Source organism: Panicum virgatum, chromosome 4N, assembly GCF_016808335.1.
Source record: "Panicum virgatum strain AP13 chromosome 4N, P.virgatum_v5, whole genome shotgun sequence".
Classification (NCBI taxonomy): domain Eukaryota; kingdom Viridiplantae; phylum Streptophyta; class Magnoliopsida; order Poales; family Poaceae; genus Panicum; species Panicum virgatum.
Genome location: NC_053148.1, coordinates 21,933,192 through 22,005,280, shown reverse-complemented (window position 1 = coordinate 22,005,280; position 72,089 = coordinate 21,933,192). Strand labels below are relative to the sequence as shown.

General features: G+C 47.5%; 1 protein-coding gene and 1 pseudogene across 1 annotated transcript; one reads left to right on the top strand and one right to left on the bottom strand.

The window, feature by feature from the left end:
- The first annotated feature begins 25,239 nt into the window (after positions 1-25,239).
- On the top strand, positions 25,240-28,456 carry LOC120669988 (annotated as a pseudogene).
- Positions 28,457-29,349: 893 nt separating this feature from the next.
- LOC120669987 lies at positions 29,350-33,452 on the bottom strand. Its single transcript, XM_039949933.1, has 7 exons — positions 33,240-33,452; positions 33,059-33,142; positions 32,760-32,954; positions 31,961-32,131; positions 31,221-31,427; positions 30,963-31,051; positions 29,350-30,358 (listed from the first exon to the last, which is right to left on the bottom strand). The coding sequence occupies exons 1-7, from the start codon at positions 33,346-33,348 to the stop codon at positions 29,618-29,620; spliced, it is 1,596 nt and encodes a 531-aa protein (XP_039805867.1). The 5' UTR covers positions 33,349-33,452; the 3' UTR covers positions 29,350-29,617.
- Between the last annotated feature and the right edge of the window lie 38,637 nt (positions 33,453-72,089).

The following is a 72,089-nucleotide window of genomic DNA, read 5'->3' as shown; positions in this document are numbered from 1 at the left end:
AACGAGGTACACTTTTATTAAGAAATTATGCTCATCTTTGTACTATGCTTGTACCAAATTGAGACATTATTTCTTATCTAGTACTTGCATAGTTACTTGTCAAGCTGGTGTTATTAAGCATATGCTTTAAAAGCCGATTATGAGTGGTAGAATCGAAAAGTGGGCTTATGCACTTGTTGAATATGATTTGGCCTATGAATCATTGAGAGCTGTTAAAAGACAAATTGTTGCAGATTTCATTGTTGATTCGGATTAATGATGAGCATGATTTGGAAGTCGGCTATATTACTTGCACGCCACAAAAGTTGATCTTTGATGGATCGGCTTATGATGATGGTCAAGGAATTGGCATTGTTCTTATTTCCCCGAGTGGCACTATTTTTGAATTCTCAAAGTGGCACTTTTTTGAAATCTCAAACCGATTGGAAGAAGAACGCACAAATAATCAAGTTGAATATGAAGCACTTCTTTTTGGCTTGGAATTTTTGGAATCTATGGGTGTCAAACATGTGGAAGTTTATGGAGATTCAACTTCTGGTGGTGCAGCAAGTATCCAAGGTATGCCAATGTTACAATGGATCTTTGAATACATATATTGATAGCTGCCTTGATATTATCTGTTGCTTCTTTTTTAAGGGAAACTATGGGGGAGTTCCCCACAGTGCTTCATTTTTATATATTTTCAAAAAAGAAACTGTACAAAGAAGGAGAAAACTTATTGGAGTACATCAAGGGGCAGAAAGGACAAGAAAAATAACAAAAGTGCTATACAATTTATCTAGCCATTGAAGAATTTGGGGATGGAGAGATTCCTTCACTCTTAAGAGTTGAAGGTGCACCTGCTTCTTGAAATTGCAAATCCACTGATTTCTACTAACCATGCCTTGATTGAAGATCTTGTCATTTCTTAATTTCTAGATTTCCCATGTAGCTACCAGAAAAATCTCCATGAAGAATGAATGTGTGCTATGAGCTCTACCATAAATAAGTTTAGCACGCAAATCATTATCATCTGTCCATTGTATTTGTAAAGCTTGCCAATAGGTTTTAGCAAATGGGCAGTCAAAGAAGTGGTGATTGGCATCCTATTCAACTCCAAGGCTGCACATGATGCATGTGTAACCATCATCAATATGAAAACGTCTCCTTCTCAGCATGCTTCTTGTATTTAGTCTGTCAACAAGCAGTAACCATTATCTCATGCTTTGATGAATTTGTGATTCGTCATATTCCAAGGTAAGATAATAGAAAGGCTAATGCTCTAACTCAACAAACATATGGCTACAATGTTACTAAAAAATATTTTAACATGAGAAAGCCGATGCGAGCAATAGCTGAGCTGCTGGTTCTAGACCAACCGATCGCACCGACCGGTCTGACCACCTAGACCGGTCTAACCGATTCTAGGACCGCTTAGACAGCTGAAAACAGCGATTTGGTGGTGCTAGCTCCGGCGAGCAATACCGGCCGCGAGAGGGTGAGATAGAGAGGGGAAACTGGTCGGCGGCGATCCTCGGCCCAACGCGGAGCTCTGGTGGTGGTTGAAGGAGACAGGGAGATAGCGGAGAGGCGGATCGAAGGCGGCGGCGCTGAGCGAGCGGGGAGCGATGGCGAGCATGAGCGAGGGTAAATGTTAGACCCGGGACAACGAGACTGCTCACAGGCATAGAATGTTCTAGAGTAAGGGATAGCTCATGGATGTACCTTACCTCTTTTGTAACTACCCGAATAGGTATAGTACTAGCTGCAGTACAAGGAAGCTACCCGATCGTGTTGTAGAAGGACTCCAACTTTACTCGGCTAAGACTTTCCATGTAACCCTGTCCCCCCGGATATATAAGGGCGGGCAGAGACCCCCTCGAAAGACATCTACACCTAAGGCAATACAAAACACCACACAGGACGTAGGGTATTACGCAACTCGCGGCCCAAACCTATCTAAATCTTTGTGTTTCTTGCACCATCGAGTTCCAGAGCCGTCGATCCCTACCTACAAACCCTACTACTAAGGGTATCCCTGAGCAGGCTTGGCGGTAGACACCGGCAGCTGGCGCGCCAGGTAGGGGACTCGGCGAGTTCATCGGCGAGTTCGATGGCCACTTTCACTTTCAGTACCATGGCGCCTCCCCAAGGCGCCACCTTCATCTTCGGTTCGTGGGTCTACATTGCCAATGGTTCAGGCGGCTTCGATAGCCACTTAACCAACTCTCCCATGACGAAGAGCTCCACGTCGGAAGACTCCAACAAACTCGCCAGATCTCATGATCGCGGCGTTATGTTGCTTCCCGACCTCGCCAAGGAGATCGAGACGAAACTCGAAAACAACTCGAGTTCTATTCGGACTCAGATTGATCTCAAACCAAAATCCACTCGGATTGGGACTCCTTTTGCTCAACCCATTTTCGGATTGCGCAATTCATCATCTGTTTACAGGCAGATGATTAGATCCATCTATGAAAGTAGGTTGGATCGCCTACTCCACGTCGAAAACCAATCAGTCACCGCTAGTCGGGAGGCACCTATTTTCGACAAATATTCAGATCCAGTCGAGTCACCTCAAGACAGCCTGGACTTCATCACCAATGCACTGGCTAAGATGCAACTCAAATCTTGCCGAAGCCATATCCTCGCAGAACTACTCGACAATCTTCGAGAAGTCGCCAGCATTGATGATCTCCCGTTTCAACATGGCACTCCCCTCGAAACTGAGAGGGAAACTGGCTCTGGTGAAACTGTACTAGCTGATTACGAATCAGACATGGAAAGCTTCTCTCACGAGCGTTTGGTTCCGGTAATCATCCAACCCGAGGGTGCTCCAAACCACCATGATCCAAACGAAGCCTTGGATCAGATCTCAGCAGACAATCTGACCCAAGACGCTCCAGCTGATGAAGACGAAGCCACTCGCACAGCCCACAGGGCAAGGAATCAACGAAAAGAAGCACGCCGGGTTCATGCAGCTGAACGTGCCCGAATTCCGCCGCGCAACCTGAATAACGAGTTCAACAACATTGCGGATCCTATCTTCAGAACACCAATTGCCACAATGACAGAAGCAGCCCTGCGACTCATGATGATGCCCCAGAATCCCGAGTTGGAACGAATCATAAATCTCACCAAAAACAATGTTGAACAACTCGAGAAACAGAACCCCCTGTCCTCGCTCCACGGTACGCGATCAAGGGCTACTGCAACAGCAATACCTCAGGCAAGCCGTACCCCCGGAGCCCACCAGCGTCAACAGCAGTAGGAGCAGTAGAACCGAAGAAACCAAGAGGATCAGGAAGCTGCGAGTAGTCATCGCCCCAAAGGTGGCCAACCACAAGCAAATCAAGCTCCTGGCTCTCAGCCAAATCGCAACAACAACAACTATGGGAATAAAAGGGAAGAGGTAGACGATTCCATTGTTGACGCACGGGACATCATCAACGCAAGACGCAGAGTGCAACTTGCGGACAACTCCGACTGCTTCCAAGCCCTGAGCAAGCTTTCGACAACATCGAGTACCCGAAGGATTTCAAGCCTACGAACATCCAAAAGTACGATGGTAAGCAAGACCCTGCTCAATGGTTATGTTTATACTCGGCCGCTATTAGTGTTGCAGGGGGAGATACCAACACCAAGATCCTCTACCTCCCGATGGCCTTGGAGCCCGCACCCCGCACATGGCTCGAAAGCCTGGCGCGCGAGTCAATCCACTCGTGGGAGGACCTCAAGAAGGCATTCGTCGACAACTTCCAAGGGTCGCTACACCGAGTAGCTACTCGCCACTCCCTATCCATGATCAAGCAGGAGCAAGGCGAGTCGATCAGATCCTATGTCAAGTGCTTCTTCAACATAAGAGCTACCATCCTCAACGTCGCCGACGACGACGTCATTGACTACTTCCAGAGTGGCATCACCGTCCAGTCACTATACCGCGACTTTTGGCGTAATCGGCCCAAAATGGTGGTAGATCTACGTGACATGATGCAGCGCTGGGCAGACGAAGAGGAGCAAGAACGCAGTCGCTTTCCCTGCCGCAACAACGACAACAACGGGAAGCGCCACAATGACCGTGGAGGGCCTAGCAACCAGCGGGATCCTTCGCGTAAGCGTAAACCTGATGACACTGTTGGCACTATGGATCGCACACCGCGTGGTAAGAAGGGCGACAAACCGCAGGACCAGTTCGACAAGATCCTTCACAACAAAAGATGTCCAATCCACCCCAAGAGCAACCACTCGATGTGGGAGTGCACGATCCTGCGCAAATCCTTCCAGTCGGCACCTGCAACTGCTCCAAAGAAAGAACAAGACAAAGATGATGAAGGCAACAAGAAAGACCGTGATGGTTTCCAACAGCAGCAAAACATCGTCAACGTCATATTTGGAGGAGATCCTAGCTTCTCCAAGCGAGCTCAGAAGCTCCTACTCAGAGAGATCATCTCAGTCGAGCCAGCAATTCAGAGGCCACTCAAATATAGCGAGGTCCCCATTACCTTCTCCAGGGAGGATCAGTGGACCAGCTTCTCTAAACCTGGAAAGTTCCCGCTAGTACTCGATCCAGTCGTTCAGGGCTCCAAGCCTACTCGAGTACTCATCGACGGAGAAAGTGGGCTCAACCTGATCTTTGCAAGCACAATGGTAAAGATGGACCTCAACTATATGAGTCTGCTTACTCTAAGCAAGACTCCGTTCTACGGTATCGTCCCCGGGAATTCCTCTACACCAATTGGCTCGGTTACTCTCCCAGTCACGTTTGGTACAGAACAGAACTTCCGGACAGAATATATCAAATTCGAAGTAGCCGACTTCGAATCTTCCTACCATGCCATCCTGGGAAGACCTGTACTAGCCAAGTTCATGGCCGTACCTCACTACGTCTATCTGCTTCTCAAGATGCCAGGTAACACAGGAGTTCTTTCACTACGTGGAGACCCCCTCAAATCTTTCGAGTGCGACAAGGAAGCAATAGACCATGCCACCACAATCTGGGTTCCAAGCTCTGTCAGTGAAATACTTGCGGCTGCTAAGGAACTATCACTCAAGGAGCCGATGCCTTCCAAAAGGCCAAGCCAATCATCGGTCAAACCAACCGGTGACGTGGGCACCAAGACTATTCAGTTACAAGAGGGAGACGACTCCAAAACAGCCATCATCGGAGAAGGACTGGGTGACAAATAGGAACTCGAGCTCGTCAACTTCCTTAGGGCTAACCGAGACGTATTCGCATGGAAACCAGCGGATATGCCAGGGGTGCCCAAGGAGTTGATCGAGCATGCCTTGAAAGTCGACTCTAAAGCCATACCAAAGAAGCAACGGCTAAGGCGTTTCTCACCGGACAAGCGAGAAGCCATCAAGAAAGAGCTGGCAAAACTACTCGCAGCAGGGTTCATCAAAGAGGTCTACCATCCTGAATGGTTGACTAACCCTGTGCTTGTCCAGAAAAAGAACAACAATGAGTGGAGGATGTGCGTCGACTACACCGATCTAAACAAGCACTGCCCAAAGGATCCCTTCGGACTACCTCGCATTGATCAAGTAATCGACTCAACAGCAGGATGTGCCATGTTATCCTTCCTCGACTGCTACTCAGGGTACCATCAGATCGCCCTGAAAGAAGAAGACCAAATCAAGACGGCCTTTATCACCCCTTACGGGGCTTACACCTACAAGACCATGTCCTTCGGGTTGAAGAACGCTGGAGCTACCTACCAGCACGCGATACAGCTGTGCTTCGCCGATCAGCTACATCGCAATGTTGAAGCCTACGTTGATGATATCATCATCAAAACCAAGACCCAAGATCAATTTATTACTGACCTTGAAGAGACCTTCTACAGCCTCCATAAATTCCGCTAGAAGCTCAACTCAACTAAGTGTGTCTTTGACATACCCTCTGGAAAACTACTCGGCTTCATCGTCAGCAGCCGAGGAATTGAAGCTAATCCAGAGAAGATCAACACCATCATGGCCATGGATGCTCCAGCTACCATTAAGGACTTCCAGAAGCTTACAGACTACATGGCAGCTTTGAATAGATTCTTGCCCAGACTTGGTGAACGGGGCTTACTCTTCCTCAAGCTCTTAAAGCGACAAGATAAATTTGAGTGGACTACAGAAGCCGCGCAAGCACTCGAGGACCTCAAGCATCATCTCCTGTCACCGCCAATTCTGACAGCTCCACTACCTGGCGAGGAACTACTCCTTTACATCGCTGCAACTACTCATGTAGTCAATACGGCGATAGTAGTCGAACGATCGGAGGAAGGCCATGCCTTTGGCGTCCAGAGACCAGTGTACTTCATCAGCGAAGTACTCTCTGAATCAAAGGTTAGATATCCATCAATTCAGAAAATTATGTATGGAATTCTAATCACCTCCAGGAAACTCCGGCATTACTTCGACGAGGACAAGATCTCAATGATAACTGACTTCCCATTGGGGGATATACTCCACAATCGGGATGCCACCGGACGAATCTCAAAGTGGGCGGTTGAACTGGGAGCCATGGAAATCAACTTCAAGCTAAGAACAGCAATCAAGTCACAGGCACTAGTCGACTTCTTAGCTAAATGGTGGGAAAATTAGATCCCAGCACCTCATAACGTTCCAGAGCATTGGGTAATGTACTCTGACGGCTCACTCAAGCTCAACGGAGGTGGCGCGGGAGTTTTATTCATCTCCCCCAAGGGAGAGCAACTAAAGTATGTGTTCCAAATCCTGTTCAAGGTTTCCAACAATGAAGCTGAATACGAGGCCCTGCTACACGGTCTTCGACTAGCAGTCTCCCTCGGCATAAAGCAACTACTTGTTTACGGCGATTCTCTACTCATCGTCTAACAAATCAATAAGGAGTGGGACATCAACAAGGATACCATAGACGCATACATTGAAGAAATTAGGAAGCTCAATAACAAGTTCTCAGGGCTGGAGATCCACCACGTCGATTGTGACAACAATGTGGGAGCTGATGTCCTTTCCAAACTTGGCTCTACTCGAGCAGTTGTTCCACCGGGAGTCTTTATCCATGAACTTCATCACCCATCAGTCAAGGTACAAAGTCAACAAGTCACTAACACGAAGACCTCTGCCACAATCAGAGAAGTACTGATGATCGAAGAAGATTGGCGGACTCGGTTTATCGACTTCATCAAGGAGTTCAAGCTTCCACCACATGTCAATCCTAAAAGCGCTGAAGCTGTCCGCATCACCAGGCGCAGCAAGGGTTTCGTCCTGGTTGGCGACAACCTATACAAGCGCTCCGCTTCAGGCATCCTCATAAAGTGTGTTACCCTTGAAGAAGGCAAAGACATCCTCCGAGAAATACATGAAGGATTTTGTGGCAACCACGCTGCATCAAGGACACTGGTCGGCAACGCTTAAAGGTCAGGTTTTTTCTGGCCAATAGCTGTTTCAGACGTAGAAGACCTTGTCAGACGATGCCCTGGCTGTCAATTTTTCGGCAAAAAGACTCACATTCCAGCACACAATCTGATAACAATCCCTCCATCATGGTTGTTTGCCTGTTGGAGTTTGGACATGATCGGACCTTTAACCATAGCTCTAGGAGGATTCAATCATGTGCTGGTAGCAGTCAACAAGTTCACCAAGTGGATCGAGTACAAGCCCATTGTCAAGATCTCATCCGATAGAGCAGTGGATTTCATATCTGACATTATCCACCAATTTGGCTTTCCTCACACCATTATTATAAATCTCGGCTCCAATTTCACGTCACAATCTTTTTGGGATTTCTGTGACAACTCATGCATTGATGTCAAATATGCCTCAGTAGGTCATCCTCGGGCAAATGGTCAAGTTGAGCGCATCAATGGTTTAGTACTCGACGGCTTAAAGAAAAGACTCTATGACACCAATACCAAGAAAGGTGGCAAGTGGATTCAAGAACTACCTCACGTAGTCTGGGGGCTGCGAACCCAGCCTAGCAAAACAACTGGACAATCTCCTTTCTTCCTCACTTACGGGTCAGAAGCTATACTACCCGATGATATTATGTGGAAATCTCCAAGAGTAGAAGCCTATCAAGAAGGAGAAGCAGATGAAGCTCGACAACTTGAGTTAGACTCAGTCGAAGAGGCCAGAATCAATGCCTTAACTCAATCGGCTAGATATCTTCAAGGAGTCAGATGCTATCATGATCGCAATGTCCAGCAAAGATCCTTCAACGTGGGAGATCTAGTACTACGCAGGATTCAGGATGAGACAGGACTGCACAAGTTAAATTCCAGATGGGAGGGTCCATTTATCGTAACCAAGGTTACAAGACCAGGATCATACAGAATCACTGATGCAGATGGCAATGAGGTACCGAATTCCTGCAACATCGAGCACTTGCACAAGTTTTTTCCTTGATCCAAGCAATCTAGTGTTGTCAGTAGATTTCTTTAATGAAGCAAGGGTCCTTAACGGTATATCGACTACATTAAAGGCAATCTCTCCGTCTGGCAGCTTCACCAGTTCAAGATAGCTTATACAGTTCTCCATCAGGATAACTACACAAGCCGCATCCTTGCCCTTAATGTAAGGGCGCAACCTACTCGCCTAGCTCGGGAAGGTGTTTGGATACCTTTACTAGTTGTCCATCTTGGGTAACTCGACGGAGTTCATCCTAATAGGTCAACTATGAGGAACTCTAGCCTTGTTGTAAAGACAAAATTACTCGCTCGCTCAAGTACGTTATGGATACTATTACATTTTGTCCATCTTGGGCAATGTTGACGGCTATTAAGTACCAAATTTAGGCCGTCAACTCCTACATAAATACATAAAATGATAGCATCAACCTAGTGGTAGGTGTTTACTACTAATCATTTCCACTAGTGTTGGCAAATATTTGTATGCAGGTGAAATGAGGGTGAAAACACGCTTCAAGAGCAAGGAAACACACTCTAAAGATCAAGGCAAAAGATGTAACCAATCAGAGCATGAGAATCAGGCTTAAATGGATCAAAACAAGCCTAAAGACCCAAGCAAACTAGCTTAGGACAGGCCCTGACCCATGGGGATAGGACAAGGGACCCTAAGACAGCCCAAATACCAAAATTGGGGCGACTCCGGGCCGGCCGACGGTCGGCCGACCAGGCCCATGGGCCCCACCGCCTCAACTTTGATGCGTGGCAGCTCCTCACTCGCTCCCAAGGTCGGTTCCAGTTGATAGAGCCGCTGATTCCGGCCGAAAGCACCATGGTCACTCCCTATAAATAGTAGAGGAGGGGTTCCATTTGAGACAAACCACCAAGTTGGAGTTCACATCCATCCAAGTGCTCAACTTCAAGCCTCCTCTTGTGTTTAGAATTGTGTTAGCTTAGGGAGAGGGTAGAGGTACTCAGGAGGGGCACCAGTTGTCAGTGCTCTTCTCCATTTTGTACCTCTACGAGAGTGAGAGAGTGGTTCGGGAGAAGTGCCGGGGTGTCGGCACTCTTCTCCAACTTGTACCTCTACGGATGCTGCTACATTATTCGGGTTTAGTAAGTATTCGTGGTTCCTATCTCTAATATTTTACTTGGTATAGTAGATGCTAGTAGTGCTTGTAGTTGAGTGATATCAGTTCTCTTACTCGCGGGTTCGTCGCTTTGTATTCGTACAGAGTGCTATAGTTTGCTACGGGGTACCAAACGTAGTTAGACTATAGTAGTAATCAGTAGCGTAGGCGAGGTGTCTAGGCTAAGGATTATCCTTCGTTTGCCTTATATCCCATGGTTTGTTAGAGGTAGGCCGTAGGTGGTAACAGCCCTATTGGTCCTTCGTAATCCTCCACATTCGGATATAGCATAGAGCTGTTGTCCGGAGTCGACTGGCAGACCAGTTGTAAGCCGGTGGCCGAAGTGAGTATTGTGCCCAAGAGATCGACCTTTAACTCAGCAGTAGCACTATCTTAGGAATCCTCTCTACCCTTCTACCTATCTTGGTGTGTCCTTGGACCGACTAGAATAGAAGTTAGTGCACACACGTTCCCTGTGGATTCGATAACCCTTGGAATACTCTGAGGTAAAAGCTACAACGGTATCCGTGCGCTTGCGGATTTATTCGTGACGCTAAAATACCCAACAAGCTTTCTAGTGCCATTGTCGGGGAACGGTTGCTGTATCTCTCTTCTTACCTAGTCGTCATCTTATCTTTTCTTTTTTTTCCTTCTATCTTTACCCCAGCTACCCATAGAGAAGCTATCCTTGAAAAGCGTCTATACCCTACGGAATTCATTCCGTGTCTTTCTCAATTTCTTTCCTGCTATATTTACCCCCGCTACCCATGTAGAAGCCATCCTTTCACAGCCTCTCTACATCAACCGGCGAGTTCAATGAGCCACCATCCACTTCCACATCTGGCTATGAACCTTGTCCCGACCTTATCGCTATGGTTCGGGAGCTTTCCTTCTCTAGGTTAAGTAGCGAGAACCCAAACCACCATCTGCGGGAGTTTGAGCAGCTTTGTTCGCACTTTGCCTCTGCAAGCATGAAACAAGATGTTCTTAGGTGCAAGTTGTTCCCCTTCTCCCTTAAAGGGAAGGCAGGGCAATGGTACACATCTTATACATGCGACGCAGTGAGGAGCTAGGACTCTTTGAAGATGAGATTCTCTATCGTCTTCTTCCAGCAGAATGAGAAGGAAACTTTGGGCGAAGCCTGGGCTAGATTTTCACTTCTAGTGGAGTCCGACCCTACTATGTCGACACTCAATCCTTTAGTCCTTTGGAAATTTAAGATGAGTCTCGATAAGGATTCCGCTGATTATCTCAACTCCATCACTGGAGGATTACTCCTCGAAAAATTTCTGGCTGAGGTTAATAAAATCCTAGATTATTTTGCCGAGTACACCTCCTTGTCAGCCGACTACGATCCTCTCCAAGTGGAGTGTGAGTTGACCCAAGAGGATTTCTTAGCAGCTGAACCCAATCCTTCATCTTCAATATCTCTAGATTCAGCCATAGAGTCCTCACCCGAACCAAGAACATCAGAGGGAGAAGAACTTCACCCCCCGAAGTTCTCTATGAGATTCGAGGATGAATCATTGGGAAACCATAGAAACACTTCGAATCTCATAGATGCCCGATTAGGGAAGGAACCTTCTTCTGTCCACGCCGACCAATTCGGAGATCCCTTGACAGAACCTTCCCTTAGGCCTATGGAACCCCCTACTCCTCCTAATCCTCATAATGAAGCATCCCTCGGGGAAGCCATAGAGAACGAGTGGTCAGATGGAGAGAAACACTTTTCTGAAGTAATTTGGATCAGTTCTCCCTCCACGACCACTCCCTGCTCTATAAGGGGAACTACCGTAAAAGCCCACATTAACCCCATCATGGAGGTTAATGTGTTGCCATGGCACTTAGCGTACAATCTTCTGGGCAATGTTACGCTAAGACCATCCGACACGCTTTTAAAGAGTTGTCCCTCGGGAAACATCCTTGAATGTCGGGGGGTCACAAGTGCCGTGCCACTCATAATAGACAAAATCGAGGTCAACTTAGATTTCCATATCTTTGATATCCTCGATTTTGATCTTCTCCTAGGCTCCCCGTTTGAAAAACTTCTCGTACATCAAGGGAGTCTAGACAAAATGCTTAGGAAAGCCGCTTCTGCCACTACTATGTCTTGCTTAGAAAATCCCATGGCAAAGCATCTTCCCAAGCCAAACCTGCTCAAGGAGATGGTGTATGAATCTCCGTTTATTTCATCCGAACCCGTTCTCTTTGAGATGGTAGGAACTGCCATCTCTAAAGAGTATGACTCGAATGAAACCCTTCACTTTTGTGAAGATGAACGATCATCATCCCCCTTGAGCATGTTTGAGCCTCTTCCCTCTAGCCTAGAATACATTGTTCTCGACCATGATCGAGATACAAATATGACCTTACATGATGCATCTCTTGACATGGAGAATCAATGGGCCATGGAATTTTATGAGGCACCGACTCTGTAGTATAAAGAAAAAGATTCCATAGATGAGCATGGGAGTTTCATCCTTGAAATACCACAAGAACCATGCTCGTTTAATGCCTCTCCAGAGTCAGTCACGCTTTGTGCCCCGAGCATACACGAGGAATACTACTGCCTTATGGTCCTCTCATGCAAAACCTTTAGAAGGCCAGTTGTAGATGCATATGTTTATCGTAAACATTGCAGATTTCATGGGTGCACAGCGACACTAACCTTATAGCAAAAACTTCTTGATACATCAACAATTGGTGGTGAAAGGGGGAACACATCACCAACTATAGCTGCAAGAGGATGTTCCCATGGTCGAGCTTATGACCATAAAAACAAAGAACTACCGGGAGATAGCCTGGATTGTTATCATTTATTTATTTTCCTTCAATAAAAAGCAAGAGCATGTTGTAGGACATAGTTTTTCTTCGGGTATTTTTTGGTCGCTAACCATTTCAGGTGGAGATCAAAGAGAATGACGGACATGCAATGCCTATGAACATGCGAGCTACACCGGCTACTATACCTTGGTACATCTCGACAAGGGAATGACTACGAAAGGAGACTGAACTCCACACACTTGAAGTTTTGTTGCTCAGCAATGAAAACTCCAAGTGTGGGGGAGGTATGTGAGTACCCCAAGTAAGTTAATCTCATGCCAATTCATTATCTTGGTTTGGAAATGGTGTTAGTTCTTTTATCTTGCTCCTTAAAAATATATAAAAAGAAAAAAATGAGAGGAGTTGCCATTATGATGACGTTGAACTCTTCATCAACAAATCATTGTGGTAAGTACTCTCAGTGTCCTACTTTTGACATTAAACAAAGCCCTGCCGGGAGGTCACCCGAGGATCGCCAGAGTAAGTCTCATGGTGAGATTAATATTTAGTTTGAATAAATTTTAGGGCTCCCTGGTTCTTAAAACCGGCAGAGCCACTATTTTGTTTCCACATTTAGTTTTAAATGCAGCACCAGGTACAAGTTCAAGTGTGGGGGAGATCTCTCAAGTTAATCATTGCCATACACATTCGAGATCTCCCATATATGTATCGCACAACATCGTCTGCACCAACATGACAAGGGACAAGGCAAAGACACTAAATTTAGCCAGCCATCTGGTGGTTTGGTTGAATCACCACTACCTTGATCCCCATCCTCTTCAAAACTGATGGTTTGTGCACCTTCTACCTCTCGACTCTCCTTGATTCATGAGTTTGAATGAACCTTGATTCTAAATCATTAAAATCAAACTCAAAATGAGTCAATGTGTTCCACTTGCTCTACATGTCTCCTATGGTTGGCTTGCATATGTTTTATTCCATGCTTATCACCTTGATGCTTGTGAACAAAAATCTTTAGGAAAACATGTTCATCTAAGTAGTTGACGTTTGAGATATGGTTTGATTAAATGATCTTCGCTCTTAATGCTCAAGTTCTTGGGAAATTTATTTGAAAATTTAGAAAATCCTTTGCAAAGCTCCTCTTTGATATGCCAAAGTCCTACCAAAGCCATATGATGATACCACCTGAAAACCTTATACACATATGCTACTTGTCTTACATTGAGCTTTGTCAAACTGTTGTGACCCTTGAGAGAATTCTTTTCATGCTTTTGTAACACCCGGTTTATAAAAGAACATAAACCGAGCAATCATATACGTGCCAGGATCAAGTCAAACGTATATACAACAGAATGAACAGTATATCACAGCACATATCACGAATAAGTCATAATAAAGCGAATACGAATGTTATTTATTACATTAATGACAAAATGTCTGATACAGCGGAAGCGAAGTACAAATACGAATAAAGCACTCCGAAGCTGAAGCAGGGCACCACAGGGACGTCGACTGGGAGACGAACACCTAGAAGTCCTCGTAGTCCTGGTAGCGCTGGACGAACTCCCTCGTGTCGGCAGGAACTGAGCAGCAGTAGCGTAGCCAAGAGGAAAAAGTAGAGAAGAGGCAAGAGTGAGTACACAACTTGTACTCAACAAGTATAACACAAACTATGAGGCTCTAAGGTTGGCTGACTCAACTGCATTAGCTTTTAAGTGTAGACAAGATTTTATTAAAGCTATTTACTACGAGTTGATGAATTACCATTAACCCAGTTACATAGTAATTAGTCAAATTTAATCATGATACTACTGAGAACCAAACCAAAAACAAGCCACCAAGGTAACCCCGAGAGGCACCTCCCTCGTCGGAAGGAGACAACCCCACTAATCAAAAGGAGGATCTGGGCCGCTCATAACCGTGAGCACGGCTAGTATACCAGTTTTACACTCTGCAGAGGTTGCACATCTTTACCCACAAGTCGTGAGCTACGCCAGGGGTTCATCACACTTCCTTAGGTGAGATGACTAGCGACTCACTACGAGGCCGTTACAAAGAATCTCGTTGGTAAGGCGTAACCGCGAGAGTCAGGTCAGCGACGATGGGGCCCACCTCCGGGGGTATAAGCACAGGAGCGCAATCCAAGCACAGACCAAGCCGGAGGAGCAGGGACCATTGAAGCTTACTACTCTTGCCCCGCAGGTAAGTTACTCCAAACCAAAAAGACCTAATTAGTAAGCCATGTCTATCCCATTCTAGCCTTGTGGTAGCGCTGTTGTCTCAGGTTGTCGCTCTATGAACCGGTCCTTATGGAGAGTGGCCAACCAAGCACTAAGCACCGTGCTGGCCCCCTAAACCATGTTTCTACAAAAACCAGTTTTAACGAGAAGTGAGCCACTCAAGCCACACAGAGTGCCACCCTCAGAATTAAATTCAAGTAAACCATTAATCAAATTAATTAAAAAGGACCAGAGTGTGTTATAGCGCGCCACCTAGCACAACTAACCAAAATGCAACCCAAAGGTATATATAAAGGATATAAAGTGGCTAGGAAATCCTTATAGGCATACAGTATTAAATGCAGTATGAAAAATGTATTTAAAAGTGATAGGTTGTTCATGTTACACTTGCCTTCCTCGTACTGCTCCTGCTGCTGCTCAAAGTGCTCGGAAGACGGCTGCTCTGGGTACTGGTACTGGGGCTCCTCAGATGGATCGACGTCTACTCACGAACACATGGCCAAAGACAATACACAACAATAAGCATACACGCAAATACTAACAAAAACTAAGAAACAATACATCAATACATAAAAACAGCACACCAAACTAGTCTAAAACTATTCTACGCGTCACAACGATCGCGTGGATATAAAGAACGCTAAAAACGGAGCTAAAACGCATAAACTAGGCCTAAAACAAGTTCTAGGGGCTTATTTGTACGAAAACTGAAGTTCCAGGGGGTTTTCTGCAAAAACCGAGGGCTAAAACATAATTAAACATTAATTCCAGGGGCTAACGCATAAAAACTCAGGGGTTGGACTGTGGGTTTGAAAACTGGAAAAGTCAGGGGCTAAAGCGTAAAAGGAAGGGCATACTTGGAAATACTTTTCACCAGAGATGGACTGCGGGTTGATTTGGCTAAAACCCGAGGGCTCTTTAGCAAAACGGCCAAGGCAAAGAGGTATCTTCGGATCTGCTCCGTTGGATCGAGATCCGGCGGATTAGATCGAACCGGTACGCGATCTAATCGCGTCCGTCCGCGGTGGATCGTGCGGCTCAGGCAAAGGGAACGCGGGGGCGGCGGCGGGACTCGCCGGAACCGGCGTTCCGCGGCGGCGCTTCACCGGAGATGCCCAATCCGGCACTCCGTGGGCTATTTGGGATGGGGTTTGGCCGTGGAGCTCTATTGCGGCATGGGTAATCCACCTAGGGTGCGAGTTGGGTTTGGGGAGGTCCGGAGCACGAAGTTTGGCGACCATGGCGGCTCGGGGCGGCGAAGTTCGCCGGCGGGTGAGCGTTTTGCGTGATTCTGGGAGTAACTCAGGGCGTAAACTGGACATGGGGTGTGTGCTAGGCAAGGTACCGCTACTGGGAACTCTGCACGGGCTAAGGCACCGAGGAACGGGCGCGCCGCGGCAGCGGAGGCCCTGCGCACGGTGGCGCTACGCCGAACGGGCGTACTAGCCCCCTCTGGAACAAGCTATGACTACGATAGCTAGCCTAAAAGGAAGGACATGCTGAGGCGGTGCTCACCGAGGGGTCGAGGTAGTCGAATTTGCAGCGTAGAGGCCCGGCGACTTCGACCGGCGGCGGTGATGGGGCGGTGTTTGGGGATGGGTCGTTGCCGAGGCCGAAGTGTAGTGCAGCGGGCCCGGGGAAGCTCCAGAAGTCGAGGCGGAGCCGGTGCGCTCCTTGGACGGGGCCCCGGTGCGGCGGAGCGGCGGAATCCCGGCGGCGCAGGGGATTTGCTCCGGCGCAGAGGGCGTGGCAGCGCTAGGGTTTGGGCGGCTACGGATGGGGTGAGGGTGCAGGGGGTCGCAGGGCGGTTTAAAAGGAGGGGCGCCGGGGATCTCGGCGTCCGCGTCCAAAAAGGAAGGCCGGCGAGATCACCGGGCCATGGATCCCGGGGTTCGTTGCGCGGGCGCAGCGCGGGGGAGACGAGTCTGGCAGGAGGGGCCCACGGGTCAGCGGCGGGGCGCACTGCGAGCGGGCTGTGCGGGCAACGCGAGGGCGCGCTGACGTGCGGGCCCAGGCGGTCAGACGGAGCGAGTGCGGGCCGGTTGCGGAGGAAAACGGAAGCGCTGGCTGCGGCGCGAAGCAGGCCGGGGTGAAGCGGGCGAGCTCGCGCTGGGGGAGCGGCCTGGGCGCGCGAGAGTGTTGGGCCGGATGCTGGGCCGCGCGCTGGAGCAGGCCGGATCGGCCTCGCACGGGGTTGGGCCCCGTGGGGAGAAGGAGAGAGAGTGGGCCGCAGGAAAGGATGGGCCGGGTTGAGGTTTGGGCCGGGGTCAGGGGTTTAGCTGGGTTTTGGGTTTTGCCTTTTCTACTCCTCTCTCTTCTATTTCTAATTCAAACAAAGTTTGAATTCAAAAACAAATTTGAATTCAAATCTTACTCAAGCAATTAAAACTTATGCACCAGCATGAATGCAACACCAAAATTTAAAACTATGATAAATTTTTAATTACTTAAGGAACAAAATTGAATTAAATGCTCTACTAAACACCATAAACCTTAGAAAATTAAATAAAGCCAATTAAATTTATTAATAAATGATGAAATTTAAATTAGGGTGTTACAGCTTTCATGATCAAGATTCACGTGCACGCCACATACCCCTTGCTATGCTTCTACGAGAAATTAGCATTGTACCATCCATCCATTCCACACAATAAAAGCTCCATAGTATGTGTTGGTCTCTCTCTCTCTAGTTATTGTTGGAAAAAAAAAGAGAAAGCATGGGCTATCAAAAAAAATGTGGACACATGAAGGTCCAAGTGTTGAAAAAAAAGAGAAAAAATATATGGACACATGAAGGTCCATAAACAAAGAAAAGAAAAAAGAAAAAAAAGATAGCCATGCCCTCAAAAAGATTTTATATGTTGGGAGAGAGATCATACAAAAGGATTTTCCATTTCATCCACCACAATCCATACACGTGCACATCTTGATCTGATTGTATGACTAGTCTTCCTCTTTGGATCCGATTTTTGACTTTGCAATATATGTGATACAAGTATGCCTTATCCTTCATATCCTACCTTGAGCTCCACATATAGCCACCATTAGAAGTAGGATGAAGAAAAGGCAAGTCAAATGCCTTGGTAAGGACATATACACAATGAGCGATCTGAGAGAATCAAATGAGGAGCTAAGCAAAGTTTGTTTTTAAAACTTATTGAAAAATCCCAAGCTACTTGACATGAGGAGTAGAAGTGAATTGACTCAATACCGTTCCATTCCTCAACTACCCAAGATGACATGATAGACACTCCAAAGTTCACAAGTGCAAGGTATGACTTGGAATATCTCTTATGCTCGCTTCATACCTTTGGAAATCATGTCCACCTTAGTCCTTTCTACTTTACTCGAGGATGAGCAAAGGCTAAGTGTGGGGGAGTTGTTGACGGCTGTTAAGTACCAAATTTAGGCCGTCAACTCCTGCATAAATACATAAAATGACAGCATCAACCTAGTGGTAGGGGTTTACTACTAATAATTTCCACTAGTGTTGGCAAATATTTGTATGCAGGTGAAATGAGGGTGAAAACACGCTTCAAGAGCAAGGAAACACACTCTAAAGATCAAGGCAAAATATGTAACCAATCAGAGCATGAGAATCAAGCTTAAATGGATCAAAACAAGCCTAAAGACCCAAGCAAACTAGCTTAGGACAGGCACTGACCCATGGGGATAGGACAAAGGACCCTAGGACAGCCCAAATACCAAAATTGGGGCGATTCCGGGCCGGCCGACAGTCGGCCGACCACCCAGGTCGGCCGACCTGGCCCGTGGGTCCCACCGCCTCAACTTTGACGCGTGGCAGCTCCTCACTAGCTCCCAAGGTCGGTTCCAGGGGATAGAGCCACTGATTCCAGCCGAAAGCACCATGGTCACTCCCTATAAATAGTAGAGGAGGGGTTCCATTTGAGACAAACCACCAAGTTGGAGTTCACATCCATCCAAGTGCTCAACTTCAAGCCTCCTCTTGTGTTTAGAGTTGTGTTAGCTTAGGGAGAGGGTAGAGGTACTCAGGAGGGGCACCGGTTGTCGGTGCTCTTCTCCATTTTGTACCTCTACGAGAGAGAGGGAGTAGTTCGAGAGAAGTGCCGAGGTGTCGGCACTCTTCTCCAGCTTGTACCTCTATGGATGCTGCTACATTCTTTGAGTTTAGTAAGTATTCATGGTTCCTATCTCAAGTATTTTACTTGGTATAGTAGATGCTAGTAGTGCTAGTAGTTGAGTGAGATCAGTTCTCTTACTCGCGGGTTCGTCGCTCTGTATTCGTACAAAGTGCTGTAGTTTGCTATGGGGTTCCAAACGTAGTTAGACTACAGTAGTAATCAGTAGCGTAGGCGAGGTGTCTAGGCTAAGGATTATCCTTCATTTGCCTTATATCCCACGGTTTGTTAGATGTAGGCCGTAGGTGGTGACAGCCCTATTGGTCCTTCGTAATCCTCCACGTTCGGATATAGCGTAGAGCTGTTGAACGGAGTCGACTGGCAGACCAGTTGTAAGCCGGTGCCCAAAGCGAGTATTGTGCCCGAGAGATCGACCTTTAACTCAGCAGTAGCACTATCTTAGGAATCCTCTCTACCCTTCTACCTATCTTGGTGTGTCCTTGGACCGACTAGAAGAGAAGTTAGTGCACACATGTTCCCTGTGGATTCGATAACCCTTGGAATACTCTGAGGTAAAAGCTACAACAATATCCGTGCGCTTGTGGATTTATTCGTGATGCTAAAATACCCAACAGGCAACCTGACGGGGTTTGCCCTAACAGGTCAATCTTAGTAGTTACTCCAGTCTACAAGTTAGACACCTTACTCGCCTCGCTCGAGCAAGTTTCGAATATCTTTCTGGCATTTACATCTTGGATAACCTGACATGGTTCATACCTAACAGTTTTGCCTTTAGGATTACTCCAGTCCTTGGTCAAAGGACATCTTACTCGCCTTGCTCGAGTAAGCCTTGGATATCAGTATGACATTTACATCTTGGGCAACCTGACTGGGTTCGTACCTAATAGTTTTGTCTTACGGATTACTCCAGTCCTTGGTAAGGAAACACTATTCGCTTGCTCGAGTAGTTTATGGATGTCTTTACAAGTTTCTCAAATCGGATAGTCTGACGGGTCTCACCCTAAATGATTAACTATAAGGATTACTCCATTCAAGTATTCTACTCGATTAGTTCATATTAATCCTACGGTATCAGATCATGCTTCTGAAGACACACCAACAGGAACGAATTATGGACAATGACAAGAATCCATTGAAGATTATAAGAGTTGTTATAAGCAGTCTACTCTGCCATGTACTTCAGAATTTGCTCCACAATCACTTCTGATTCCTTACAATACTCTCGGAATTTCTCATCAGAGCAACTGGGAGCTATTCCTATAGCTATCGGAGATAAATTAAACTGAGGCAAGTATGACTTGACAACTCCTATCATGTGGGTTAGATAATTCTTGGAAGTAGCCGTCATAACATCAAAAAATTTCTGGGGAGCTTCTTCCAAACGCTCCACCAAGGACTTGCTACTTGACGACTCTTCTTCAGTATCAACCACATCCACAAGAGCTTGAGCTGCTGCTATTAGTCGAGTATGGTCTTCTGGAGAACCTGATGGGAAGATATCTCAGAAATTGATATGACAAAGCAAAATCAAGACAAAAGATCGAGTGCTTACAGGCTTGGGCAGTCTGCAATTGCTTCTAAAGCCTGGAATTTTCCTCTTGAAGCTTTGATCTTTCTTCTTCAAGGTTTTTAATCTGGCGCTTCATGTCACAAACCTCCAGATGATGCTGCTGACTTGCTTCATAAAGTTTGTTCCGAGTAGCAAGGGCTTCATCCAGTCATTTGGCAATCATGGCCTTTTGCTCCTCTAAGATCTTCCGATTGTCTACAGTCTTATATAAAGCATGAGACTTCAAGAAAGATCGATTGGCTACATCCTGAGACGTACAAGGCGAATCTGGTCAGACATCAACAACTACTCGACGAAGACAAATAACGGCAGAAGACTCACCTTGGTAAATTTAAAGCTCCACTGCATACAATCTGCAAGATTCTTCATGTTGTCTAGAGACAACAGTGGATCATCAAATAGTTCCTTTCCCAACTCTTCTTGGGCTGACTGAGGCATAGACTGGAATGGTATCAGTCGAACGGAAGAACCTTTTGACCCTTCTGCTCCACTACTCCTAGATCCACCAGCATTGGAGGCTCCTTCAGCAGCCGCAGGAGTATCAGATGTTTCAGGGCGTGGTTCGCTTGGATTCTCAGCTGTGTCTGCACTTGGCAAACTGGCAGCTGGGGTCTTGATCAACCCAATTACAAGAGATTCGGGGGCTAATCGACTAGTTCCTTCCGAACCACTCGACACCCAGTTGCGGAAGTCTTGGACTTAATCTTTCTCATGCGCCGAAAGATGTTGGATCCTAGCCAAGCAAGATTCTGAATAAGAAAGCTGAGGCAAATGGGATACATTCAACAAAATATTATATACTTATTGGCCGGCATCGAGACGAGGAACTTTCCTCTGCAACATTGATCCGGGAGCCACCTTCCATTTCTTGCTGTCATCATAATCAGCATTTACAGAAGTCGGAGGCATACAATACCAGGATTTATAATTTTTCTGCAGAAAGAAGTCAATACTTAGTCAGAAGATCAAAAATAGTTAACTACAAGTACTTGACATGGTATCCAAAACACATACCCAGGCATTCTCGGGAGGATTTTGTGCCGAGAAGAGTGTTGGAAGTGTCAAAGACTTGTCGAAGTTATCGAGTACTTTGCAGCATCTCTTTATTACTTCAGACTGAGCCATTGGCTCTGGGGACATCCTAGTGGGATCCTGCGTGCCTTCATATATAAAGGCAGGATGCTTTCGCAGCTGGAGAGGCTATGTCCAACGACCGATAAATGAGAAGACCACATGATCTCCAGTGACTCCTTTCTTCTTAACAATGGCAATAGCACGAAGAATGGCTTCAACTTGCATGCCACCAGGTCCTTTACTTGACCAGTTTTCTTGGACTTGCGGGGCACCAGCAATCCTTTCTGGAAGTGGAGATTCAAAGTTCCCGACATGGAACCAGAACTTCTTCCATTCGGCTCCCTTATTCACCGGATCATAAGCCAAGTACTCGCTTCGGGTTTCCGGATGGAGTACCAATTCACATCCCCCGACGACGGCGGGATTGGTGGCATTTGGGATAGGAACAAGGAAGAAGAAATGTTGAAAAAGGTGGAAATGGGGAAGAATTCCAAGGAAAGCCTCACAGAAGTGAGTGAAAATCGAAAGATGCAAGATGGATTGGGGAGTAAGATGGTGTAATTGAATTCCCCAAAACTGAAGAAGTCTATAGAAAAACTCTGACACAGGAAGAGTGAGACCACGTTCTACAAAATCGCGAAATATAATGGTCTCAAGGGTACCTTCCATGGGGTAATCTTCTCCTTCACCAGCGCGCCACTGGCTTACGCTCTGCTCTTGGAGGAGACCCATACTCTCCAACACCCGGACCAGTGATTCAGACATCTTGCTTTTACGCCAACCTGTGGACATATTGGCGATCATTTCCTCTTCAATCTTGAACTTGTTCTTCTTGGGAGCCATCTCACAGTCACGAATTTTAGTCTGGGGGCTACGAGAGGGCTTTTGGATTTTGACTGAGAAGAGGCGAATGTGAATCTGAGTCTGACGGCGGCCAGGTGTTCAAGGGGTAAAACCTTTGGTAGTTTTCAACCGGCTTTATACGGTCTTCGAGGGCAATTTTGTGAATATTTGCGATGCCAACGGATTCTTTCCTTCTCAGGGAAGTTTTCAGTTTTTGCCACGAGTTTACATTGATTCTTAAATCTAAATGGAGGGATTTAAATTCAAGACTCGGGGGCTACGGAATATATGTATCAGAGATTTATTTTTCAAATTTTTGAATAATAAAGAAGAAGAAAAAGACTGAAGTGACCCTCAGCCTGATTCTACAATTCAACCTAAGGCTCGGGGGGCTACTCCATATGGAGCACGAGTACTTCGCGCACCATATATGATCCAGATTTCGTGGCTTGAGCACCTCACAGCCTCGAAGCAAACGGAAGTACTTGAAGCCCTACTCGACGTATCTGAAGAAAGGACCAGAAGCAACCGGAAGGATGTTCTGACAACTCGAAATACTCAAAGACGCCCAGCCAAGTACTCGACACCTGCAGGACTCGGCTACGAAGAGCTCGGGGGCTTGTCAGACCCGGGACAATGGGACTGCTCACAAGCATATAATGTTCTAGAGTAAGGGGTAGCTCATGGATGTACCTTACCTCTTTTGTAACTACCCGAATAGGCGTAGTACTAGCTGCAGTACAAGGAAACTACCCGATCGTGTTGTAGAAGTACTCCAACTATACTCGGCTAGAACTTTTCATGTAACTCTGTCTCCCCGGATATATAAGGGCGGGCAGGGACCCCCTCGAAAGACATCTACACCTAAGGCAATACAAACCACCACACAGGACGTAGGGTATTACGCAACTCGCGGCCCGAACCTGTCTAAATCTTTGTGTTTCTTGCACCATCAAGTTCCAGAGCCCTCGATCCCTACCTACAAACCCTACTGCTAAGGGTATCCCTGAGCAGGCTTGGCGGTAAACACCGACAGTAAAGGAGCGGGATAGGAGGCTCGGGTGCACCTTTTGTAGGACGAGGAAGGGAGGTGCATGGTGGCCGGCCATTAATGGCCGAGGTGATGGCAGCCGTTAGCAGCCGAAGAAAGAGGGGAGGCGAGGGGTGGAGGAACGGCTCCACTGAGCCTTGATGGCGAGCTGGAGGAGGGGAAGAGGAGATGTGCGGCCGCGGGGAAGTAGACGGCCAGTGGCACTCGGGCATGGGAAGGTGAGGAGCTAGAGGAAGGAGGAGAAGCTGACGGGCGGGGCCTTGCAGGTCGGTGAGAAAGAGAGAGGGGTGGAGAGGGGAGGCTGGCTGGGCCGGTTCTGATGGGCTGACTGGGCCGATTGGGCCGCGCAGGAAAGAAAAGAAGGAGGTGGTGAGATGGGCTGGTTTGGGTTGGAAAGGAAAACAGAGTTTGTTTATTTTGTTTTTTTTTTTCACAAACTTCATTTGAGTAAATTCATTTTGAAAACAAATTTGAATTTTGGGTGTTACATCTAGGGTGGCCTGTTGACTCCAAGACAACTCTAGATCTGCAAGCTCCAACGGGATCCTTCCCGAGCTCGTGGTTTTAGGTTTTCGCGGTGTTCTCTGCATCCGACCGTCTGACCGGTTGGCGCGACCGATCTGACTGGTCGCCGGTGATCATCGCTAGCGAAGTGATCGTCTGCTATCCGCGCGTTCTAACGCTTGTGTGTTAGCAATTTTGCATCAAACGACGCTACATGAAACAAAACTGGAGATGCGTGCACCAAAGTTGGTGACGCACCATGAACTGAAGTTCGGTCCAGGCAACCCAACACGTATTTATTTTTCCTTCCTTGCTGCCCCACCAAAATTTACATAACACGCTTTGTTGATGTTATCACACAAATCTAGTGGTAATTTGAAACAAGGTATGGAGTATGTGGGTATTGCATGAGCAACTGCCTTGATCATAAAAGCGAATAGATGATTTGGCCACGTTCACTTGTTAGCCCGACGCACTGCAGTAAATATGCATCAACTCTTTAATCTCCTGTGCACTCTCCATATTTGCTCCGAAAAACCGCAGGCTATCATCCGTGAAGAGAAGATGACTGACCACCAGGGCCAATGGAGCCACCATAATGCCGCTAAGGTGCGATGATTGAATTATGGATTTTATTAGGTACGAAAGACCCTTTGCTACAAAAAGAATGAAGAGATAGGATCTCCTTGACGTATGCCTTTCGATGGGGTAAACTTGTCAAGACATTCACCACTAAGTCTATGTTTAGTTCCAAAAATTTTCCTACAATACTCATTGTATCGAATCTTCGGATACATATATGGAGCATTAGATGCAGTTAAAAAATAACTGATTTCACATTTTAACTGTAAACGATGAGATGAATCTTTTAATCCTAATTAGTCTATAATTAAATATTAATTACCAAATAATAATAAAAATACTACAATATCAAAATCAAAATATTTTCGCAAGCTAAACAAGACCTAAAAAGAATTGAAAAAGAGACTGAAGAGACTAGTCGTGTTACCATCGGTACCCAAAGCTGGTGAAATCCAAGACGGAGCATGATCGCAAGATTGCTTCATTCGACCCGGGGGGCCTATTTGAATACAAAGGATAATCTTTAGCTCAAGGGGTGATATGGGAATAATTTTGTATGATTCCCAAAAAAATAAGTATGCACACACATCTAGACATAAGAATGAGAGAGAAGGTGGGAATTAGCCCATGATCCAAACAGCCTACCTTTAGCTAATTTTTAGCGTACCAATTCAAATCTGAATATTAGCCCTTAAGGTAAAATTAGCCTTGAGCTAATGTTACAAATAAATCTCTGATATACTTAGCCCTTAAGGTAAAATTAGCCTTGAGCTAATGTTACAAACAAATCTCTGATGTACTTAGCCCTTAAGGTAATATTAGCCCTTAAGGTAAAATTAGCCTTGAGCTAATGTCGCATGTCCAGCTTCAGCACACAGCACCGAGAATCCCGCGCCTTCTTCTGCTCCATAGAGTGCACACACTTATAAACTATAATTATATTATCAGTATAAGCAGAGCTTTTTGGCTAATTTGGGCCGCCCAAAACAGCATATGATCTCTCTGGGCCTCTCGCGTGTCTTCCAGTTTCTTCACGCCTGCCCGGCGCCCGTCACCTCCTTCGACAACCTTCTCCTCCGGCGAGATGTTCCTTCCCAAGCTTCCGAACCCTTCCCGCCCATGGCGCCCTTGCCTTTTACCAGGCGCGCCTCCCACTCGCCCTCACCCTCGCCGCCGCATCCCCAAGACGACCCTCCCAGGACGACGGCACTTCCTTCCGCCGTCGGCCGCCTCCGCCTCCGGCTCTCCACCGTCCCGGAATTCCCCACTTCCTCCAGCGAGGACGTCATCGAAGAATAAGTCGCCGGATGAGATCGGGAGGTGGAAGAAGGTTCCTCCTGGGATGCGCGAGTTCGCCGTCCATGAAACTGAAGACCCGTCGCCGCCGCGGACGGCCCTGTGGTCGGCGAGGCGGAGGGCGCACGCTGCGTGCCGGAAGGTGGCGTCTTGGCTGCCCAGGAAAACCAGGAGCGTCGTACTGATCAATCTGGTCACCCTTATCTTTGGTACGGTCGCATTAATCCCCGCCTTTTTAAGACGTCCTTTTTGTCTCTGTTTGCATATCATCTGTTCGATGTTATGCCTGTGGGGAGAAAATGGTGAATTGGGTTTGGTTGTTAGGTGCTGATTTCTCCTTCGGTGAAGCCAGGTGCTGAACTAAAGCTCTTGTGGCAGATACGTAATGAATTCTCGATCTTGCTCTGGGCCTCTGGGGATGGCTTGCCATTAAGTTTGCATATATGAACGATGATCCTAGTGTATGTTTCAGTGGCGTGGGTGCTTTTGCAGTAGATCCCTTTCGCTCAAATTGTCCATGCCTCCTATTGATGAATGATGTGGCTGTTTTGTTTCCGTTTCATCTTTTACGTTATCAGGCCACACTTAATTCCCTTTGTTTCACATTTTTGGATTGTAAGGTCAATAAAACGATGCATTTTAGTATTGTCAAGCGAAAAAATGCATGTATAAATTTTCAAGAAAGGTTGTAATAGGAACTCAAAGCTTGCTTTACCTCATTATCTGCTTTGTATTTGCCTATTTGGTGAGTTCTAGTAGTTACTCCGCACGTCGAATTTTCTCCCACATATTAAACTAACTTATTTCTTTCTTCCAGCTAGCAACATTTCAGTTGTGAAAGAGGCGGAGACTCTGTTGAACCCTGACCTTTTCAATATGTTAAGGTTCACTATAGCAGCCGTCCCATTTGTGCCACTGTTACTGAAGTCACTGAGAGATATGCAAATCCTTGTTAGAGGAGTAGAGTTGGGCCTTTGGGTAAGCATGGCCTACCTGGCTCAGGCTGTTGGGCTACTAACAGCTGATGCTGGCCGTTCATCTTTCATTTCTGCACTCACTGTAAGAACTCTTTATCAGGAACTCGATAATAATGTCTTCCCTAAAGTACATGGTTGTATCACTATTCTTTATTCAACTGCTACAGGTTATCATTGTCCCTTTCTTGGATGGTCTTTTTGGGGCAGAAGTACCTGCATATACATGGTTTGGAGCATTTTTATCACTTCTTGGTGTTGCTATGCTAGAGCTAAGTGGTTCTCCACCATGTGTAAGTTGGATTATCTACATGGACAGGTTAACATGTTTGTCTGGACCTTCTGTCTACTTGTCGTATTGCCTATGATACTGGGCTCTGTCAAGATTACTGCTGTATTATTTTTGTCATTTTACTCACTGCTTTAGTAGTTTGCGTATTTTGAAATGTTTCAAAAACTAGTGTAACCTGCATTTGCCATATTGAATGATGTTCTCATCCCTTGCTCTCATCAGGTTGGTGATCTTCTAAACCTCCTGAGTGCCTTTTCTTTTGCAATTCATATGCTCAGAACCGAGCATATTTCCAGAAATATGAAGAGAATTTCTCAACTCTTGTTGGTTGTGAGGTTAGTGTTCTGACTAAAATTCAATGCCTCAGCCATGTGAGCTTTTTCTGTCCACATTGTCAGTTTTTTTAACAAGTTCTGTTAAACCAGGTGTTTGTTGTAGCTCTCGTATCAGCAGCCACATACATTTTCAAATGCTTCATTGGGAATGTGCAACACTGGCATTTCAAATCATGGCCACCAATGGAGTTATTTGGTATGGCTATGTCATTGCCCTGGCCAGCAATTCTTTACACAGGAATATTCTCAACTTCGTTTTGTTTATGGGCAGAGGTTTGTATTTTGTCATAAGGTATGCTCTCTCCAGATAAGGCCATTTTTATTATCACTAATGATTTTCCATTTTATAGGTGGCTGCTATGCGTGATGTATCAGCTACAGAAACTGCAATAATTTATGGTCTGGAACCAGTGTGGGGTGCTGCCTTTGCATGGGCGATGCTTGGTGAGAGATGGGGCATGACAGGATTTGTTGGAGCTATTTTGATCATAGGTACACTTGCCACGTTCCCAGTAACACCTCGAATTACAAATTTCATTTATAATAATTTTGATATGTCTTATTGTTGAAGCCATCTCCTTGAGAAATTTTCAAAATGAAAAATTGACCTTGATTTTGTTTTCTCCCTTCTTTTCAGCCAGTAGCATTTTGCTTTAGATATAGAAGTTGATATTCTTTTGCTCTTAATTTGTTTTTTCAGTTGGTAGCTTGATTGTTCAGATATTGGGATCAATCCCTGATACATCGAGAGGGAACACTTACCAGATGAACAGCTGAGTACATACCGTACAGAGATCGATGGCCTTTCTTCCGGCATCCCCCCCCCCCCCCCCCCCCCCCAACAAATTGCATTCCGTGATGAAGCAATTTTTTTCTTTCCATACGGTAGCAGTTGGTGCCTATTAGCCTAGCACGGATATCTAACATTGAATATGACTAGTAGGCAGTAGTACAATGAAGCAACTGGCTTGACAAAGATGAAGGTGGCTGAAGTGTGGTCAGGGCAGCTCAGGGCCACAAAACTGTAATTCAAATTGCTATCATGCATGTGACCCAACACAATCATGCTGAATTGTGGTGTTGATCACTGACCGGCTTGGACAAGGATTGATTCAATTCAATCAGGTTAGGAAACTGAACCATGGATAGGTTGTGCATTGCTAAGTTTCGGGTCCACTGTTTCCGGTTTTAGATCCAAACAGATGATAAAAACAGTCTTTTAATTTTCTTTTTCGAGTAACAATCTTGTTGTTTACCTCGAACCAGTTTCCTTGCTAATTTTGCATCAAGCTATCTTAAAGCATCAGAAACATATCGATCAGCCCTTCACCCATGACACTGCTGTCAGAATCGAGACACAGCCTGTGTAGCCCACACCGTAGTATGCGCTAAAAATGCTCCCGGACAGCCAGACCTATCCTCTTTGGCCCGGGGGCCTCCATTTCACCAATTGCAACAGCGCTTTCGGGCGTTTCGGACATCAGGTAATCCGATTCTTCATCTTGATTGGCTCCATGATTTCATGGGGTTGCCTACCCCGGGCCAGGCCGGGCTTGGCCTGCCTATCACTGCAGCCGTAGGGTGCCGGACCCTCGCCAATAAAACTGGTCACGTACCTCTGACCACCGTCCAGTCCACACGACCTGTGTCTCCTGGTTGCCCTCTTTAGGTGAGTGCATTCACTGGCGTCACGAGGCCTGGAGAGCGAGGGCTGCCGTGAATCCACATCGGCATCGTGTTCCAAACGCTGCTGGCGTCCAAGGAACAGATCTCCTGTGTGGCAGCCGGTGTGGCTGCAGTGTAGCAGCTATCACTGCCGCAGCAAGCAGCAACGCGAGGCCAGTCACCAAACTTAGAGGGGGCTGATCCAGGACCACCCTTTCCCCCTCCTAGCATCTGGCGCTTTTCAGAACAATGATCAAGAATTTCTAACCCCTGCTACAATGGCCTTAGGTACTCTTCACAGCTCCCAGAGGTCACTTGTGGTTATCCGCCTTGATCTGGTGATTTCAGAGGCTGTCTGATCAAACAGATCAGGTGGCGTGAATTGCAAACTTTGATGTAACCACAACAACTCTTCAGTCAACGAAAATAGGGCGTGTGAAGGAACATGCTAAAAACAACAAAAGATGGGAGACTTGTACAAAAAAGAGAACTGGGAGAAAAATTAGCCAATATCTGGCTTAGTAGTGGTCGACCACTAAATATCAAACTCTGAAATATCTCTGTAAAATTCATACGTCAGGAAGTCTAAGGAAAGATATAACCAGGTTGTACTTCCAAAACCCCCAGTTTTGTCCATTGTACAAGTCAAAACAGGAGATAGCTTCTACTCCCTCCACTTTCTATTTTTTGTTACAGGAAATGTGGAGGTTTGCCAATAAGAAGGCAAGCAGTTAATCTAATCAGGTAACTAACTCAAACAAAAAAAGGAGGGTAAACAATAAGAAAATAGACTGGCTGTTCAATAGGTGTTGCTGTTGTAGCCGATGTAGTTGTTGCGGTACCGCATCCCGTACTGCTCATAGAAGGTGTCTCCATAGTTCACGGCCTTGATCTCCACCATGCGCCGTTTGCTGTCCACCTCCTGGACCGCACCAAAGACAATCTCATTCTTTGCCTCGCAGCTCTGCTCATAAAACGTCTGTGGGCCTGTGGAGAACTGCCTGTGCTGCTGCAGGTGTTGCCGCTGGTGATACAGTTGCTGCTCTGGCTGCCGCTGCTGAGGATGGTGGTGGTGGTCGTCCCAGCCGTTGAAATAAGGGTGCCCATGTCGGGCATGGTGGATCTTCTCATGCTCCTTTGGCATGAACGCATAGTTCTTCTGAGGGGTTGGTGCTCTGGTGTCCAGTGGTGGAGGCGTCTCGTCATGTGGGATAGCATAGCTATCTTGCACTGGCCATGGGCTAGCTCTATCTTGCACTGGCCATGGGCTAGCTCTATCTTGCACTGGCCATGGGTTAGCTCTTCGCTGCTGGTGACGGTACTGGTTGTTCAAGCGCTTCTTTCTGGAACCAAATATCTCTGCCATGGATGATTTTGCTCCTCCAATGAGTTTGCCGACTGAGGTGAAGAAACCCTCTTCAGTTTCCTGTTTTGTAGCTTCATCTTCCCTTGGGATTTGTGGGGGACGAACATAAGGATTTAAAGGCTTCTGATATGGAGGGATACTTGCAATGCTGGGTCTTGGAGGAATTTGAGGTTCCTGTATGGCAAAAAATTATTTGTAGAGATGTAACTGTAAAATTAATGCATGAATGACACAAGCAAAGACAATACATTTGGTCAGCATCTCTACTATAACAACACATAAACAAAGTAAATTGTATGATCTATTTTTATGAACTTTTCTAGATTTTTTGTGTGCCCTTGACATCAGTACACTACGGTTGTTCAATTACCAAACAAAATCCATTGCCTAACTAATAATGTTAGTTATCTAAAGCTGGAATATCATATAAACATCTAACTACTAAAATAATTTATTTGGATGAGCTAAAAAGCCTGCATTTTAACTTATGGTACACATAATTTTGGTACTTCCGAGGATTGTTGTCAGGCATAGTGAGTGAACAGTGGAATCAAAGGATGATGAATATCTTATATAAGAAAATGATGATGAATACTAGCTGCAGGCTAACCAAAGGGTAATATCAAAGTACTCATGCACCAATCTGCTGGTTTACAGTATGCCTACAGGCTACAGGTTTGTGGTCCACACGCTAGTTGGCCAACTCTACCTGCTGGCCAAGAAATGTACTTAAGTACATGGTATTTTCGAATGAACAGAAACAGTAGGACTAACTTACATCTGCTGTTGATGCCATCCCCAAAACCCGTCGCTGGAGCAATGCAAGCATATAGCCAAAGAAACCAGCAGCAAAAAGCAGTGAAATTCCTGTGAGCATTGATACTCGGTAATTATTTATCATAGTTGCAACAGGGCCTTTCAGAAAATTTGTTGTCACTTGAATACTGAATTCAATGACAGTTCGTCTGAATTGACAAAGCAGCGGTCATAATCTATTGCCAACCAATACTAATGAAAAAGCTTAAGTGCAGCATACCTAGAGGAAAACCAGCTTCATACTGATATACACAGTCATCATCATGGAGTGGAATCTCACGAATTGCTTGGTTTCCTCTATCAATGACCGTGAGGGAGCAGCTGCTACTGATGTACCGAATCTCAAAATCAGTTGAGAATTTTGCATCATCACTAGGCCCATCTATGTGTCCTCTAATTGATTTCCCTCCAGCAATGGTTGTAACCCCTAATATTATTAGAACATAATTTGTCAGTAACTTCATTTGTAAAATAATAAAGGACATTCACAGGATCCACAAGAAGATCCAAACAATTTGCAGCTGAAGCCAGGCTCAATTAGCATAAACATAATCCCATCTGAAGAAACTAAATCAAATAGTCCATTCTGAAGGTAAGTAGTTACAAGAGATACACGAATGTGCTAAAAGAATTTGAACACTAAAACAAACAGTGAAGCTCAAATGGCTGTACAAATTTGAATACAAATATATTATATTGCTAATCAAGAGTGAAGAGTAGAATGCGGTTTAGGTTTCCTTTCACCACAATTTTATCTGGGTATAGAGTTTGAAATAAGTGGTAGAGAAGCAATGTCAATCTTCTCATTCACTCTGACATGTTACCTCGTTCCATGCAATTTTTGGGCACAAGTAAAAAATAAGGGCTGGAGAAGCTTGAGGAAACTCAAAGAACATAGGATGCTTGGGGGGACCAGACAATGTCGTGTACTATACCCCAGAATGGGCCATTTTAGCTTACATGTATCACTGATCTTTCTTATTGCCATGTTCAAAGCATCTGCAACATAAATGTTGCCCCTATCGTCCACAGTGAACCCCTTAGGATGGTTCATCCTCGCTTGTCGCAGCCTTCCATCCACATGACCAGATAAACCTTCTGGAGAACCAGCAAGAAGCTTTGGCCTGCTATCTGCATTGTTGCCATCCATTATCAGAAGATCCATCAGGATGGGATAATCTGGGAAGCATCTCTTGAATGTGAGTGACAGATTAACTACTCTAAAATATAAATCATGTTGTATCAGTGAGGGAAGTATAACTGACATGGCATTTTCTCACTATGAAGTTGTCATGTCAAAATTTTCAGGTGGAACCAAGTACCAAGCTTTAGTAATATCAGACAGGGGATATTGCTAGTCATTTCAGGCATCCAATTCATACAAAATTTGAACTAACAATTTTTCAGCAGAACAAATCGATGCTCTATTTGCTCAGCTTCTAACATGTGGAAGCAATGAAATAAAGAAACGGTATATAAATAATGGATGTGAAAGTAACTGAAGGAAGCTAGACTCCACAAACAAGGGGAGTGAAAGTGACCACATTGCAAAGAATTATCATGTCACATCTCCATAATAGCAATCGGTAAACCAAAATACATTTCACAATCGAGGAACAGCCCTTTGCCGAAATTAGCATGCAACATCACCCCCTACCAACCACCCAGAAGAACATCTCCACTCTTAGCAGATTCCATGAAGTCTAAAATAACCAAACCTGAAAAGGACAGGGAGCGTTCAGAAGCAGAGCGTGCTCACATGGCGACAGCGGCAGCTGGACCCTGTAAATGTTGCTGTTGATGGAGTCGAGCACGAGCAGGTCGCCGGCAGGGGTGACCTCGACGGCGTGCGGCTCGATCCCCAGCTTGCTGCCGTCGAACACCGTGTCCACCTCGTACCCTCCCTCGTACCGCACCATGGACCGCCCCGCCGCCGCCGCCGCCGTCCCCGCCGCTGCCGACACCACCGAAAGCCCGAGACGGCGAACCGAGTCAAGAAAACCGAACAAGCAAGCGAAGAATAATCGGCACCGACCCGCGAGAGACCGCGGCGATTATCCGTCTTGGTGGCAGCCGATTTGAGCGACCAGAGCTGCCTGGCCACCGCCGACGCCGTGGTGGACACAATCCTGCCCGCAATCCCTGCAACCCGACGCGAATCAATCAGTAGGTGCAGGCATAAAGGAAGCCAGCCGAACCAAGCGAACCGAACGATGCAGCAAGGCAGAAAGGAGCCTACTTGCGGGGAAGGAGGACGCGGCGGACGCGGACGGGAAGAAGGCGCTGCTGAGCAGGAGCGCCGCGGCCAGTAGCGTCGGCAGGCCCGCCGCCGCGGCGTTGGCCCCCATTGCTTCCTCTATCACCGCGCGCGCAGGCGCGCAGTGCACGAACCAAGAGGAAATGGAGAAGCTTTCAGGGGGAAGGGGAGTAGAACCGCAGAGGGGAGAGCTATGGTGGGAGATATGAAGAGGAAGCCATTTGAGGACAAAGTATAGGTGTGTTTAGTTGGTCAAAATTTTTAGATTTTGCTACTGTATATTTTCGTTTTTTATTTGATAATTAGTGTTCAATTATGTACTAATTAGATTGAAAAGATTCATCTCATTATTTCCGGTTAAACTGTGTAATTAGTTATTTTTTAAAATTATATTAAATATTTCATGTATATATATAAAAATTTGATGTGACGTGAAATCTTAAAAAAATTTAGAAACTAAACAGGACCTAAGGTTCAGAAAGCACCCAGAATCCGGCCTCTTTTGGGGCCTGGCAGTTCTCGCTCGCTGGGTGAAAAAAAAGAGGGAGAGGGGGGTAAAGCGAGGAGGGAGGGGGAGCGTGGTGAAAGAGACAAGGGAAGGTGGAGTGGAGTGCTGGCTGGCGCCCTGGCTGCTGCTGTGCTGCGGCTGGACCTGGACGCTGCTGTTACAGGGTTTTTTTTTTCCGACGGGTAGAATGAAACCGCCGCTGTCCGGTTCCGATAAATCAGACTGATTTGACCAATAACTAAAAAAATCAGCCAAATTCAAATTCCAAACCAAAAACGACAATTCAACCGGTTTCCACTGGTTAGCGCCTGGTTAGGCCAGTAAACCGCTCCGGTTTGAGCGGTAACCGGGGATTTGAACAAAAAAACCCGACGGTTTTAAAATGGTTCCCCGGTGTGAAATAAATGAAAATTTTGGCATGAGCTATGCACATATTAATATAAAAAATTACACCAAAGTAATAATTTATAATCATACATATAAATACAATAGTAATAAGCGTGCATACAAATATCATAGTTATAATCGTGCATACACTGATATACATCAATAAAAGTTCAATGTACGAATATAAGCTCATCGGTGTCATTCCAATAAAAGAAAACTTATGTCACTTCTGTGTTTCCCTGACCACGCTGACAAAGTATGGATTGCCAGTCTGTCTTCCAGGTACTCCCGCAATATGGAAAAATTTTAACCAAGCTTTACCAATAGCTTCATTTGCATTCCTACCCTTCTGCGTCTAGGAGCCTGTATCAATCCTTGGTTGCGTCATTCATCTTCTCCCACCGGATGTCAAGTTATAGTCCTCCACCGCAGGACTCTCCCTCTGTGAAGTTATCCTTCGAAACATCCTCTGCATAGGATTCCCCCTCGGTGAACCACTACCCCTCCATGCTCGTATGCACCTCCTCTTTGTTCCACCCCCCGTCGGTACTCTGCTTCCGCTCTCGATAGGTCCATGGCACGCTGCAGCTAAGCCTCCTCATCTTCTTCACCGGGATTGTTTCCCTCCGCTGCAGCCTTCTGCCGTCTCAACCTCTCTCGAGCCCGGTCAGCAGTTGTCTTCTTAGCCCTCTCAATGTCACGCTGAATTCAGTACTCCCGCACATTTGGCAATGGACCACCTCCGTCTCGCGCCCAGCCAAATGTTGTTTCAATCTAGTCGCACCACCTCCTTTCTGCGCACGACAATAGTTGCATCGCCATCCGGGATAAAGATTTTCACTATGTTCCCATACAACATCTTTATCTCTGCCTGACATTGTCTATCTACATAAATGGACAATAAAAACATATCAATCACATAAATAAAATCCTAAATACACCTAAGTCATACACCTAAATCCTAAAACAAATCATCTAATATTCTAAATCAACTCATAGGGTAAAAAAATCGAGTTCATACCCTGTAGCGGCTAACTGCCACTCCGGGCCGGTAAACCGGCGGCGCACGCGGTTTACAGGTGGGGGGCGGTCGATCCGTTGCCGGGCCGGCTTACCGGAGCTACCGCCCGGCTAGCCGCGGTCTCCGGGAGGCTGGCCGGCTGTGAGTGCCGGTCGCGGCGTGGGGGCGGGCAAGGTTCTGGGGGCGGTGTGACGTTCTGGGGTCTTCATAAGGGTCGCCGGCGCATTCAGGCCAAAGTGGGCCTTAATGGGCCGGTCTATTTTTTTTTTTAACTTCACATATCGGCAAAGTATACTAAATGAATGAATATTTGAAAAATTTTGACACCATTAGATTCGTCGCAACTTGAAGTATTTTTAGTATTTTTTAGGAATTTTTCATTTTTTTGAATTTAAATTTGAATTTTTGAATTAAACCGGTTTGAAACCGGCCGGTACCGGAACCGGTCCGGACCGGTTACACCGGTAACCGGTTTCCAGACTGATTGGGGTCGGGAAAAAAACCCTGGCTGTTACTCGCCGTCTTGCCTCGCTCGCTCCCCTCCCTGTCCCTGGTTTCACTGGGACGTGGGTGGGAGGTTTTAGGTGGGCCCGGCTAGGAGAGGGCGTGACTCTGCCTCGTGGTCCCCAGCACTGTGCGTGTGATAAGTGATGGAAGGATATGGGTGTTTGTTTGAGCTGCGGCTCCTAGAAAAACTTTCGTTTCGGCTCGGGCTCCCTTAGTGAAGTACTCCAGCTTTTTTGTCTCCAAATTGTATGGTTCAAAAAATGTGGGGGTAAAGTGGCTTCAAAACGTTTGGTATAACGATTTCTCCAGATGAATATATTTTTTATTTTTCTTACTATTTTTTTCCTTCTCATTTTTTTCTCTCCCCCACTTATCATCTTCCTTCTCGAGTCTATCGGCTCCAATCTCCCAATACCAGCTTTGGGCTCCCACGACTGCCGCATCCCCCACTGCCGCCACCTCCGCAAGTACCCATGTAGGGCTGGACAAAAAATTCGTAGCTTATTATCTCGCTCGGCTCATGATGGACTTGACTCGGCACAACTCGGCTCGATTGAATTTTGTAACGAGCTGAGCTGGAGTTTTTGCTCGTTTACATTAACGAGCTGGCTCAACCTGCTCGCGAGCCGAACGAGCCGTAAGCTAGCTTTTTTTTTTTTTTGCCCCAAGACAGCCCAGCCCAAGTGTTCCTCAAGGGTTAGTTCTGAATTCTAATTTCTCCATCGCATAAGCAATGCAAGATGCCGCTGCATTGCCGCTGCCACCGCCGCAAGATGCCGCTGCCACCGCCCCCGTCGCCACCCATCCACGCTTACTCTTTCTAGTTGCCGTTCATCTTGCTTGCTGTTCTAAGGCTCTCCACCGTTGCCCAGCCCAAAAGTTCCAGGCTGGGTCAATTACCTATGTACCATTATAAAAAGTTCACCTTCCCTGTGTACCCTCGGAAATCTAGAAAGTTCTTCAGTATCATCCAACGGAAATTTCTTTCCCTACATACCATTCCGTCCATCTTTCCGTCTGATTCTTCCGTTTGCTATCCTGACATGTGGGTCCGGTCTCTGCTCTCTCTTCTCTCTATTGCTTCGCACCCCGTGTGTGCCCAAAGCTTGCCGCAGCCAGGGCAGAGCTCGCGGCAGCCGGGGTGGAGATCTCCCCACGTGCGGCCGCTTTGCGCTGCGACAGGCCGACGTCGTGGCGGCGCTCACCCCCTCGCGCGCGCCCGCAGCCCGCCGCGTTCGTTCTCGCCCCGCTGTCGCTCCGGCCTCGCCGCCGCCATGCTGCGCCAAGCCATCGCCGCCCTGCATCCAGGTTGAGCAGCGCTGCCGGCCTCCAGAGCAGCCGCTGCCCCGCGCGCACGCGGCGGAGCTGCGTTGCTCGCCGCCTAGCGGCCCAATAGGTAGCTCCCTGCCTGGCTGCCTGCCCAAGCATTTGCCCGCCGCCGCACAAACACCCACTGACCCGCCGGCCGCCGCGTAGCCACGCAACCACCCGCCGGCCGTCGTGCACTCGTGCTGGCGCCGCTGCCTGACGTCCATCGCGCGGTCGCGCCCACAGGCCGCAGCCCGCTCCCGGCCGCGCACCGCGCTCGGCCGCCCACGCTCCCGCAGGCCGCCGCGTCCGCTCTCGTCGACCGTCAGTGCCCCGCGTCCAGGTTGAGCTCCGTCGCGGGCGCGCGTGGGGGCGAGCTCCGATGCGGGCGCGTGCGGAGAGAGTTCCGCCCCGGCCACCACAAGCTCTGCCCTGGCCGCGTCGAGCTGCGGGCGTGCGTCGTGGTGAGCTCCGCCGCGGGCGCGCAGGGGCGACGGCTGCTCAGGAGGCCGACGGTGCTACTCAACCTGGACGCGGGGCGGCGACAGCCTGCGGGCGCGCGAGGGGGTGAGCGCCGCCGCGGCGTCGGCCTGGCGCAACGCGAACGCGGCGAGCTCCGCTGCCGGTGCGCGTGGGGGCGAGCTCCGCCGCCGCCGCGAGCTCTGCCCTGGCCGCAGCGAGCGGCGAGCGCGTGGGTTGGAGGGGCGAAGCAACAGAGAGAAGAGAGAGTAGAGATCGGGCCCACATGTCAGTACGGCAAACGGAAGAATCAGATGGAAAGATGGACGGAGTGGTACGTAGGGAAATAAATTTTTGTTGGGGGATACTGAAGAACTTTCCAAATTTCCGATGATACACAAGGAAGGCGAACTTTTTATAATGGTACATAGGTAATTGACCCTTCACCAATTGCCAACATTGGTGGGGGCATGGAGGCCGGATGATCTCACCGGTCAAAGATCGGCATGCCACGGCCAAGATCCAGCAAGCAGGCAAGGTGGTGCTCGTTCATGTTGGCGCGACCAGAGAGAAATCGAGTTTGATGTGGCTCGATACTGCCCATCTCATCCATGGAGAGCAGTCACTAATTCCATTCAGCGGTGGACTGGATCCACCCCATCTCCTCTCATCGTGGTCGGATGGAGTTCGTGAAATTCCAGCAGCCAAATCCATGGCGTAGTGGATGTATCACCTCACGGAGTCACTGTGCGGCCGGAGCTCATCCTCGACTGCAGCCTCACTGATGTCCGCTACAGGCATGGAGCTAGCTTGTTGCCTCCATCGGTACTGCTACAGGCATTGGCTGTGGCTGCCCTGGCTCGCGAGCTCAACGAGCTACCTTGAGCTAGCCAATAAAGCCGAGCTGTGCTGGACTTTCAGCTCGTCTGGATAATGAGCCGACCGAGCTAGCTCGTTATTGTAACGAGCTTGACTGAGCCGAGCCGAGCCGAGCTGAGCCAAGCCGGCTCGGTATCACCACTTATTTTTGAGCCTGACACAATGAGTGGTTAGTTCTTTAAAATAAAACAATAAGTTATTTTTTTCACGACCGTGCCTCTGCATATTTTTCATTAAGGAGAAAGTAGTTACAGACACAAACTTGATGCGGCCAAGCAGAGCTTGACCGACACAAGAGCACAAAAGACTAAAAACAGAGAAACACTGGAGAAACGCTCACACAAGCGAGAAAAAAATACAACGATAACACATAACAGCAACAAGCAACACCCGAACCCACAAACCTAGCCGAAACCACACAACTGAACCTGCAAAAAGAACTACACCGCCAAAGGTACGAAGATCTGCAACACAGACAAGGTGGCAAAGCATCCACCCGACCAACCAACAACGACGGCAAAGCATTCGTCCGAAGACAACTCCGACCAGCGACGACGGCGGCAAAGCATCCGCCAGTGAAGCCCAGCGGCAAAGTATCCGCCAACGAAGAGAAGGGCGGCAAAGCATCCGCCAACCGACGACCAACACGATTTGGACGGTGTAGAGAAAACTAAGCGAGGGCAGGTGCAGAAGTGGATCCTCTTCGAGAAGAGAATACGACCACCACCGGCAAGAGCTTCCAGGACAACGCCTCCAGGGAGGGAGCCACACGAAAGGCACCATCGTCGTCCGACCAAAATGGTCTAGATTTTCACCCGGAGAGCTCACCGAAGAGGAGGGCATAGGCGGAAAGAGTGAAGCCTTCAACAAGGTAAGCGAGGGTGTTGCCGTCACCAGTCCGCAAGTGGACCAAGGCTTTCTCCTTCACCCCAATCCCAGCCAATAGCCGATGTCAGCAGGCACCATCGCCTAGGGCGGCCACCCACGAGGGCGGCGCCCCCAGACGGCGGCCACCCAGGAGCCCACGGCCACGGTGAGACGACAACGGCGACGCGGCCACGGGGACTCCCCAAGGCGGCGGCGGGGCACGGTCACGGGCCCCAGGGCGAGCAGGGGCGCGGCCACGGGCCCCAAGGGCCCCCGGCGGCAGCGGCGCGGCCACAGACCGCCCCCGGCCACCGAGGCGGCGGCGGCGCAGCCACAGACCGTCGCCGGCCACCGAGGTGGGCACGGCCCACCATCCGGGCGGCGGCGGCACGGCACTGCCCCCAGCCCGGGCGGCGGCGATCCGACCGGGGGCGGCGGATCCTGCACCCAAACCCAAGCCCGGCGGCGGATGCGGCCATGGGGGCCCGGATCCGGCGAGGAGCAGGCCGGGACCGGCCCCGCCGGCCGGCGGCGGCGAAGAAACGGCGAGGTCGCAAGGGCGGGAAGAGGAAGGAGGTGGGAGAGAGAGGGGAGGGTGAGGGGAGCGAGCTGGCGCCGACTTCGGCACGGCCATGGGCCGCCGCCGCCCGGATGGAGGCCGGCGGTGGCAGCGGCCACCAGGAGCGACGCGGAGGAGGGGTGGAAGGCGGCGCGCGGCGACCCCCGGGTCGCCAGCGAAAAGCGACGCGGGGGGAGGGGGGCTTCGAGGGAATGGGATCGAGGATCTCGATTCAGCCCACAATAAGTCATTTTCATAATATTCTTCCAATGATTTTGTAATTAATATATTCGTCAAAAAATACTCATTTATAAGATTTTGTACAATAAGCAGCTAATAAGCTATGACTTGAAATTGCATCCATCCATCTCAAAAATCAATAAATAGGATGGCGATCGAGAGGATATATACCCAATTCAACCTATATTTAGCTTTAATTGTAAGTTTCAAATTGAAGGCTAACAGGAATGATCGAGTCTAATGCCAAAGGATGAATCAAATTTTCTTTACTTTTTTTCTTTGAGGAACTTTAGTTTATGGTAGGCGTTAGCCTACAACATAAACTTTTTCATTACAATATGCTGATAGTTTGCATCCAAGGATTTGCGTAAAGAAGCAAGGTTAAGAGGGGAAAAGGATTGATTAGCCTAGCTATTACATCATTATTCATGCACCCGAGAACACTCCAAGCAAGGACGAATGCTTGTTGGTTTCTGAAGTACATGGTGATCAAGATTAACCCATAGGCAATGTATGCTATGCAAACCATCTTCGTATGTAAATTATGAAAACTCCAATAAGGACCATGGGATTCTAATCCAATATCTACTGTGGAGATGGATTATTTTTAGCACTTAAGCCCTCCCACCAATCTCCTCCTAATTTGACTTTGTGCAAAAATTGGTGGGAGCGTTTAAGTGCTAAAAATAACCCATCTCTACAGTAGCCATTGGATTAGGTTCCGATGGTCCTGATTGGAATTTTCATAGTTTGCATACTTAGTTAATTTGCATAGCATACGTTGCCGTTCAAAAAAGACTTTTTCAGGTAAGTGTTGTCATAGCTCGGAGGAGAGTTCCAGAGAGGAGGTAGCTAGTGTTCAGAGTTGCAATTGCATATTGCACTCCTGATTCCTGAACAACTTATATAGTAAAGAATTCTGTTCCTCACATCTTCATCATAAAAAAGGGTGCAGAGTTGCTGCAACACGACGAGGTGTGGGATGTCAGGTGAGCCGATTAGATTTTGTGGGGCTTCATCATTTGGGACGCCTTAGCTTTGTTACTGCCGGCACTTCAACACATGTCGGATCTCATTGAGCGTATCCGTTAGCACGATATACGTCTCAGTACACGCATGCAAGATTCACATCTATGTCGGAATCTCCATTGTGCTCGGTCTCTTTATTCAATGCTTGCATGTGACTTGCATCTACTAGTAGGTTCTTCTTTTCTGGGATCCGTGGATAACTTTTCCCGTGTCTTCACCATCACACAACTCAACAATAGATGCTGAGATCAGTAAAGAAGAAAGATCAAAGGTCCATTGATTATGTATGCATGCTTCTACTACTATACAATTCCTAGTAGTGTGTTAAATATATCATGCTTGGCCCAACCTTCTTTACTGAAAGTTCTGGAACATGCCCTAGCATTGTTGAGATCTTGACTGACCAATTGTTCCTTCAAAGATCTAAAGACAGTGTCGGTAATTTTATTTTCCTTTTCATGAAGGAATTGTTGTTAATTCCAGATGCAAATTGATCTATGCCCCAGATCCAAATATTTCTACTGCATCAGCTCCGATCTCTTGCAATAGCCGAATTCCTTTAAGCAAAGCCTGGTACTCAGCCTGATTGTTGGTAGCAGTAGCTTCTATTGAAAAAGACAACTCAAACGTTGCCCCCCGAGGCGACACCAAGACAATGCCAATGCCAGATCCAATTCCACATGATGAACCATCAAAGAACAATGTCCATGGAACTAGATCAACAACTCCTAATTCTGGTCCACAATGTTGAACAACAAAATCGGCCATGACTTGCCCCTTAACCGCTTTAGCTGATTCATATCTCAAATCAAATTCTGATAATGCTAGAATCCATTTTCCAATTCTCCCACTCAAAATCGGCAACTGTTGACGGTCATTAACAACCAATTTCGACCATCAACTCCTGCAGAAAAAGGGACTAAAATATGGAATAAATGCTAGGGTAGATTTATTTACTAACGGATTCCACAGGTGATGTTCTAGAATGTGTGCAGGTGATTTCCAGCTGATTTTGCAGTATAATGGTGTGGTTTGATCCAGGACATAATGTTCCAGCAAATCAGGACATGACACGTGTCAGAATATGGAATAGATGGCCCACCAGAGCAAGAAACCAACAGTACAAGAGCTAATACTCGTGCCAATGGCAAGTGGGCCCAGGAATGAAACCCTGGACCGAAAGGGGAGGTCGGTGGGCCCACTGGGAGGCTGGACTGGTCAGCCAACCAGGCCCATGGGCCCCACCGCCTCAACTTTGCCACGTGGTGCTCCCTCACTGGCTTCCAATGTCGGTTCTGCAGAGAAGAGCTGCGATCTCGGGGTGGCTCCCTCCTATAAATACAAGGGGACGGGTAGAGGAATGAACACACACACACATCACACCCTCTCAACTCACCTTTCTCCCTTGGAGCTTGAGGCCTTCATCCTAGATGCTTCGGTAGACTAGGAGGTGTAGAAGAAGAGGAGGAGAGTGAGGAGTCGGGGGAAGTGCCGGGTCTGTCGGCACTCTTCTCCGCTTGTACCTCGACGGATGCTTATTCGGTTGTAAGTGTTCGAGACTTTCTTTGTTTGTTTTGGAATTAGAGTTTAGATCGCAAGTTATCATCTATGCCTTATATTAGTTGATGTGTATGATAGCGAGTAGCATTTGATCTTAGCTTAAGACCCCGGATAGAAAAGGGTAGTCTTGGCCAGGGCTAAGGTTAGTAGGGAAAGGCGTAGACGTGGTGTCTAGGCTGGACTATACCACTCAGTTGTCTGATAGTCCCACGGTTTGTAGAGGTAGCCGGTAGGTGGTGACAGCCCTATTCGAGCCTTTTCATAATCCTCCACGTTCGGATATCAGATAGAGCACATATTGGAGCTATCGGCTTGTATAAGCCGGTCGATACCTTTAGCTCGAAGTATAACGGCGACGTGATCTCTTCTTCTAGGCATAGATTCTAGATATAGAAAGTCCTCTGTTCTGTCTTCTCTACACCGTCATGTGTGTCCTTGGATGAACCTGAACCTGTAGATAGCATACTCACATTCCCTAGTGGATACGATACCCTGAAATACTCCTGGGTGAAAGCTACATTGGTATCCGTGCGCTTTTGGATTTTATTCGTGACGTTGCAAAATACCAACAAGCTTTCTGGCGCCGTTGCCGGGGAACGGTAGCTACATTATCTACGGACTCAGTCATCCTCGTATCTTCTATTTTATTTTTCTTTGATTCTACCTCAATCCCCGCTACACATGGAGCAGCTATCCCTTTTACAACTCTCTTTACCCAAGAGCGAGTTCTATGAGCTAGCACCCTCTGCTGACCCAATTCTTTCTACTAGATATGAACTCGACTCAGGCTACATAGCCTTTGTTAAGGAAAATTCCTTTTCAGGAACGGATTGTGAAAATCGCTACCATCATCTGCGCGAGTCTTAGCAAGTGTGCTCATGCAAGAAAATTTTGGGCATGACACACGAAACTCTTAAATGGAAATTGTTTCCTTTTTCCCTTTCAGGCAAAGCGAAGCAATGGTACATTCGTGTCGTAGGCTGTGTGAATGGAAATTGGATTGAACTTCGGGACAGATTTTGTTCTGCGTTCTTTCCGCTTTCACGAATATGTGCCTTACGAACAGAAATTTTAACTTTTCGTCAGAATAATAAGGAATCAATCAGTGTAGCTTGGGCTAGATTTACTTTATTGGTAAAATCGGGCCCAGACTTGTCATTACCCGAGCATCTATTGCTCTAGCATTTTTATGCTGGTCTTGACAAGGAGTCTGCACACCATCTCGATCTTACCTCTGGAGGATCTTTTGCTCATCTTACCCCAACCGAAAGTAGGGAAGTCCTAGACAAAATCTTGGACAGAACCTCTTTCGTTTGTATCCACGAGCTAGTCCCCACAGAGCCCGAGATGCGTCAAGCGGAGCCTTCGGAAATTGAATCAGAACCCCCAGAGAGCCAATCAGTAGATTCGATCTATGGGACCGCCCCTGAACATAAATCTGAAATATCGGAGGAAGAAGACCCTCTACCTCCGTAATTTCTCCGAAGTATCGAGCCGGATGTCTTTTAAGACTTCGGCAATACCTCAAGATACTTCTGTCAGAAGCGACCACCAAGCCCTATCACTCCCACTGATCCCTTAGAGGAGAATTTTATTCGGGAGACATTTCAAGAGTTGACAACATTGATCAGCAACGAATGGCTGCAGGAAGGGGAGTCATCCGTATCTCCAATTTATCTAAACTCTCCCTCCATCTCATTCCGTTGCCGCCTCCAAGATCAAAATGTGGACGCTCTCTATAGTCCCATTGTCGTCGCTAATCTCATGTCAGATGAGTTTGCCTTAGCTTTTCTAGGCAATTACAAAATCACTCCGACAGACAGACAGCTCAGGAGACCTTCAGGTTCTCTTTCAAGTAGTTACGGGATAATCACCGATGTGCCACTATGGCACAATGATGTTAAAATTCGTCTGAACTTCCATATCTTCGAAGATCTCAACTTCGACTTCTTGATAAAACATCCCCTTAAGGCTCTCTTTTCGGATGTTCCTAAAGACAGATGTTTAAACATCAAGTTAGGGAAGGACACGTTCCACATCCCCGTGGATCGAGCATTAACATGCTCTGTGGAAGATCTCCCTATTCCAGAGCCGATCGAGGAAATAATGGCCACTTCCACCTCCGAGTTTTTTGACTTGGGCCTCGAGGAGGATATCAAGGAAATGCCGGAAGAAGTCAGCGATGCAGAAGAAGAATCCGGTGACACTTCTGAACTGCTCGCGACTGAGAAGCCATCACGACCTCCGATTGAGCTAAAGCCTCTACCTTCAGGGCTTAGATACACCTTCCTGAATAGCAATGTAGAGTCTCCCGTAATAATCAGTGACAAACTCTCGGAAGAGGAGACGAATAAGCTCATCGCTGTTCTAGAGAAGCATCGATCGGTCTTAGGCTATACACTACAAGATCTCAAGGGCATCAATCCTGCCCTCTGTACCGACCGAATCTCATTGGATCCCGCAATAGCACCTTCTAGGGAACCCCAAAGAAGGTTGAACAATGCTATGATGGAGGTGGTAAAGAAAGAGGTTCTTAAACTCCTGGATGCTGGAATTATCTATCCTGTTCCGCATAGTGAGTGGGTAAGCCCAGTCCAAGTCGTACCCAAGAAAGGAGGCATGACGGTGGTGGAAAATAGCAAGAACGAGCTAATTCCCCAATGAACAGTCACGGGATGGAGGATGTGTATAGATTATAGAAAACTCAACAAGGCCACTAAGAAGGATCACTTCCCACTGCCTTTCATCGATGAGATGTTAGAGCGATTGGCGAAGCACTCCTACTTTTGTTTCCTTGATGGTTATTCTGGTTACCATCAAATACCCATACATCCCGAAGATCAGAGCAAGACCACGTTCACATGCCCCTATGGAACATATGCCTACCGACGAATGTCGTTTGGGTTATGTAATGCATCCACATCGTTCCAAAGGTGTATGATGTCCATTTTCTCCGACATGATCGAAGAAATTATGAAAGTTTTCATGGACGACTTCTCGGTCTATGGGACTACCTTCGATCATTGTCTAGAAAATTTAGACGGAGTCTTGCAGCGATGCCAAGAAAAGGACCTGATCCTCAACCGGGAGAAATGTCAGTTCATGGTCCGTGAAGGCATCATTTTAGGACACTTAGTGTCCGAAAGAGGGATAGAGGTGGATAAGGCGAAGATTGAAGTCATTGAACAACTTCCGCCTCCCATCAATGTGAAAGGAATCAGAAGCTTCCTTGGCCATGCCGGATTCTATCGAAGGTTCATCGCAAACTTCTCCTAGATTGCTAGACCCCTCACAAGTCTCCTAGCTAAGGATGCTCCTTTCCAATTCATGGATGAGTGCCACAAAGCCTTTAACACACTCAAAAGGCACTCATCTCAGCTCCAATCATTCAACCTCCAGATTGGAAGCTCCCATTCGATATCATGTGTGATGCTAGTGATTATGCGGTGGGGGCGTACTTGGTCAAACCAAGGATAAGAAGCATCACACGATCGCGTACGCAAGCAAGACACTCACTGGAGCTCAACTCAATTATGCCACAACAGAAAAAGAGCTCCTAGCAGTTGTCTTCGCTATCGACAAGTTTAGATCCTATTTAGTGGGTACCAAGGTCATCGTCTATACAGACCATGCCGCACTCAAGTACCTCTTCACTAAAAAGGATGCTAAACCGAGGTTGATCAGATGGATTCTTCTACTCCAAGGGTTTGATTTGGAAATTAAAGATAAGAAAGGAGTAGAGAATTCAGTGGCGGATCATTTATCGCGCATGACCAATACAAATACCCAAGACCCGCGAATGAATGACTTCCTACGGGATGACATGCTTCTCAAAGTAACAGCTTCGCACCCCTGGTATGCAAATATCGTAACCTTCATGGTTTCGGGGTATATACCCCCAGGGGAGAGCAAAAAGAAGTTAGTACAAGAGAGCAGACGCCACCTATGGGATGCACCATATCTGTACCGAGTCTGTGCAGATAGGTTACTCAGACATTGTGTACCTACGGTAGAAGGACAAAAGATCAAAGAGAAATGCCATGCAGCACCATATGGAGGTCACTATGGTGTATTTCACACTCAAGCGAAAATCTGGCAGAGTGGTTTCTATTGGCCATCTATGTATAAAGATACAAAGAACTTCATCCGCAGATGTCCAAACTGCCAGAGGCATGGAGGGATCATAGCTCGCGATTCAATGCCCCTGAACTACAATCTTCAGGTCGAACTCTTTGATGTTTGGGGTATTGATTACATGGGACCTTTCGTAAGACCCCAACGATGCGAGTATATTCTGATCGCCGTAGATTACGTCTCCAAATGGGTCAAAGCCATGCCATGCAGAGCCACAGATGCAAAGCATGCCCGTAAGATGTTCCATGAGATTATCTTTCCAAGGTTTGGCACACCACGGATGGTAATCAGTGACGGAGGATCACACTTCATTGACTCAGCCTTCCGGAACTTTCTCAAGGAACTAGGGACAAGGCACAACATCGCGACTCCATATCACCCTCAGACCAGTGGTCAAGCAGAAACATCTAACAAGCAAATCAAGAATATTCTGCAGAAGACCGTGAATGAGATGGGGAAGGGATGGAAGCTGAAATTACCGGATGCACTATGGGCGTACCGTACAGCATACAAGACACCCATTGGAATGTCACCCTATCAGCTTGTCTATGGGAAAACTTGCCACTTACCCGTAGAGCTGGAGCACAGAGCACATTGGGCTATCCGAAAGTGGAACATGGATCTTAAAATAGCCGGAGAATACAGGAAATGTCAAATCTCGGAATTTGAAGAATGGAGAGACAAAGCTTATCATAACGCCTCGATCTACAAAGAGAGAACCAAGAGATGGCATGATAAGCGATTGAAGCCTAAGAGCTTCAATCCTGGAGACAAGGTATTACTCTTCAACTCTAGGGTCAAGTTATTTGGTCATGGGAAACTATGAAGTAAATGGCAAGGACCATATCGCGTCATCGACACATCATCACATGGAGCCATCACGATACAAGATGACGATGGTAACGCCTTCAAGGTAAATGGTCAACGACTCAAGCTTTTCCTAGACCATCATAAAGCTCTTGATGAAGAGATAGACGTGATTGACTTAGTCGATCCCGTACTTATGTTCAAAAAGAGCCATATAGGCCAAAAGAGCTGGAGGGCCCATCATATCTCTCAAGCACACGACCATACCAGTTGACCCGTGCAAGCTGGGGCCCACTGGGGCCAGCCAAGGTCGACTGACCTATAGGTCGGCCGAACCTGGGCCAGTCTCAATGAGGCCCAACTTCGGGGCACGGCCTCCTTGACCCACCTAGAGTCCAATTCTGTGAGGCGTGCCGGCATTTCGCGACGAGGAAAGGAGTCTCCTACTCCTCTTCTTCTCTTCAGAAACCCTAAACTCCATACCTTATTTCCATCTATTCCCCAAAACCTCCATCACTTCCACCAGCATCCCATCACCATCAACCCATGGCCGACGAGGGAGAATCCAAAACCGTATCCACCACACCAGCCATGACCCCTCCAGCGACTCTTCGGGCAGTCAACTCCCCAATTCCTGCAACTGAAGCATCAATGGAAGACGTGGTAACCTTTGTGCAGCCTCTGACCATGATCCTGGCCGAGGGGAACAGCGAAGGACCGGTGGGCGCCACCCTCCGGTCGGCCGACCTGCCTGGTCGGCCGACCATGGGGTGCGACATCCACCGCCCCCGCTCCGCTGCGCGTTCCCCTCCGCGATGGTCCAGCAGCTACGCCTGGAGAATAGGGGTCTTGAGAACCAGCATGCAGTGAGGAAGATTGAGGTGGAAGAGCTTCGAGATGACTTACGTCTTATGCGGAGAGGGTTGAGCACTAAGATGAAGCGCTTGTTTGAGGTTACGGGCCATAAGGACCTCTATTAGGAGTCGCCTCCTTAGAAAGGTCGTTATCATAGGTTTAGTTGGGAGCTAGTTTTAATCGAGTCGTTTAGGTTTAGGTCAGTCTAGTCGCGCCCCGGTCTTTATTTCATTCAGATTTGTGAACTTTGGCTCCCCGGTGTTAATGCCGGCAGAGCCCCATTATCTTTCATATTTGGTTTGTTTTGTCTATGATCGAAGAGTAGGTCGAAAACAAGTGTGGGGGAGATCCCATGACGCTACACATCCACGATCACATTCACACGTCACGTGCACCTCCCGCTCCGATTCATGAGTTTGCACTTGTAAGGATCGATGGACCAAGAGGGGGGGGTGAATTGGGCCTTTTTCAAATTCTAAAGCAAGGTAAAGCAACCTTAACCTATGCAATACTAGTAGGGCACCAATTCACCAACCGGATAACTAAACTACCTACACAAGCTAAGAGAGATAAAAAACAAAGTAAAGACTAGCAAGGTAGAGCTAAGTTATGATCTCTAAGTCAAGCTCATGAGTAAATTGCATGAAAGAAAATGCTTGAATAAAGAGAGTGGACAAGAGACGACCGGATTTTTTTCCGTGGTGTCGATGTGTTGGCACACACCCCTAGTCCACGTTGTGACACTCACTAAGAGTCTTGTCACCTCCCATGTCACCGAGACTTGGGCGCTCACTAAGAGTCTCCGTTCACCATCCCGGCGTGGTGGAGCTCAAGCCACGTACAATCTTCTTCTCCGGGCTCCCACAATCCTTGGCAAGCTCCGCGAGAAACACCCCGATCACCAAGATCGCCTAGGTGATGCCAATCACCAAGAGTAACAAGCTAAGGCCTTCACTTGAGCAAGAACCGATCACCAAGAATGGATGCACACTAGCTTTTCTCTACTCAAGTCCTTAATCTTGCTTCTTGATTGATTGAAAGCACAAGTATGTGAATGATGAAGCTCAAAGTGGCTCTTGACTATGGTATGAGTGTTTGGATGTTGCCTGGTGTCAAGAGTGGGCGAAATGACCCATTGGAGGGGTATATAAAGGCAGCTCACACAAATAGAGCCGTTGGAGAAAAGCTGCCAGAAAACTGCGTAGCGCCGGTTAATCCGACGTACCCCCCCCCATTGTCATCGTCGGTTTAACCGGTGAATGTAAACTGCCTCTTCTGAAAACTAGCCGTTACAACTGGGGCAGATTAACCGACGTGGCATCGGTTTAACCGGTGAGTGTAGTTGTCCAGTGAACCACTGAAAAACCAAGTCTCTGGACAACTGCACCGACGTTAACTCAAACCTATCGTCGGTTTAACCGGTGAGTACAACTTTTAAATTCCTCTGAAAAAACCATCTCACTGGTCCATTGCACCGACGTCTTGATTCAAACAGCGTCGGTTAATCCGGTGAATAGAACTTGAATTTCCCTGGAAAAACCAACTCTGGACCAATGCACCGACGTTAAATTCAAACACGTCGGTTTAACCGGTGTATTGAATTTGTCCAGACTCTGCTGACTTCGTTTAACCGACGTATAGAAAATTGAGAGCGTCGGTTAAACCGGTGTATAGACTTTTTCTGATTTTGTCTTTTCTGATTTGAGTCTTGAGTGAAATTCAAATATTCTTGAGATATAGTTTGAGAACCACTTATTTGAACTTCTAAAAACCTGAGTGACCATAGTGTGCATCCATTTTCAAACGACCATGTCCATGCTCAAGTTACTAAGCCTTAACCCCTCTTAATAGTGCGATCACTACAAAACTATAAAACCTATACTAACCTAAGTGTCCTTCTCAACCTTGTGACACTTAGGACTAGAAAGATCCTTAGCCTTGACATATATATAAGTTGAAAACCGAGATCGCCTTTTAGAATAACCGAAATTGAGGGGCCTCTTTTGACATATGACCAAATGAGCGATAATGATCTATTAAGCTGCACAAACTCATTAGTCACAATAATGGTTGTCATTAATCACCGAAACATACCTTGAGGGCCTAGATGCTTACAGCACTGTCTCACTTGTTTCCTCCCTTTAGCGTTTCTAAACATGAGCGTATCTTTTCAAATCCTTGAACCTGTTTAAGAAATGTGCTAAATAAGAGCTCTTGATAGATGCCTTGCATAAATATTTTTCATGCTGCGCTTGAGTTTGTGAACCATATTTTATAGGACCCATGATACTTAGTTGTTGACTAACGTGATATGACTGGTTTGAAGTTGTTTGTCTCTTCCATGTTGACCAGTCTAGGATTTTACTTATAAAAACAAAAAGTAAGTTCTTGGTCTTATCTCTTTATCCACCATGCTACCAGAGCCATATAAAAATTCCATGCTATGTCTCTTGGCTACATGATTGAGCTTGATCAAATTTTGTGACCCATCATGGTTTTGTTCTGTTTACGCACTTGATTTAAGGTTTTATGTTCAGATGAATCGTGTGCTCCTTAAATATTGTCTGACAATGTTAATCGAAAAAAAAGAAAGAAAGAGAGAAGATGGCATGCCAAAGAAGCATGACCCAAAAGATAGAGAGAGAGAGAAGATGGCATGCCAAAGAAGCATGACCCAGCAATAAAATCAGACATGAAAAGGAGCATGTATTTATCTGTGCACTAACCTGATCAGTTGTAAATATGAGTACACACCTGTGGATCCATTCTTTGATCTTGCAACAGATATGGGCCAAGCGGACGACATTCTACCTCATCCATCGAAACTCCACAAATACCATCAAAACCGGTGAGGTGAAATAGAGATAAATGATGGTAAGAAGTTATGAGCGACTCTGAGAGACCCATGGAGGAGAGTAAGACCATGAACAATTTTATAAAAATATTTTTCAAAATCTCCAAGTCTGGCAACATGACAGGATGACACATAAAGCCAAGATCATTCTGTTTTTCAACAGCTCAAGATATCATGATAGACACATTCAAGTTCACAAGCAAGAGCAAGGTAGGACATGACTTTTGTGCAGGATATTCTATTAGGAAGCTCCCAACTCACCTCAGTCCTGACCTTTACTCGGGAAGAGCAAAGGGCCAAGTGTGGGGGATCTTGTTGACGGTCATTAACAACCAATTTCGACCGTCAACTCCAGCACAAAAAGGGACTAAAATGTGGAATAAATGCTAGGATAGATTTATTTAGTAACGGATTCCACAGGTGATGTTCTAGAATGTGTGCAGGTGATTTCCAGCTAATTTTGCAGTATAATGGTGTGGTTTAATCCAGGACATAACATTCCAGCAAATCAGGATGCGACACATGTCAAAATATGGAATAGATGGCCCACCAGAGCAAGAAACCAATAGTACAAGAGCAACCGAAATTGAGGGGCCTCTTTTGACATATGACCAAATGAGCGATAATGATCTATTAAGCTGCACAAACTCATTAGTCACAATAATGGTTGTCATTAATCACCGAAACATACCTTGAGGGCCTAGATGCTTACAATCTCCCCCTTTTTGGTGATTGATGACAACACAAACATAAATAACGAGAGAGCGAGAAAGATAAAGCAGGATAAACACAAGCAAACTCGAAAAGAAGGACCAAAGAGCTCAACGGCTCAAACGAAATCCATAGATATGTCTCAAAGAACGGCATACTCAAGCGACAAATGTACATATCCATGAATTAACACCAAATGTGATACAAAGAATCAAAGTCCTGATAACTACGAGCTCTCTCTAGCTCTACCCTCCCCCTAACTCTGGTGCTCCCCCTAACACCTCTCCCCCTTTGGCATCAAAGCACCAAAAGGCGAGCTACGGGTCGTGCTGTCGTGGTACGGCGACGAAGCGGTCCGGGTCGTCGTCGTCGGACGGAGAACTCTCACCCTCGGTGACAGACGGAAGCTGCTGGTCTGGGTCTGAGCTCACTGGGGGAGTAACTGTCGTGGAGGCTCTCGTGCTGGCACTGCCTGGTAGAGGATCCGTAGAAGTCGTAACCGGGTCAGCAGAAGAAGTATCAATATCTGAAGAGGTGACTGCTGAGGCTGCCGGCTGCGTCGACTGTGGAAGCAGGGACTCCTCTACTGCTCCTCCCCCTGAAGGTGCTGCCTGAAGTGAGGAGGGGAGGGCGACAGACTGAACCGCTGGCGGTGAGTCCTGAAAGAGTGTGGTCGCCGGCAGTGGTGAAAAGAGCGGACGACCGGCAAACCCAAAGAGTGCTGACATCGAGAACGTGGTCTCCGGTGTCGCTGAGGTAGCTGGAGCTGCAGTAGGAGCTGGAGGAGGAGGAGCTGGTGTGACGGCAAGCTGAGGTGCTCCAACACCCTGAAGGCCTGGCTGTCCTGGCTGCTGCGGGGCGAGTCCGGTGTGAGAGTAAAGCTGTGAGATCATCCCGAACATCGCCATCATCCCCTGCTGCATCTGCTGAAACTGAGCGTCTGTCCTCTGTGAAACTCTGTCGATAAGCCCGACAAAACGCTCCTCGGTCGCAGCCCGCTCTCGGGCGGCCTCTCTCTGTATAGCAGCAATCTGGGCCTCATGGGCTCTCCTGGCCTCCTCCTGAGCAAGCCTGTCCTCTCTCTGCTGGGTCACGAGCTGCTGTAGTAGTGAAGTGAGCTCGGACGGCTGAGTCACCTGAGACTCAGAGACTGTAGCAGCTGCTGAAGTCGGAGGTGCTGGCTGTCCTGAACCTCCTGCCTCGTGACCGTGACTGGCTGGGGCAGCTGAAGGAAAGTACTCAACGTCGTCGGAGGAGTCTGACTCAAGCTCAGACCAGTGAATCTCATCATCTCCCCCGGGAAGCTGTGCCTCTGCTGCTAGGAGTGCCTCATCCTCCTCTGCCACTCGTGCCTGAACCTCCGGTGACAGTTGAGCCATCGCTGCTCTATCTGCGTGTCTGCCCCTCCTCCTGTCCTGTGGAGCTGTGGGTCGGTAGACAGGGAACCTGGGAGCCTCGTCGTGACGGTAAGGAGCACTGATGGGTGACTCTGCTGGCACTATCATAGAGCATATGTAACTGATCCAGTGCGCATAGGGAAACTGTCGCACCACACCCATCCCGTCTGTGATCACATCCTCTATCTCAGCCAGAATAAAGTCAACTATGTCAAACGGCTCGTGAGTGAGGATGTGTAGAAGCAGGAGCTGCTGCAGTCCCGTAAACCCCTCTGGGTAGCCACTCCTCGGTAACAGAGTCCTCCGGAGTGCCATGTGAACAGCGTAAGCCTCTGGGGTCAGCAAGCTCGGCACTCTGGCGTAAGAGGCTGGGAACGGCTGGCGGAAGCACTGAGTGATTGCCTCGTGAGAAGGAGCAATCCCGCCAACCATCGCCCTGCGGGGCGGATCTGAGTCCCCGTAAACCCTCTCGTGCAGCGAGACGTCGACCAGGTCAACTCCAAGAATACCAGCAATGGTCGCCCTCGACAAACCAAAGTCCTGCCCTCCAAACATGAAGTGTACGGCTCTGCGCTCGGGGGCTATCCAAGCTGTAGCGTAGAACACTCTGACCCAGTCCTCGATATAACGGTTCTGCTCCATCTCTAGCAGTCTAGGCAGACCTCTGAAGTGAGCAAAGTGTGCTCTCACATCCGCTCCCCCTGCGGCTGTCCTCAGTGAGACCCAGTCAAGAACCCTGTGCTGAAAGATCCAGTGGCCCCGCCTCTGGTAGGTCTCGTAGAAACTGGCCTGTAGCAAAGTCTAGAACCTCCTGTCGACTCTGCTATCTCGGGTCACCGGGAACCAGACCTCCTCGTCAACACTCCACCTGAGCCTCTTGACCTCGGCCGCATTGGCTCAGGTCAAGTTCTGGAGCAGCACACCTGGCTCCAGACGCACAACAGTGTCCATACGGAACACTGCACGCTCGGCCTCTAGGGCCTCGGCTCTACGAGCTGCTGCTGCTGCAGCTGTGGACCTCCGAGGCTCCTGTGGCTGGTGACCTCCTCGCGTCCTCGGTCCAGTGCGACGCTCGGTCGCTGGTGAAGTCTCTGCTGCTGGGGATGTCTGCCGAGTGCGGCCAGACCGTCGTAGAGTCGGTGACTCCTGTGTGCTCTGCCCCTGAGACTGCTCGGACTGCTCTGCCTCTGAATCTGAATCTGCAGCTGTATCTGACTGATCTGACTCTGCTGCTGCTGCTGTCGCGGCTCTGGTGGCCCTGGCACCTCTCACTCTGCCCATGCCCCTGCCTCTGCCTCTGCCTCTGCCTCTGGGGTCCTCCCTGATCTGGAACGGACGAGCGCGGCCTGATGCCTGCTCCTCGGCGGCCTTGGCCACCATCTCGGCCTTCTCGGCCTCCTTCTCTGCACGAGTCCGCTTGCGAGCGGGCTTCTCGACCACGACCTCCTTTCCCTTTCTCTTCTCGCGACCCATCTCGAACAAGCAAATTGTCGAGCACCTGGTGAGCGCTGGCGTGGAACTGCGGCTGCGGCGTGGGGCTGCGGCTGCGGCGTGGTGCTGCGGCTGCGGCGTGGAGCACGGCGGCGCTTGGAGCACGGAGGCGCGCGCGGCTGGCGTGATGGCGGCGGCGGCGGCTACGCGCGCAGGCGGCGGCGCAGAGCGTTTGCGCGGGCGGCGCCGGTGCGCACGGGCGGCGCGAGAGGAGCGAGTCGAGCGGCGGCGGCGTGAGAGAGTCGGGCGAAACAGAGGCCGGCAGCGCGGGCAAGAGACATATATGACAGGCGGGCCCACGATTTTTCTTAACGCCGGTCGATCCGACGCCTAGGTTTTGATCACCGGTTGATTGCGTCGGTGTAGTTCACCCGAGGCTTCTGCAGATCTGAAACTGAACGCCGGTTGAACCGATGATGTCAAGAGTATACTCGTCGGTTGATAAATCAAAACATCGGTTGATTGCTAGGTCTGATTTGCATTTACTATCACCGGTTGATCCGATGCTCTGACTTTTGTATACGCCGGTTGAACGCCTGAAACTTGACTGAGCTGAGACAAAACTTAGTAACGCCGGTTAAACCGATGATGATGCTCCATTGAACGTCGGTTTAACCGGTGAAGCCAAAAACCCCACACTCAGCTCACTCTTCTATGCTAAGTCCAATAAACTTATAAAATTCAAATAAACTCAAGTTAATGGACTTGCATAGGCGACTTTACCCCTCAAAATAAATAGGATAGCACACTTGCTTAAATAAATTTCTTTTCAAACACAAGGAAAAGCCGCAAGAGAGACAAAACGCCAAATAAAATGTATGAGCCATGTCATAGGAATATTGAAGATAGAAAGCTTCAAACTCATCATGACATTGCTCACTAGGCAATAACGCACCTAACACTTTGCTCTTTTCACTTTTCATGAATTAAGATCTTGTATATGAAAACAAGTCTCATTTTCATCAAGTGATCTCCTTTGTGACCCTTACGCATGCAATGATGATGCAAACTACAACCACATGCGAAAGTATAGTAAACATGAAGTGCACATCTAGATGACAAGAAATGCATAACAATAAATTAAGATCTACTTGTCAAGTTTGAACCCACGGGAAGCTTCTTCATGATGAGCCTTTCTACAAGCCTAGAGGAAAAACAAGTGGACCACCACCTCTAGCTAAACCCTTGCTCATCACTATCTTACCATGGTTAGACAAGTGTCCTATATGTATGCATTTTTCTATATGACATGGCAACTTACATGACGTTTGCCGCATCTAACACATTGAGCTCATTTCTTAGCCTAACAAAGGTACTCTCGTCTAAAGGTTTTGTGAATATATCCGCCAATTGCTCCTCGGATCTCACACCTTGAAGGGAAATGTCCCCCTTGGCTTCGTGATCACGCAAGAAGTGATGGCGAATATCAATGTGCTTTGTGCGAGAGTGTTGAACTGGATTCTTGGCAATTTTTACGGCACTTTCATTGTCACAAAGGAGTGGGATCCTATCTAGTTTCACACCAAAGTCCAAAAGGGTTTGCTTCATATATAGGATTTGGGCACAACATGCACCGGCCGCTATATATTCCGCTTCCGCGGTGGACAAAGCCACGGAATTTTGCTTCTTACTTGACCAAGAAACTAGAGAACGCCCAAGCAAGTGGCAACCCCCGGAGGTACTCTTGCGATCCACACGGCTTCCGGCAAAATCCGAATCCGAGTATCCCAAGAGATCTAAGCTAGCGCCTTTGGGGTACCACAAGCCTATGCTAGGAGTGTGCTTGAGATACCGAAGGATCCTATTCACAGCCGAAAGGTGTGACTCCTTTGGGTTAGCTTGAAAGCGGGCACACAAGCACACACTAAACATTATATCGGGCCTAGATGCGGTAAGGTAAAGCAAAGATCCTATCATAGAACGATAGAGGGATTGATCAACCGGTTTACCGTCCACATCCAAGTCGAGATGCCCATTGGTTGCCATGGGAGTCTTGATTGGCTTGCACTCATCCATCTTGAACTTCTTCAAGATATCTTTAGTATACTTTTCTTGATGGATGAATGTCCCTTCCTTCATTTGTTTGACTTGAAAACCAAGGAAGAAGGTCAATTCGCCAATCATGGACATCTCGAATTCCCTAGACATCATGGTAGCAAACTCATGGCTTAGCAAATCATTAGTTGAGCCAAAGATAATATCGTCAACATAAATTTGACAAATAAAAAGATCCCCGTTGACGTCTTTTGTGAACAACGTGGTGTCCACCCTCCCGATCTTGAAACCTTGCATGATTAGGAAGTCACGAAGCCTCTCATACCAAGCCCTTGGAGCTTGTTTGAGCCCATAGAGTGCCTTGTGCAACCTATAAACATGGTTAGGATTCCTCGGATCTTCAAACCCGGGAGGTTGCTCAACATAAACAAGTTCGTTAATAACACCATTTAAGAATGCACTTTTCACATCCATTTGATACAACTTAATGTTATGATGTGAAGAGTAAGCAAGAAGGATACGGATAGCTTCAAGTCTTGCGACCGGAGCAAAAGTTTCACCAAAATCCAAACCTTCGACTTGAGAAAACCCTTTTGCCACAAGTCTTGCTTTGTTGCGTACCACCACCCCATGTTCATCTTGCTTGTTCCGGAAGACCCACTTGGTGCCGATGATGTTCTTGTCTTTTGGAGGAGCTTTGAGGACCCAAACTTCATTGCGGGTGAAGTTGTTCAACTCATCTTGCATGGCCATCACCCAATCCGAGTCCTCAAGCGCTTCCTCTATGCTAGTGGGTTCAATACAAGAAACAAACGAGTGATGTTCGCAAAATGAAGCATGTTTAGAGCGAGTTCTTACTCCCTTGGAAGGACTACCAATGATTTGACCAATTGGATGATCCTTGGAGATGCGACCATGCTTCACTAGCGGTACTTGCGTTGATGCTTGTTGGGGTGGATCATGAGTGACTTGTGCTTGTGGTGGAACACTTTGCTCTTCTTGTTCTTGAACTTGGGGTGTTGGTGTTGGCACATCTTCTTGAGGTTGTGTATCATCTTTTTCTTGATCTTCATCCACTTGGGGCGCCGTGGAGGTGCTTGGTGTAGATGAGGAAGGTCCTCCCCCTTGATCATTGTCTTCATGCACCTCTTCCGGCTTGATATCCCCAATGGACATATTCTTCAAAGCTTCATCAATCTCCTCATCACCTACATTCTCATAGCCAACAACCTCCTCTTGGGAGCCATTAGATTCATCAAACTCCACATCACATGTTTCTTCAACTAACCCGGAGGTTTGATTGAATACTCTATATGCTTTGGAGTTTGATGCATAACCAAGAAAGAAACCTTCATCACATCTACTTTCAAACTTACCGAGCCTTTTCTTCTTATAGATGAAGCATTTGCAACCAAAGACCCGAAAGTATGATATATTTGGTTTCTTCCCGGTGATGAGCTCATATGGAGTTTTCTTGAGGAGTCGGTGAGGATACACTCGGTTGGATGCATGACACGCCGTGTTGATTGCTTCCGCCCAAAATTTCTCGGACGTGCCATAATCATCCAACATTGCTCTAGCTAGGGTGATGAGAGTCTTGTTCTTTCTTTCCACCACTCCATTTTGTTGAGGCGTGTAGGTGGCGGAAAACTCATGCTTGATGCCCTCTTCATCGCACCATTCCTCAATCTTCATGTTCTTGAACTCGGTGCCGTTGTCACTCCGGATCTTCAGAATTGGGGAGTTGTACTCCCTTTGAGCTCTTCTTGCAAATGTCTTGAAGAGTTCCGGAGTTTCACCCTTATCGCCTAGAAACATAACCCAAGTGTAACGTGAAAAATCATCAACGATTACTAAGCAATAGAGGTTACCACCAATGCTCTTGTATGTAGTTGGACCAAAGAGATCCATGTGTAGTAGCTCGAGCGGCTTGGAGGTAGACAACATCGTCTTGATGGGATGATGTGTTGCAACTTGCTTCCCGGCTTGACATGCTTTACATAGCTTGTTCTTGTCAAACGTGACATCCTTCAAGCCGGTGATCATCCCTCTCTTGTGGACTTTCTTGAGGTTGCTCATGCCAATATGAGCAATTCTTCTATGCCAAAGCCACCCAAGAGAAGACTTGGTGAAGAGGCATGTCATGGTACTTGTTTGCTTTGAAGAGAAATCCACCAAGTAAATGTTGCCATGCCTAAACCCCGTGAATACCAATGACTTGTCTTTTTCATGAGTTACTACAACACCATTCTTGTCAAAGGCACACGTTAGTCCAAGATCACACAATTGAGCAATTGAAATAAGATTAAAACTAAGTGCTTCTACAAACAAAACATTAGAAATAGATAAATCTTTAGAAATTGCTATTCTACCCAAACCTAAAACTTTTCCCCTTGAGTTATCACCATAGGTGACGTGTTCATGATCGCCGGGGTCTTCAAGGGAGGTGAACATGCTATCATTGCCGGTCATGTGTTGAGAGCAACCGCTATCAAGTACCCAATGTTTTCCACCGGCTTTGTAGTTCACCTACACACATGAGAATTCACTTTTGAGTTTTAGGAACCCAAACAAGCTTTGGGCCTTGCACATGTGTGACAAGAGCTTTTGGGACCCAAAGTTGCTTGGGGAGCTTCTTCTTTGACTCCTTAGTGAGTTTGCCAATGAATTTGGCCTTCACCTTGCCCTTCACTTTACTCAAGAGAAAATGATTATTTTCAAACATTGAAGAGTAATTCTTGGGTAATTTAGGAAGAGGACGTGATGGTAAAGTGCACTCCCTAGTGTGGTGCCCGGTGACTTGGCAATGTTGGCAATATGATCCAACTTCCTTGATGAAGCTAATCTTGATCTCCGGAGAAGGAGTAGTGCCTTGATTTGGCTCCGGAAATGAACCAAGACCTCTCTTGCCATAGTCACGTGCATTGTTGAAGAGAATTTCCTTGTGGATGTATTCTCCTCTTGAGAGCTTCTCCACACTACTCTTGAGGCTTGCCACTTGATCCATCAATTCCTTTTCCCTAGAAGGTGTAAGCTCGGGCAAAGCATTAGTAGCATTTGCATTAATGAGTAGGTCATCACATGAAGTAGAAGCATTGACCTTCTCAATAGTTTCATGAGCAAAGTTCTCAAGACTTGGGTCAATTGCTTCATAGGCAAATTCAAGTTCTTGATACTTGTGAGCCAACTCCCTATGCTCTTGTTTAAGCTTTTTGTGGCTCTCTTCAACTTGCTTAGCAAGTACAAGTGACTCATTGTGCTTTTTGAGCAAGTCATTGTACTTGCCAAGCAAATCGGAGTGGGCAAGCTCTAACTTGGCACGAGTGCTCTCAAGAACCTTGACTTTGCCCTTTTCCCTCTTGATGACGGATGTATACTCATTAATGAGATTAGCAAACTCATTAGGGTCAAGCTCATCATCACTATCATTTTCACTCTCACATACCTTAGAGTTACCTTTGGCCATGAGGCACATTGGAGGTGGAGGTAGTGATGGTTCTTCATTTGTGAGAGCGATGGTGACTATGTCTTCTTCATCACTTGATTCTTCGCTTGATGAGACATCGGTCACCCACTCTTGCTTTTCCACCAAGAAGCTTCTCTTGGTGTTGCCCCTTTTCTTTGGGAAGAGCTTGGTCTTTTTGTCATGGCTCTTCTTCTTCTCAAGCTTCTTGTTCTTGTTTTTCTTCTCATCTTCTTCATCATCGCTTGAATCATGGCGATGTTTGCCTTTGTTATCCTTCTTTCTCTTGTCCGGCTTGGGGCAATCGGGAGAGATGTGTCCTTTTTCCCCACAATTGTAGCATGTTTTGTATTTGACATCTTCCCTATACCGGAACATCCTTCTTTTGGGGTCAAAGTTGTAACCCTTCTTTTTTATCTTGTCGCTCAAGCGTGTGAACTTTCTCATCATGAGAGCAAGTTCCCCATCTTCTTCATTATCGGATGAGCTTTTATGATGATCTTCTTCTTCATTGCTTGAGCTAGATTCTTGCTTGATCATCTTGAGCTTGCGGTGCTTGTTGACCTTGGTTTTGAGAGCAATTGATTTGCTTGTTGTTGGCTCTTCTGTCATACCAAGGATACTCATTTCATGAGCGCGAATTTCGCCCACAAGCTCTCCCACTTCCATTGTATCAAGATTCTCCTTTTGAAGCATAGCATTGATAATGTTGTACTTGGGCTTCGGAAGGAGCATGAGAATCTTGCGGTTGATGGAGCCACTGTCAATTTTGGAAACTTCAAGAGCATTAATGTCCTTAACAATGACATTCAAGCGGGAATACATATCATTGCAATTTTCATGAGCAAGCATTTTAAAAGAATCATATTTAGCTCTAAACAAGTGATATTTTTGTTCACGGACTTTTGTGGAGCCTTCATGAATTTCAATTAGCTCTTTCCATATATCACTTGCTAAGTCCATGCCATTTACTCTAGCAAAGACTTCCTCACTAATGGCTTCGAAAATTGCATTTCTAGCCTTTGCATTCCATTTTAATTGCTCGGCGGTGGGAGTTCCGGTGAATCCGGTCTTAGTGGCCAACCACACTTCGGGGGCAATCGCATCAGGGTATGCGGCCATGCGAACTTTCCAATAGGCAAAGTTCTTGCCCTCGAAGTGAGGCGGCGAACCACCCATCTTGGCCATAGCTCTAGGCGGTGAAGCCTAATGATCCAAATGAGCAACGAGGCTCTGATACCAATTGTAAGGATCGATGGACCAAGAGGGGGGGTGAATTGGGCCTTTTTCAAATTCTAAAGCAAGGTAAAGCAACCTTAACCTATGCAATACTAGTAGGGCACCAATTCACCAACCGGATAACTAAACTACCTACACAAGCTAAGAGAGATAAAAAACAAAGTAAAGACTTGTAACACCCTAAGTTAAAATTCAATGTTTAATAATTAATTTAATTGGTTTATTTAATTTTCTAAGGATTTAATTGGCTTAGATTTCATTTAACTTAATTTTGTTGCACAAATAATTAAAATTTATTTTTAGGGCTAACTGTTTGTGCATTCATGCCGTTGCATAGTTTTACTTGTTTGAGTGTTGTAGGGTTGGATTCAAATTTGAGTTTGAATTCAAATTAGTTTTGAGTGTGTTTGGTAAAGAAAAGAAGAGAGAAAACTAGAAATAGAGAAGGAAAACCCAAACCCAATCCCAGGAAGCCCACCAACTCAACCAAGCCCAAACTGCCAAACCCCAGCCGGCCCATGCCCATCCCACCGGCCCAAGCCAACCCAGGCAACCCAGCCCACCTTCTCCTCCTTTCCCTCCCGCACCGGCCCGGCTTGGCCCAAGCGCCACGGCTTTCCCCTCTCCCGCACCCGGGCTCCGCTCAGCCTAGCAGCGCAACGCGCTAAACCACCACCTGCCACTGGGTCCCGCTCACCAGCGACACACCCCGAACCAGTGCAACGGCCCAGCGTGCGCCCCCAGCAGACCGCCCGGCCCAGCTCGTCCGCAGCGCTCGGCCTGCAGCCACTTCCGCTCGCCCGCGCGTGCGCGTGCGCCCGCTGCCCAGTGGGCCCCTCTTGTCAGCCCCCTTTCCCGCAGCGCACGCATCTCCGTCTCACTGCAGTGCCGGTCCCACCTGTCATCTTCCACCTTTGGCGCTCCCGCAACGCCCTTCTGTGATCCCCGCCGCTAATCTCGCCACCGCCTTCCAAACCCGCACGCCGAAATCACCGGCGCCCCCCTTTAAACCCTCGCCGCAACCCCGTGCACCACACCTTTCCTCCTCAGCGCCCCAGAACCCTGCAACCTCCCCATCCGCCCTCGCCATTGCTGTACGGAACTCCGCGCCGCCGTGGTCACGCCGTTCTGCGGCGGCACAAACCTCCCCGACGCCCCACCAAGGCAAGCCGCCGGGAGAGCTTTGCACGGAGGCCACGAACTTCCCCGAGCCCGCCCGCTGCCTCTGCCCCGACCTCCGCAGCGACCCGTCGCAACCTCGCCGCCGCCGGTCTTCGCCGTCGAGCCCTCTGCGCCGGCTTTCTCTTCGATCCGGAGCTCGGTGAGGACCCCCTTCATCCACTCTTCCTTTTTGTCGCGCTAGCTTAGCCCGTGGGCCAATTTCGCGGCTCAACCGCCGTCGCCGGCGATGCTCTGTTGCGCCGAGCCGCCTCCACCGCCGCGCGCGCCTCCCCGTACCCCGCAGCGCCCCGCCGAGTGCCCCAGTGGGTTACTCGTGCCTCGGACATGCTCCAGAACCCAGCCGCGGCCCGAAACAACCACGGGGAGGCCGGATTCGGTTTTCTCCGGCGCTACGCCGCCGCGGGGGTTCGTCTCCGGCGAGTTCCGCCGCCGCCCGCCCGCCCAGCCTGTCCCCGCCGTCAGATCCGAAGTGAACGTGTAGGATTAGAAGCCCGTACCTCTTCGTTCTGGGCCCTCCGATCTCGATCCAATGGATCAGATCCACCCGTACCGCTTCACCCTTGGATCTTTGCTAAAGAGACCCCGCAGTTCTCTGAAATAAACCCGCCGTCCCTGGTAGTTCAAAAACAATTAGATCCAGGTCCGGTTTTTAGCACTTAACACCCTGAGCTTCTCAAATTTCAAACCCGCCGTCCAACACTCTTTCTTTCACGCGCTAGACCCTGGAACTAATGTTTAATTACGTTTAGGCCCTCGGTTTTAGCAGAAAAGCCCCTGGAACTTCAGTTTTCTTACAAATAAGTCCCTGAACCTTGTTTTTAGCCTAGAAAATGCGTTTTAGCTCCGTTTTTAGCGTTCTTTATATCCACGCGATCGTTGTAACGCGTAGAATAGTTCTAGAGTAGTTTTGTGCGCTGTTTTTATGTATTGATGTATTGTTTCTTAGTTTTTGTTAGTGTTTGCTTGAATGCTTTTTCCTGTGCATTGTTTTGGCCATGTGTTCGTGAGTAGACGTTGATCCATCCGAGGAGTCCCAGTACCAGTACCTGGAGCAGCCGTCTTCGGAGCAGTTTGAGCAGCAGCCAGAGCAGTACGAGGAAGGCAAGTATAACATGAACAACCTATCACCTTTAAATACAATTTCATACTGCATTTTAATACTGTATGCCTTTAAGGATTTCCTAGCCAGTTTATATCCTTTAAATATACCTTTGGGTTGCATTTTGGTTAGTTGTGCTAGGTTGCTGCGCTATAACACACCTTGGTCCTTTTTAATTAAATTGATTAATGGTTTACTTGAACTTAATTCTGAGAGTGGCACTCTGTGTGGCTTGAGTGGCTCACTTCTCGTTAAAAGATGTTTTTTTTAGAAACATGGTTTAGGGGGCCAGCACGGTGCTTAGTGCTTGGTTGGCCACTCTCCATAAGGACCGGTTCATAGAGCGACAACCTGGGACAACAGCGCTACCACAAGGCTAGAATGGGATAGACTTGGCGTAATAATTAGATCTTTTTGGTTTGGAGTAACTTACCTGCGGGGCAAGAGTAGTAAGCTTCAATGGTCCCTGCTCCTCCGGCTTGGTCTGTGCTACGTGCTTGTACCCCTGGAGGTGGGCCCCATCGTCGCCGACCTAACTCTCGCGGTTACGCCTTACCAACGAGATTCTTTTTAAAGGCCTCGTAGTGAGTCGCTGGCCATCTCACCTAAGGAAGTGTGATGAACAACTGGCGTAGCTCACGACTTGTGGGTAAAGATGTGCAACCTCTGCAGAGTGTAAAACTGGTATACTAGCCGTGCTCACGGTTATGAGCGGCCCAGATCCTCCTTTTGATTAGTGAAGTTATCTCCTTCCGACGAGGGAGGTGCTTCTCGGGGTTTACCTTGGTGGCTTGGTTTCAGTTTGGTTCTCAGTAGTTTCTTAATTAATTCTGATTAATTACTATGCAACTGGGTTAATGGTAATTCATCAATTCGTAGTAAATAGCTTTAATAAAATTTTGCCAACACTTAAAAGCTAATGCAGTTGAGTCAGCCAGCCTAGAGCCTCATAGTTTGTGTTATACTTGTTGAGTACAAGTTGTGTACTCACTCTTGCCTCTTCTCTATTTTTTCCTCTTGGCTATGCTACTGCTGCTCAGTTCCTGCCGACTCGAGGGAGTTCGTCCAGCGCTACCAGGACTACGAGGACTTCTAGGTGTTCGTCTCCCAGTCGACGTCCCTGTGGCGCCCTGCTTCAGCTTCGGAGAGCTTTTTCGTATTTTGTACTTCGCTTCCGCTGTATCAGACATTTTGTCAGTATTGAAATAAATAACATTCGTATTCGCTTTATTATATCTTTTTACGTGATATGTGCTATGATATACTGTTCATTCTGTTGTATATACGTGTGACTTGATCCTGGCACGTATATGATTGCTCGGTTTATGTTCTTTTATAAACCGGGTGTTACAGAGTGGTATCAGAGCCGTATCGACTGTAGGACGAAGCTTAGATAGAACTGGTCGAGTTTTAGGACTTCTTCTCTCCAATCCTTGACTGCTGAAACTATTTTACTATTATACCCCTTGACTTCTTTGACTTTTTTACCCTTCTTGCCTTGATTTCTCTCTCTGAAGAATAGTTTCGTAGATTTTGGCCTGAATCAGTCATCTGACCACCATGAGTTAGCTAGGTGACCTTTTTATAATAAAACGATAGCACGTTCTGCGACGCGTGGTGTTAGTCGAGTCTTTTTGCTAAACTCGGCTAAGTTGTGAAAATTGTCTGCTTGTTATTATGCTACATGCTTGGTTTGGATTTTTGAATGATTGCATAGTTTTGTAGTATAAATTTGTTTAAAGAAAATCACTCAGATGTTAAAGTTAACTAATTAATAAAATGAGTTAGATCGTTGGGGGTAAAAACCATCCACTCTATCCTCTCTACCTTATCATGCTTTGGGTTTCCGTCTTGTTGAGAAGGAGGATAGCGCGAAGAGAAGGTGATATCCAGAGCTTCACCGACGAGGACGTCGGTTTCTGTAAGGGGGTAGGGATGTGACACCCCGGCCTACAACTAGTACAAGAGAAGTTGAGAATCTCTCAGACGAAACCGAAGAGTTATGCTCTAGTTCCTAGTTCCCGGATTTATGTGACATTTATCTGGAGTTATCAGTAGTAATGCCTGAGCAGTGTTATCTAAATAGGATAGAACCTTAAATAATGGAGTTTTTCTCTCTTCCTTGACCTTACCCATCTGTGTTTCCTTTTGCCCCAGCTCAGATGTCGGCAGAACAAAAAGACCTTGGAGACAGTGCAAAGGGTGATGGTGAGAAGACTTGCCAGTGTTGCCAATTCTACGGCGTCCCTTGTCGTCAAGTTCGTGCAACTGAAGATGAAGCCACAACTAGGAGGAACCAGAGGTTGTTCTCCGGTACAAAGAGAAAGAGGTCTCATCAAGAGCAGCTGGTAGAGAATTCCCTTTTCCTCGATAATCCATCGGTCGATGAGCTACAGACCATCCAAAAGAGAAAGGATCATGAATGCTCTAGAGATACACAGGTCAGGAACCAAGCACTCTATGATTATGTTGATGGGTTGACTATCACTATGAATGTGATCCAGCCACGCGGTCGCAAGGAGTCCAAAGAGCAAGCAGCAGAAATAATGCAAGATGTGAAGATAAGTTCACAGGGAGGTCAACGAAGTAGCACCATTCACCGCCACCGCATGTGCTACAAATGCGGGCAGAAAGGTCATTATGCTAAAAGTTGTCCAGCACCTCAGGCTCCACGGCAGGCAGGACAGCAGGGGCGCCCAGCCCAACCCAGGGCACCACGACAGAGGAAGGTGAACCACGTGACGGCCAAGTCAGCTGCTGAGGCTCCTAATGTGGTTATTGGTACATTCATGGTCAACTCTTATCCAGCTATGGTGCTTTTCGATACCGGTGCTACCCATTCTTTCATTTCCAAGTCATTTGCCGAGCAGCATCGTATACCAATTTCTTGTATGAGGACAGCTATGATAGTTACTTCACCTGGGGGCCAGATACACACATGCTCTATATGCTCCAGAGTTAGAATTGTTATAAGGAGGGCAGAATTCTGCACTGGTCTGATCGTCATTGATTCCTCAGAGATAGATGTGATTTTGGGCATGGAGACCCTTACCAGATGGGGAGTCCGTATTGATTGTGCTCAGCGGACAGTTCACTTGTCAGCATCTGATGGCCAAGAGGTGACAGTCAGTGCTACAGAGCCTTATGGTTTTCTTCATCAGATGGAGGCTAGCCCCACGGATGATATTCGCGTAGCTGAATGCCCGGATGTCTTTCCGAAAAACTTGTCAGAAGAAGGAAGAGAAGTTGATGAAGACCTATCCTGATCTCTTTGCTAGCCAGCCCAGAATCTCGGGACGAGATTTCCTGTAAGGGGGTAGGATTTGTAACACCCTAAGTTAAAATTCAATGTTTAATAATTAATTTAATTGGTTTATTTAATTTTCTAAGGATTTAATTGGCTTAGATTTCATTTAACTTAATTTTGTTGCACAAATAATTAAAATTTATTTTTAGGGCTAACTGTTTGTGCATTCATGCCGTTGCATAGTTTTACTTGTTTGAGTGTTGTAGGGTTGGATTCAAATTTGAGTTTGAATTCAAATTAGTTTTGAGTGTGTTTGGTAAAGAAAAGAAGAGAGAAAACTAGAAATAGAGAAGGAAAACCCAAACCCAATCCCAGGAAGCCCACCAACTCAACCAAGCCCAAACTGCCAAACCCCAGCCGGCCCATGCCCATCCCACCGGCCCAAGCCAACCCAGGCAACCCAGCCCACCTTCTCCTCCTTTCCCTCCCGCACCGGCCCGGCTTGGCCCAAGCGCCACGGCTTTCCCCTCTCCCGCACCCGGGCTCCGCTCAGCCTAGCAGCGCAACGCGCTAAACCACCACCTGCCACTGGGTCCCGCTCACCAGCGACACACCCCGAACCAGTGCAACGGCCCAGCGTGCGCCCCCAGCAGACCGCCCGGCCCAGCTCGTCCGCAGCGCTCGGCCTGCAGCCACTTCCGCTCGCCCGCGCGTGCGCGTGCGCCCGCTGCCCAGTGGGCCCCTCTTGTCAGCCCCCTTTCCCGCAGCGCACGCATCTCCGTCTCACTGCAGTGCCGGTCCCACCTGTCATCTTCCACCTTTGGCGCTCCCGCAACGCCCTTCTGTGATCCCCGCCGCTAATCTCGCCACCGCCTTCCAAACCCGCACGCCGAAATCACCGGCGCCCCCCTTTAAACCCTCGCCGCAACCCCGTGCACCACACCTTTCCTCCTCAGCGCCCCAGAACCCTGCAACCTCCCCATCCGCCCTCGCCATTGCTGTACGGAACTCCGCGCCGCCGTGGTCACGCCGTTCTGCGGCGGCACAAACCTCCCCGACGCCCCACCAAGGCAAGCCGCCGGGAGAGCTTTGCACGGAGGCCACGAACTTCCCCGAGCCCGCCCGCTGCCTCTGCCCCGACCTCCGCAGCGACCCGTCGCAACCTCGCCGCCGCCGGTCTTCGCCGTCGAGCCCTCTGCGCCGGCTTTCTCTTCGATCCGGAGCTCGGTGAGGACCCCCTTCATCCACTCTTCCTTTTTGTCGCGCTAGCTTAGCCCGTGGGCCAATTTCGCGGCTCAACCGCCGTCGCCGGCGATGCTCTGTTGCGCCGAGCCGCCTCCACCGCCGCGCGCGCCTCCCCGTACCCCGCAGCGCCCCGCCGAGTGCCCCAGTGGGTTACTCGTGCCTCGGACATGCTCCAGAACCCAGCCGCGGCCCGAAACAACCACGGGGAGGCCGGATTCGGTTTTCTCCGGCGCTACGCCGCCGCGGGGGTTCGTCTCCGGCGAGTTCCGCCGCCGCCCGCCCGCCCAGCCTGTCCCCGCCGTCAGATCCGAAGTGAACGTGTAGGATTAGAAGCCCGTACCTCTTCGTTCTGGGCCCTCCGATCTCGATCCAATGGATCAGATCCACCCGTACCGCTTCACCCTTGGATCTTTGCTAAAGAGACCCCGCAGTTCTCTGAAATAAACCCGCCGTCCCTGGTAGTTCAAAAACAATTAGATCCAGGTCCGGTTTTTAGCACTTAACACCCTGAGCTTCTCAAATTTCAAACCCGCCGTCCAACACTCTTTCTTTCACGCGCTAGACCCTGGAACTAATGTTTAATTACGTTTAGGCCCTCGGTTTTAGCAGAAAAGCCCCTGGAACTTCAGTTTTCTTACAAATAAGTCCCTGAACCTTGTTTTTAGCCTAGAAAATGCGTTTTAGCTCCGTTTTTAGCGTTCTTTATATCCACGCGATCGTTGTAACGCGTAGAATAGTTCTAGAGTAGTTTTGTGCGCTGTTTTTATGTATTGATGTATTGTTTCTTAGTTTTTGTTAGTGTTTGCTTGAATGCTTTTTCCTGTGCATTGTTTTGGCCATGTGTTCGTGAGTAGACGTTGATCCATCCGAGGAGTCCCAGTACCAGTACCTGGAGCAGCCGTCTTCGGAGCAGTTTGAGCAGCAGCCAGAGCAGTACGAGGAAGGCAAGTATAACATGAACAACCTATCACCTTTAAATACAATTTCATACTGCATTTTAATACTGTATGCCTTTAAGGATTTCCTAGCCAGTTTATATCCTTTAAATATACCTTTGGGTTGCATTTTGGTTAGTTGTGCTAGGTTGCTGCGCTATAACACACCTTGGTCCTTTTTAATTAAATTGATTAATGGTTTACTTGAACTTAATTCTGAGAGTGGCACTCTGTGTGGCTTGAGTGGCTCACTTCTCGTTAAAAGATGTTTTTTTTAGAAACATGGTTTAGGGGGCCAGCACGGTGCTTAGTGCTTGGTTGGCCACTCTCCATAAGGACCGGTTCATAGAGCGACAACCTGGGACAACAGCGCTACCACAAGGCTAGAATGGGATAGACTTGGCGTAATAATTAGATCTTTTTGGTTTGGAGTAACTTACCTGCGGGGCAAGAGTAGTAAGCTTCAATGGTCCCTGCTCCTCCGGCTTGGTCTGTGCTACGTGCTTGTACCCCTGGAGGTGGGCCCCATCGTCGCCGACCTAACTCTCGCGGTTACGCCTTACCAACGAGATTCTTTTTAAAGGCCTCGTAGTGAGTCGCTGGCCATCTCACCTAAGGAAGTGTGATGAACAACTGGCGTAGCTCACGACTTGTGGGTAAAGATGTGCAACCTCTGCAGAGTGTAAAACTGGTATACTAGCCGTGCTCACGGTTATGAGCGGCCCAGATCCTCCTTTTGATTAGTGAAGTTATCTCCTTCCGACGAGGGAGGTGCTTCTCGGGGTTTACCTTGGTGGCTTGGTTTCAGTTTGGTTCTCAGTAGTTTCTTAATTAATTCTGATTAATTACTATGCAACTGGGTTAATGGTAATTCATCAATTCGTAGTAAATAGCTTTAATAAAATTTTGCCAACACTTAAAAGCTAATGCAGTTGAGTCAGCCAGCCTAGAGCCTCATAGTTTGTGTTATACTTGTTGAGTACAAGTTGTGTACTCACTCTTGCCTCTTCTCTATTTTTTCCTCTTGGCTATGCTACTGCTGCTCAGTTCCTGCCGACTCGAGGGAGTTCGTCCAGCGCTACCAGGACTACGAGGACTTCTAGGTGTTCGTCTCCCAGTCGACGTCCCTGTGGCGCCCTGCTTCAGCTTCGGAGAGCTTTTTCGTATTTTGTACTTCGCTTCCGCTGTATCAGACATTTTGTCAGTATTGAAATAAATAACATTCGTATTCGCTTTATTATATCTTTTTACGTGATATGTGCTATGATATACTATTCATTCTATTGTATATACGTGTGACTTGATCCTGGCACGTATATGATTGCTCGGTTTATGTTCTTTTATAAACCGGGTGTTACAAGACTAGCAAGGTAGAGCTAAGTTATGATCTCTAAGTCAAGCTCATGAGTAAATTGCATGAAAGAAAATGCTTGAATAAAGAGAGTGGACAAGAGACGACCGGATTTTTTTCCGTGGTGTCGATGTGTTGGCACACACCCCTAGTCCACGTTGTGACACTCACTAAGAGTCTTGTCACCTCCCATGTCACCGAGACTTGGGCGCTCACTAAGAGTCTCCGTTCACCATCCCGGCGTGGTGGAGCTCAAGCCACGTACAATCTTCTTCTCCGGGCTCCCACAATCCTTGGCAAGCTCCGCGAGAAACACCCCGATCACCAAGATCGCCTAGGTGATGCCAATCACCAAGAGTAACAAGCTAAGGCCTTCACTTGAGCAAGAACCGATCACCAAGAATGGATGCACACTAGCTTTTCTCTACTCAAGTCCTTAATCTTGCTTCTTGATTGATTGAAAGCACAAGTATGTGAATGATGAAGCTCAAAGTGGCTCTTGACTATGGTATGAGTGTTTGGATGTTGCCTGGTGTCAAGAGTGGGCGAAATGACCCATTGGAGGGGTATATAAAGGCAGCTCACACAAATAGAGCCGTTGGAGAAAAGCTGCCAGAAAACTGCGTAGCGCCGGTTAATCCGACGTACCCCCCCATTGTCATCGTCGGTTTAACCGGTGAATGTAAACTGCCTCTTCTGAAAACTAGCCGTTACAACTGGGGCAGATTAACCGACGTGGCATCGGTTTAACCGGTGAGTGTAGTTGTCCAGTGAACCACTGAAAAACCAAGTCTCTGGACAACTGCACCGACGTTAACTCAAACCTATCGTCGGTTTAACCGGTGAGTACAACTTTTAAATTCCTCTGAAAAAACCATCTCACTGGTCCATTGCACCGACGTCTTGATTCAAACAGCGTCGGTTAATCCGGTGAATAGAACTTGAATTTCCCTGGAAAAACCAACTCTGGACCAATGCACCGACGTTAAATTCAAACACGTCGGTTTAACCGGTGTATTGAATTTGTCCAGACTCTGCTGACTTCGTTTAACCGACGTATAGAAAATTGAGAGCGTCGGTTAAACCGGTGTATAGACTTTTTCTGATTTTGTCTTTTCTGATTTGAGTCTTGAGTGAAATTCAAATATTCTTGAGATATAGTTTGAGAACCACTTATTTGAACTTCTAAAAACCTGAGTGACCATAGTGTGCATCCATTTTCAAACGACCATGTCCATGCTCAAGTTACTAAGCCTTAACCCCTCTTAATAGTGCGATCACTACAAAACTATAAAACCTATACTAACCTAAGTGTCCTTCTCAACCTTGTGACACTTAGGACTAGAAAGATCCTTAGCCTTGACATATATATAAGTTGAAAACCGAGATCGCCTTTTAGAATAACCGAAATTGAGGGGCCTCTTTTGACATATGACCAAATGAGCGATAATGATCTATTAAGCTGCACAAACTCATTAGTCACAATAATGGTTGTCATTAATC

What these genes read in the sequence shown, in the direction of transcription:
- LOC120669987 (XM_039949933.1), bottom strand. Translation starts at nt 33,348, where the DNA reads ATGGGGGCCAACGCCGCGGCGGCGGGCCTGCCGACGCTACTGGCCGCG. An exon ending in AAGAAAGATCAGTGATACAT is followed by an intron (nt 31,428 to 31,960) that starts GTAAGCTAAAAT and finishes TAATAATATTAG; the next exon opens with GGGTTACAACCATTGCTGGA. An exon ending in GGATGGCATCAACAGCAGAT is followed by an intron (nt 30,359 to 30,962) that starts GTAAGTTAGTCC and finishes TTTGCCATACAG; the next exon opens with GAACCTCAAATTCCTCCAAG.